This window comes from Phascolarctos cinereus, unplaced genomic scaffold, assembly GCF_003287225.1.
Source record: "Phascolarctos cinereus isolate Bilbo 61053 unplaced genomic scaffold, phaCin_HiC Scaffold_5;HRSCAF=322, whole genome shotgun sequence".
Lineage (NCBI taxonomy): Eukaryota > Metazoa > Chordata > Mammalia > Diprotodontia > Phascolarctidae > Phascolarctos > Phascolarctos cinereus.
In genome coordinates, this window is record NW_027555958.1 from 312,441,779 (window position 1) to 312,513,867 (window position 72,089).

The following is a 72,089-nucleotide window of genomic DNA, read 5'->3' on the forward strand; positions in this document are numbered from 1 at the left end:
TGGCCTCATGCATTCCTGCCTCATGTTTTTCCCCTGGCCTGGAACACCCTTCTCCCATCCTTTTTGCTTATGTAAATACTATTCATCCTTCAAGCCTCAGCTCAAATCACTCCTTCTCTGTGGGGTCTTCTTTGACCACCCAGTTCCACAGTGATCCCTATAGCACCTATTATATGGCCCCCTCAGAGAATTTAGGGTTGGAAGGGATCATTTATTCCAACCTCCTCTCCTTTATGTACTGAGGAAACTAAGTCCCAGAAAAGGAAAGGGATTTACCAAGGGGACCAGTGCTAAATGGCAGAGCTAAATTTCAAACCCAGGTCCTCTTACTTCAAAATGAATCCTACATGATATTGATCTTATAATACACACTCAGGCATTGTTCATTGCTAATTGTATGATTATATATGTTTGTGTTTACACATATGTATGCATACATGTGTATGTATATATGTATGTGTACACACATATATACATACTCACATGTATTGTATATATTTGACTCACCAATTAGATCAGAATCTCCTTGAGGGCCTTCTAATCTCCACTTCTTGTTCAGTCATTTCAGTCATGTCTGACTCTTGGTGACCCTTTTTAGGGTTTTCTTGGCAAAGATACTGAAATGGTTCATCATTTGCTTCTCTAGCTCATTTTATAGATGAGGAAACTGAGGCAAACAGAATTAAGTGACTTGCCCAGGGTCACATAGCTAGTAAATGTCTGAGGCTGGATTTTTAACTCAGTTCTTCCTGACTCCAGGCCTGGTGCTCTATCTGCTGTGCCACCTAACTGCCTCTAATGTCTACAATGCATAGCAAAATGGAATCCTGAACAAAGTTAATTGTTGATTGATTTATTGATTTGATTTCTGCCCACTGGCACAAGTACTGAGATTTTGTTCACTAGCCCTTGAAACCTCTAGAGGAAAGAAGAGAAAAGTTCTCTCTCTTAAAAAAACAAAACAAAAAACCCTTTACTACTTGTTTCAGATGAGCAGCAGCTGCCTGAATGGTAGCAAGAGTTTATTTGCATGGGAGTTTAACACAAAAGCATGGGGAACTGTCTTTTTTTCTAGGGATTCTGGCACTTTCCCAGTTCTGAGCCCTTCTGATTTGGATCAGAGAAGAGCTATGTATTTGAAATTTCCCCTTTAGGGGATCTTCCATAGAATTGAACTTCTGTCAGAAGGAGAGAAGAAATGTCAAAAAGAGGGTGAATAAAGAAGCCAAAGTAAGAAAAGCATATGTTTGTTTGTCCTAAACTATAAAGCTATTGGCAGAGAGGGAAAGGAATCTCTTGGGTACCCTCTGGAACTGATGCTCTCTCAGCATGGGTACCAAGGAAAGAGTTCTGGTTTTGGAGTTAGAGGATCTGGGTTCAAATCTGAGCTCTGCCTTTTACTATCTGTGTGACCTTGGACAAAGTACTTAATCTCCTTTGGCCTCAGTTTATTCATCTGTAAAATTATGAAACTGGACTAGATGATCTCCAAAGTCTCTTCCAGTTCTAAAAGTTATGATCTCATGATCCACCCAAGAAAGGCTTTGGTTTAACTTTGGTCCATTAACCCTTCATAGAGTGAGAGGGTGAAAAATAGCCCAGCATCCTCAGTCCTTTCCTTTTGGCAGAAAGGGCTTTGCATAACAACTAATTTCTACAGGATCGTAGAATGAATGGAATATATTTGAATCAATAAGTCAACTATAAAATCACTAATGATGTGATATTTGTCTGTGTATATGAGAGAGAGAGAGAGAGAGAGAGAGAGAGAGAGAGAGAGAGAGAGAAAGGAAGAGAGGAGAGAGGGAGAGAAAGAGAGAAGAGAGAATGAGAGAAGAGAAAGAGAGAGAGGAAGGAAGGAAGAAAGAAAGAAAGAAAGAAAGAAAGAAAGAAAGAAAGAAAGAAAGAAAGAAAGAAAGAAAGAAAGAAAGAAAGAAAGAAAGAAAGGAAGGAAGGAAGGAAGGAAGGAAGGAAGGAAGGAAGGAAGAAAGAAAGAAAGGAGGAAGGAAAGAAGGAAGGAAAAAGAAAGGAGGAAGGAAAGAAAGAAAGAAGGAAGGAAGGAAGAAAAGAGAGAGGCACTTTAGGCACACATAGGAGCTTTATGGGTAGTTAGTTACGTGATCTCAACTGGTCCTTGAAACTACTCTGTGAAAAAGATAAAAGGTAGTGGTGAGGTTTTATTATCCTCATTTTACAAATGAAGAACTAAGGCACCTAAACAATGAATAATTTCCCTAAAAGTCTCCAAGCTAGTAAATATACAAGTTTGATTAGAATCTAGGTCATTTGACCCCAAGACTGAGGCCTATTCTACTTCAATGTGCTGCCTCTCAAGAAAAATTACACACTTCAGGAAGGGCTGAGGCCTTTGCTGAATCTTCTGCCTCTCCAAGACCCTCTGTGTCATCTGCACCTCAGAGAATATACCTCTTCTTTACCTTAGGCTTTGTCATTTTGGAATCACAAGCCTCTCAGATCAATAAGAAAGGCCATTCTATCTTTCAAGTGCAGTAACTAATCCTCCCAAGTAGGAGGAACTTATGGAGGAAGAAATAATATTCAGATATTTTAGAGCTCATCCAGATCACGGATTCTTAATTTCTGTGTGTATTGAATTACATTTTTTTCAATCAATGAAGTTCCATCTTCTCTTCTTCCCACTGTCCTTCCAGTACTCCAAACCCCATTGAAAAGGCAAGAAAAACAAAACTCTTATTACCAACATGTATAGTTGAAAATTACCAGAACCAGGGCTCAAATGCAGGTCTTCTGACTCCAAGATCATAAATTTTCCTATTGTTATATGATTACTAAAAAAAAAAAAATCTCAGAATCAGAAGTGCTTTCAGATCCTCTGTTGACTAGAGGATTCCAACATTTTTCGTTCTGTGAATGGCTTTCAACAACAATAACAACGACAAAACAAAGTGTTGTGATCCCCTAGACAAGGTTAATATATTGTTCATAATATTCTGCAATTATTTGCTGCGTAAGGCACCATTAATTAATGTTTTAGTACTATCTCCTTGGCCTATTATCATGAATTCCAGATGGGTATCATTGCTCTAGTCCAATTTATACATGAACAAGTATATAATATATGCCAAACAGGCAAATATCTAGTCTTTGCTTGAAGATCTTGGTTATCTTTTATTAGTAGTAATTATAGCACTTTGCAAAGTGCTTGGCACTTTGTAGTAGGTGCTTAATAGATGTGGATTGATTGATTGAAAATGCATTCCTTACTTTAAGCCTAAATCTGTCCCATTTGTAGTTTCATACCATTGATCATATTTGTACCCTCTGGAGCCAAAGAGGTTAAGTCCAATCCTTCTCCCATGGGACAGTCATTCAGACCCTTGAAAGACAGCTGTCATGACCCCTTCTCTCTTCCTTGTCCATCAAGTCTTACTTTCTCCATCATTCATTTCTTCCATTGATTCTTCTATGGCATGACTTGAAGACACTTCTCCATCCTGACTGCTCTCACCAGAGCATGCTTTTATTTATCAATGTCCTTCCTGAAATATAGTACTCCAGACTTAACATAATACTTCAGATGTGATCTCACCAGGGAAGGACCCAGCGGGACAATCAGTTCTCTAGGGAGATATACACAGTTCCTTTAATTTGGCCTGATTACACTAATTTGTCAATCAGTCAACAAACATTTATTAAGCATTGTGCTAGGTGCTGAAGATACAAATATGATAAATGGAAAATCCCTAATCATAAGGAGTGCACATTCGAATGGAGACAACAAGAACATATATTTGAGTACATACTCAAGAAATATAAAGAAAATAAATACTACTACTAATAGCTAATAATTAAACAGTGTCTTTTATATGCCAATTGTTATTGTTCAATCATTTAATTCATGTCCGACTTTTCATGACCCCATTTAGGGTTTACTTGGCAAAGATACTGGAGTGGTTTGTCATTTCCTCTTCCAACTTGTTTTGCAGATGAGGAAACTGAGGCAAACAGGGTTAAGTGACTTGCCCAGCGTCACCCATCTAGGAAGTCTCTGAGGCCAGATTTCAACTCACCAAGATGAGTCTTTCTGACTTCAGGCCCAGGACTTTTTCCATTGTGCCACATAGCTGCCCCCTTCCTTGCCAAGCACTGCATTTGGCAAATATTTTATTTTACAAGTATTATCTCATTTGGTCCTCACAACAGTCCTGGGAGGTAGGGTGCTATTATTAACCCCATTTTACAGATGAGGATACTGAGGCAAACAGAGGTTAAGTGACTTGCCTAAGGTCATACAAGTAGTCATTGCCTGAGGCCAAATTTGAACTCAGGTCTTCCTAACTACAAGCCACTGTGCCACTATATCTGCACACCCAAAGTCATGAGTTGGGATCCTCAAGAGGGTAAATTGATTAAATGCACTGCAGTTTGGTAGGAAGAGCACCACAGCTCAACCACCATATCATACTTTTGACTCTTAATGAGTTTGATTACTAAACTCCTCTTAAACCACTAAAACCCCAAATCTTTTTCAGATTTACCTCTGCCTTCCCCTCCCATTTTAAAAATCTGAAGTCAGTATTTTGCTGTTTTGATTAAATTTAATCTCAACAGGTTTGGTTCACTGTTCTAGCCTGTCACAATTGTTTTGAAGCCTGTCTATGTCATCCAATGTGTCATGCCTCCCACCTCTGTGTCATTGGCACATTAGATAATTATGCCATCTATGTCTTTGCCCAATTCTCTGACAAAAATTGTTTAGTAAAACAAGGCTAAGCACGGATTCCTGGGGCACTCCACTGGAGTCTAATGACTACTTCTTGTGCCCTATTATTCAACCAGTTCTAAATTTATGTAATGTCATTATTGGCTGTTCTTTTGTCCACAAGAATAGCCTGAGAGATTCTGTCAGATGCCTTGAAAAAGATAGCCAAACTATATCTATAGCTTTCTCTTAATCCCCCAGTTTAGTCAAACTACACTTTTTTATTTTTTAACTTTGAAGGTTTTAGTCAAAAACAGAAATAAAATTAGTATGTCATGACTTATTCTTGTCAAGGCTGTGATGGCTCTTTGTGATTTCATTTGTTAGATATTCACTAATTATTCATTCAATAATATACAGTGCCCTATAGACTACTTCTACAACTGGGCACTTGAACACGTCCCCAAGAGGGTCAGTTAACTACCAATCCCCTCAGGTCTCTAGTTGTAAACCTGAGAGCCTGGAGTTTCTTATATTGTCACTCATGAGTTCCCATATGTGTGCTCGCTATTATTAATCTGCCAGTTGAATCCATTAGCTTTTGGAAAGGGATTTGCTGAGAGGATATGGTAAGAACATATCCCTAAAGAGTGTAAGCTCAAACTTGAAGTGCAAAAGTTGGGAGGCATACGTAGAGAATACGTGTGGCAGAGAGGCACCTCCCAGCTCCTGACCTTGGAAGTCTTTCACACAAGCTTTGTGAAGTTACTCGTAAAAGCAACTCTTCTCTGGACTCTTAGGGTAGGTGCCTCGTTGTAGTCATACCCAGCACTCCTCTCTTCAAGGGTCATGTTCCCTGAAGCTGTCATTCTCCAGTGACTGTACTCCCTCATCTTTCTGCAGGTCCTTCCTCTTTCAAAGGCTGCTATCACTTTAATGGTCTCTACTTTTACCTCCAATAACTGATGTAACCTCTAAGGTGAGGTTTGAATCTCCCCAACTTAACACGTCACCTGGCTATTCTCATTTTAGAACACTCATTCACTTAAGACTAGGAAAGGTTAAACATACGAAAAAAGTAGAAGTACCATGGGCTCATGGATACAAGGCAACCAGGTGAGAGATTTTGAACAGCTACTCTTCCCCCACCAGGCAGCTTATGACCAGCTCAGAGTAGCCTTCCTCACTCAAAGTGGTCAAAGAAATATACTGGGATATGAGTTAGGCATTCCTTTTGTATTCATATTTAATTTTGCCTTTGCCTGAGTCATTTTTCTTCTGATTCTTCACCCAATCATAAGGTTTTTCATCATAATACAGTATGGCCGTGTCAGTCACTCACTCACAACCAAAGGTTTCCACATGATTGGACTAGAAACAGGCAGAAAATATTTGCATAAGCTCTATGGACTGAAATCAGGCAGGAAATATCTATACCTGCTTCAAGGACTAACCCACATTGGCTATTGTCCTCTATTACAAATATTTAATTTTGCCAGGAGTCAAAGTCAAGTTCACCGGCCTTTAGTTTGCAAACACTCGTTTCTTCCCTCTTTAGGAAATAGGTAAAAAACATCTGTTCTCCAATCCTGAAGTACTTTTCTTTGTTTTTTAATAATAGTTTTTATCTTTTGGTTTTATATCACCTACACTTCCTAAAGCATCCCTTCCTTCTTCTGCCAGTCTCCATGGTTTTCCAAATAGAAATAGTGGCTCAGCAGTCACATCTATCAGCTCTTTCAGTACCCAAGGAAGTAGTTCTTCTGGACCTGGAACTTGAATTAATCAAGGGCAGCTTGGTCATCCTATGATCTCGTGTTGGTCATTGACTCCCTATTAGCTATATTTATTCTTTCCCTTTCAGTTTGAAAATTATTCTCCTTGGAAGAGTGAGTAAAAATTTTTAAAAAGAGAGTTTACTTGCTCTACCTTTTCCTGGTTACCATCACAAGACCATGAAAAGAATAATAATTTTGAATTTAGAAGACCTGGGTTCAAATTCTATCTCCCTGCTAAGTATCTGGATCACCTTGGGAAGTCACTTAACCTCCCCGGGCCTCAATTTCAGATATCTATTTAATGAGGGTATTGGACGACATAGAATCTGCAGTTCTTTCCCATTTTTGATATATGATACTGTTGTCATCATCCACACAAAGTTATGGTCACATTTCATCTTTGATCCTTCTCTTTTTCCCCCAAATGGAGCTCCCTCCTATTTTAAACCTTAGCATTCCTTGCCACATTCAGCTTATTTTAAGCATCAGCATGCCTGATGCTCTTCTTATAGGACCATGTCCCCCTTTTCTTGTCATCCTCCATCATCTGCCTTTGCTTCCATCTCTAGGACATTTTTTAAAAATGTTCTCTGTACTTCCTTATCAATTGGTGTGTTGTCTGTACTTCCTTTTCGATTGCTGTGTTCTCTGTACTTCCTTATCGATTGGTGTGTTCCCTGTACTTCCTTATCAATTGGTGTGTTCTCTGTATTCCTTTTCGATTTTCAAGTGGAGATTGGATGACTATTTGTCAGGTATATGATAACAGGTACATTTTTTAGGTATGGGTTGGACTAGATGACCGCTGAGACTCTTTCCATTTCCCAAACTCTTTGACTCTGCCATTTAAGCTACACAGGTCAATCATCTTCTCAACCAGCTAGAATGGGGAAAAGGAGAGAAGTTCAAATGTGGTTTAGAATTTCCCAAGCATGTAATTTTTTCAACAAACTGCCTGAATCCTCTTTGGATCTAACAAAAGAACTTGATTGATTTTGCTGCCTCTTTACTTTCTCTCCTCTTGTAGAAAAAGAATTCCCCTGTGCCACAACAATCCGTGGTAACTTGTAGTTGGTTACTGGAGTATGGACAGCTGCTCCAGCTTTTATATCCTTCCTTTGACTCTGTATTCAGGAAGGCCATTGTAGAGAATGAGACATCTGTCTACACTTTTTTCAACTTTACTCATTTACTCCCAATTAAGAGAAAAAGAGAAACAAAGACCAATCTCTTCCTAACTTACTTTTCCCCCATTTTTACCTTTCCCTCCCTTCCCCAGTATGAAGGTTTATGTTTTATATGCATCATAACTCCAAGGGATTTTCTGAGAAGACTAATGTGTGCTCATAAGTAGAACTATAACATGGTGTATAGAATAAATTCAGTGGGGAGGGAGGATAATGGTAAAGTGTGATAGGGGACCACTTCCAAGTCCACCCCTATCCTGTAGATACCTCACACCTGTGCTACTCTTCTTCCTGACCTATTATTATCCTTAGCTCTGAAAAAGTTCTCCTCCTGTCCCAAGAGGACCTGAGGACTTTTGTGGCTTCATTCCACTGGTGAATCATAATAAAAGGTCCAATTCTCAGCCTACTGCTTACCTCCAGGTTACTATAAACTATATATGTTACCTTAAGTAATTGGCTGCAAGTACCCTGAAGTACCCTCTCTCCTTTTCCTTAACTTCACATACCCTTGCACTAAGAAGGCCCCAAAAATGTATTCCCTCTTTGGAGAAATGACACCCACTGAAAAGTCACATCTCCACTGAAAATGGTCCAGGGCACTGTCACTGCCACTTTGCCCTTGGTCACAACTGGTCTGAAAGAACATCTCTTCAATATGACTCATTGCCTGGGCAGAAGAACACCATGATGAGGAAGTACCACCCCAACCAAATTTCAGCATCCCGAGACATGGTCCTAATTGCCCTACCCTAGTTGAAAATTCTCTACATACATTTAATTCTCACCTCATTTATGTTCTAAGTCAGAGGAAGCAATATTTAATCTTATTGGTCTTATTGCCTCCTTAAAAGCTAAAACCAACTTGCCTTTCAGAGGTAAGAAGAGGTTCCTTGACTGTAATTATATATGTACCTGATTATGTAATAAGTAAGCATTTTTGAAAGTTTGGCCCCAAGTTTCTTCTCTCAGTCAGTAACTCCCAAACAGAACTGAGAGATACCATTGACAGTGATGTCAGAAAGACCTTGCCTTTCTGAGTTAACACTTCCAAACGTTCAATCTATATTTATTTATTTAATTGTTTACTCCTCTCAATTTTGCCAATATCTGGCTAGATATGTTGCTGAAGATCTTGAAGAAAGGTGAAAAATTCAGTTGAAATTCATTTGGTCATTAAGACACTTCCACTTACAACCAGTTGCACAAATGAATTCCTTATCATAATGTGCTTCCTTCTCTTCCTTTTTCCCCTTCCCTTCTCCTTTCTTATAAACAAGCCTCTTTGTGTGCGTGGGCAATGTGTTGAGTTGAGTTGAATTTTTTGGAGAATTCATTCCAGAGACCTCTTACAATTCATAATTAGAGATGGAATGGGGAGCTAAGTCCCTATAATACCTGAATCAGTCTCATCCTATAGGCAAAACATAGTAAAATACTATGAAACCTTAAACTATGAAATTGTCTCCACTGGATGCTGCCAACAAGACTTGGGTTCTCCCAAGAGACCTGTAGGGAGATGACAGGTGACAGAATCATTTTCATCTCTTACAACCTGCCCCCATCTTCATTCCCGCCCCCCGCCCCGGCAACTCTGGTTTCCCTCGCTTCTGTCTCCTCCTAGATGCCCCTGCGCCTGCCTGTCCCAGCTGCAGAGGCTTCCAGCCTCATGCATTCAGTGCATTTAGTTATCAATCAACAGGGATTTCAGCAGCAGTCGTGCTGGAGTGGACAAGTTGGCCTTTCTTTATGCCAACAGGGAATGCTTGAAATAACTCGACACACAACACTGATTGATGCAGCCACAGTTTACACACCATGCTTCAGATGGTTTGAAATGACTAGAATTAATGGCTTATTATTAGATAGGGGAGAGAAAAAAATATCTTTTTCTGGCCTTCTAATTTAAATCTATTTATTTGAATTTTGCAGAGTGTGATGGGGGTCTCACTGCCTTGCTGTCAGTGGGTCCCCCGTGAGAACTCCAGCCAGCTTGGCACCACCCCAATCCTAAGGGAATCTGGGTATTTAGAGCCCCATTTTCTTTGCAAGTGATGCAAAGCCCTGTGGTCAGGCCAAGAGGGACTAAAGGGGCCAGGGAAAGAGGTATCAAGGGCCCGAGTGAAAGGCAGGAGAAAGGGAAGAATGGGGTTTACTCGAGCTCCCTCATGTTCATGCCAGGCCATGTCAGCCAGCTGGAAGAAAGGGGGTGGGGATGGAGTTTAAAACCCCTGGTAAGGAATTTTTACTTGGTCTGAACATTGTTTAAATTCCTGGAGTGGGTGATCCCTGTAATAAATACCTTGGACTCTGTAAGACAGATATATTTATTCAAGTTTAAAGTTCGGCCTTGATGGATACGCATTTGGGAATGCATAGGGTCGGAGTGTTTGTTATACATTGGAACTCGTTCAAAGTACTCGAGGAGTTAGGAAAACTCCATTTATAGCAAAGCCGAATGTCTTAACCTTTCTTTGTGGTTACTTTGCCTAGTTCTATGTTTTGTCCCGTGCCTGGGCTGCAGTTGGTCCTCAAGGAATACTAAGTGAGCATGGACATTTGGCCCCAGGCACTCAAAATACTCTTGCAAAGCTCCTTTTGATGGGATGTTTTATGAAGAGAAAACCTCATCCACGGGAAAAGGCAGTAACCCAGCCAGAGAGCAGATACATGCTCAGGAAAGTGAATAGTGCAGAAAAACCAGGAAGGGGGGAGGGGGGCTGTTACTTAAGCCCCTTCCCTTTTAAACCCTTTGGCTTAGACTTTACTTCTGCTAAATGGGAACTGCTACATGCTGAGAAGCAGTGCATTGGAGTAGATAGGGTTTTGGACTTGGATTTAGACTTGGAAAAACCTGGTTTCAAATCCTGCCTCAGAAACTTACTGTGTGCCCTTGGGTAAGTGACTTAACTTCTCAGGTCCTCAGTTTCCTTGTTTATAAAATAAGGCTTAGGGGAAGCTAGGTGGTGCAATGGATAGAGCACCAGCCCTGGAGTCAGAAGGACCTGAGTTCAAATCAGGCTTCAGACATTTGACACTTACTAGCTGTGTGACCCTGGGAAAGTCACTTAACTCCGATTTCCTCCTAAAATAAAATAAAATAAAATAAGGCTTATAAAGTCCTTTCCATCTCTAAATCTAAAGTCTGGAAGATGAATCCTGTTGAAACAAGTTGTCCATCATTTAGTATTGAATTGGAAGTTACTTGACTTCATCCTTGTCCTTTTCTCAAAGTTTCCCTTTCTCCCTGATCCTTCTGAGTTTTAAAAACAAACAGGCCTTAGGTGCCTGGCCACTAGACAGAGTTTCCAGTGGCTCAAGCTTCTTCATTCTCCCTGAAAACATATCCAAAATGCAGGACATTGGGAAAATGACCCTCCTTTCCTTCACATTCTGCTTAGTGACAGGATAAATAGAGCCCAAAGAGGAATCACTGGCAGTCTGGGAAACATCACTAGAGCAGTTTGGTTTCCCCAAGACAACAGCCCTCACACTACTTACCGGGGACAAGGCCTCTTAAGAGCAAATGAGGTCCTGGCTTGAGGTGGTGTGGCCACCAGGCATGTGTGCTTCTTGAAGCACACACATCCGGGTACCTTTGCAAAGCTGAGCTTTGGATTTCCTGGGACTGGGCTAAGCCCCCTAGCCTCTGAAGTCTCTTTTCCCTGGTAAGCATAGGACCTGTAGAAAACCAGCTCACCCTGGACGTGAATGGGCCTCTCAGAAGTGGCAATGCGCAGAAGTAGCAATTCCTAACTTTCTTGGTCATTTTGTTCATAATTCCCTAAGAACAAGATTCTCCTTCTCCAGCCAGCATATCATCCCACTGTGTGAGTGATTATAGTACTCCACTGGTGTTCAGATGCTGGCGGGAAGGGTTTTTTCCTCAAGATAAAAGACCAGTATAGTATTTGTTTGGGAAAACATATACCTTTTACAGGCCAAAGCACATTACGTTTGCAACAGCAGGAAAGAGATGTAAAAATACTGTGTTCTGCAGTACTGGCAAGTTACTCTCCGCCTGAGGAATTCTTAATTAAAAAAAGAAAAAGAAAAAGAAATAACAATTACCTAAGGTCCTAATTTTTGCTACAACTGCCACTATAGGTTTTTATTTTTCCCTGAGATGCTGGAAATTTTTTCAGCACATAACTCACATTTAAGTTGCTTAATCACTACTTTCCTGTTAACTCCATAGTTTGGGATTTCTTTGTCACTTTAGGGAAGTCAGAATGGAATTAAATAGGAATATAGTTAATCTTACTAAAGAAATTCCTACCAGCAGAATTTTTTCCTTAATGTCACCAAGCCTCAAATTAGTTGATTTATTTGTCTCCTAAGTATGACTGATTGGGACTCGCACTCCTCCAGGCCACCCTCAGACACACACATACACACACCTTAGTATTCCAAAGATGGAAGATATGCCGTGGTTCTTATATTCTCTGAAGAAAGAAATACAGCCCTAGAATAGAAGGGGCCTGGGGTTCAATCCTGACACCTTCTGATGGAGCATTTTCTGCTGCAATCAATCAATCAACAAGCATTTATTAAGTGCCTATGATGATTTGCCAGACACGAGACTAGGTGCAGCAGCGTTTAGATTTCTGACTGAAGGATTTTGGGGTCAAAGGGAGACTCTGAAATACTGCATACTGTAAGTGGAAAGGTTCATAATTTCACTGTGTATTCAAAGTACAAGCATACAAACAGCTGGGTATCATCGCAATTCTTTAATGGAGCTACAATCTCATCAGTGTGAGTGCTCTCCGAGGGTGACAGAACCAATGTATCTATGCCTCTTTATCCTGTACTCATCTTGTCTATGGGCTCCCATATATCCCCTACAGAGGGTTTACTCATCACATCAAGAGTCTTCCTCTAGGACTATTGACATGATGTGGTTATCAATGGAGCTCCCAAGTAGTACTTTTGCTAATCCTTCATTCTCACTGTATGATTCTTACCTCTGTTTCTGGTCATATATCTTTTTGACAGTGTCTTTCTGTTACTTTTAAAAAAAATACACAATTTATCACTGGTGAATTACTATGGTCTATTCATGTCCACCATGCAATTTTCCTTGGTCCTTCTGAGGACTTGAAATTTTGATTCCCTTTAGACTATGGTGTTACATGATTTAGGCAACCCAATGGATTCATACATTTATTCCTTCAGAATGAGTGAATAAAAAGCAATTTATTATGAGCTTACTATGTGCTAAACACTTTTGCTAAGAAGTAGACGAAGCCCTGGGATACAAATACAAAGGCAAAGACCGTCCCTGCACTGAAGAAACCTATATTCTAATAGGAGAAACAACACATGAAGGAGAGTGGTGACCAGGAAAGAATTATTTGGTCCTAAAATTTACACAGATAGTGAGTGGAGTCACAAGGAATTAGTTCCATCCAAGTTGTTTTTATCATGATGCCAGAGCAGAAACATCTATTATGTGCAAGGAACTGTCCTAACCACTCTTTGGAATACAATGAAGAAGGGCATGTCTGTGCCCACCCAAAGTTTGAAGTCTATTTGGGGAGTTACATATAGAAATAACTATAGACTTCCTATAAAATATTTCCCAAAAATATGTTAGAAGATCAATTACAGGAAAGGTTACATGGAAAAGAATACATCTGAGTCATGTTAAGGATCTTGTGGAATGGGTAGAACAAAATGGAATTTGGTTATTGGAACAATCGGAAGAGTGTATAGAAAGGCATGAGATAGCATAAGATTGTCTGAAGAACAGCGCATGGTCCAATTTTGCTGGAACCTAAACACCATCATGGGGAGTGGAGGGAGATAAATAGGCAGAGGTCAAATGACAAAAGGCCTTGAATGCCATAAAAATTAGTTTTGATTTTATTTGGCAGTCAGTGAAAACCCCTGAAATCTTTGAACAAGAACAGTGGCATGGTAGGAGTTTGATTTCTGGAAAATTACTCTGGAGGCGGAGCCAAGATGGTGGAGTGAAAGCAGTGACTTGCTTGAGCTCTCCTCCAAACCCCTGCAAATACTCATAAAAAATGGCTGTGAACAAATTCTGAAGCAGCAGAACCCACAAAAAGACAGAGTGAAACAAATTTCCAGCCCAAGACAACCTGGATGATTAATCAGAAATATGTATCACACCGGGCTGGGAGTGCAGTGCAGAGGACTGAATCTCTGGCACCTGTGGAGGTTTCCAGACACCTCAATCCACCAATGCCAAAGACAACTTAAAAGGTCAGTGGGAAAAGTCTGTTTCTGCTGGTGCTGAGAAAGGAAGGCGGGGTTTCAGCTGCGTTCCCCAAGAGTGTGGCGCTGGTGGGGCAGCTGCTTCCCAAGCTTCCAGCCCACGGACTGAGGGGGAATCCAATGGCTGATCAGAGAGGGATTACAGGGATCTGTTTGCCACTGCTGAGGCAGGAATCTCTTGCTTTGCCCATGTTTGGATCTGGGCCACAGTTATAGGTGGCGGTGCTGGGGTGAGGAGGAGCGCTGACTTGGTGGAGCTTGTAGTGATTGTGGAGAGGAGCCCCTCCTCACAGTTACAGGACAGAAAGGAGTACTTGTAGTCGCAGGCCAGGAAAGGAGTAAACACCTCACCCCTTATCATACCACCTTGGAAGAACTGAAAATTTACAGGTCCCTACAAGTATCTCTGAAAACAGCTGTACAAACCCCCCAAAGCTTGGGGCAGTACATTCTCCACATTGGAAGCAGATTTCGGACCTTAACAAAGAGTTTAAAACTCAAGTAATTGGCTGGGATCATGAGCAAGCAGCACAAAAAGAGTCAGACTATATTATCTTACTTTGGTGAAAAGAAGATCAAAATATACAACCAGAAGAAGACAACAAAGTCAAAGCTCCTACATCCAAAGCCTCCAAGAAAAATATGAATCAGTCCCAGGCCTTGGAAGAGCTCAAAAGGGATTTTGAGAAGCAAGTAAGGGAAGTAGAGGAAAAACTGGGAAGAGAAATGAGAGTGATGCAAGAAAATCATGAAAAACAAGTCAACAGCTTGCTAAAGGAGACCCAAAAAAATACTGAAGAAAATAACACCTTAAAAAAAGCCTAACCCAAATGGCAAAAGAGGTCCAAAAAGCCAATGAGGAGAAAATGCCCTAAAAAGAAAAATTGGCCAAATGGAAAAGGAAGTCCAAAAGCTTACTGAAGAAAATACTTCCTTAAAAATTAGAATAGAGCAATTGGAAGATAGTGACTTTATGAGAAATCAAGACAAGTAGAACAAATCCAAAAGAATGAAAAATTAGAAAATGTGAAATATCTCATTGGAAAAACAACTGACCTGGAAAATAGATCCAGGAGAGAGAATTTAAAAATTATTGGACTATCTGAAAGCCATGATCAAAAAAAGAGCCTAGACATCATCTTTCAAGAAATTATCAAGGAAAACTGCCCTGATATAGTAGAACCAGAGGGCAAAATAGAAATTGAAAGAATCCACAGATCTCCTCCTGAAAGAGATCCCCAAAGGAAAACTCCTAGGAATATTGTATACAAATTTCAGAGTTACCAAGTCAAGGAGAAAATATTACAAGCTGCCAGAAAGAAACAATTCAAGTACTGTGGAAACACAATCAGGATAACACAAGATTTAGCAGCTTCTACATTAAAGGACACAGGGCATGGAATATAATATTCAGAGGGCAAAGGAGATAGGATTACAACCAAGAATCACCTACCCAGCAAAACTGAGTATAATCCTTCAGGGGAAAAAATGGTCATTCAGTGAAATAGAGGACTTTCAAGCATTCTGATGAAAAGACCAGAGCTGAATAGAAAATTTGACTTTCAAATACAGGACTCAAGTGGAACATGAAGAGGTAAACAGGAAAGAGAAATCATAAGAGACTTATTAAGATTGAACTGTTTACATTCCTGCATGGAAAGATGATATTTATAACTCATGAGACCTTTGTCAGTATTAGGATAGTTGGAGGAAAAAAATTATATGTATGTGTATGTAGATAGATAGATAGAGGGCACAGGGTGAGCTGAAGATTAAGGGGTCATATCTGGAGAATAAAATCAAGGGATGAGAGAGGATTATACTTGGAGAAGAAAAAAGGGAGAGGTAGAATGGGGTAAATTATCTCACAAAAAAAATAGAAAAGAAAAGTCTCTTACAGTGGAGGGGAAATGGGGAAGGTGAGAGGAATGAGTGAATCTTATTCTCATAGGATTTGGCTTAGGAGGGAATAACATACACATTCAATTGGGTATGGAAATCTGTCTTACCCTACAGGAAAATAGGGGGTTAAGGGGACAAGGGAACAGGGGGATGATAGAGAAGAGGGCAGATTGGGAAAGGGGGTAATCAGAAGTAAATACTTCTGAGGAGGGACAGGGTCAAAAGAAAGAATAGAATAAATGGGAGGGCAGGATAGAGTTAGTTTTTCACAGCATGTCTACTATGGATGTGTTTTGCATAACTGCATATGTACTACCTATACTGAGTTGCTTGCCTTTTCAATGAGGGTGGGTGGGGAGGGAGGAAGACAGAAAATTTGAAACCTAAAGTTTTAAAAACATATGTTTAAAAAAAAGTTTTCACATGCTACTGGGAAATAAGAAATATAGAAAATGGGGTACGGAAGTCTGTCCTGCCCTACAGGAAAATAGAAGGGGAAGGGGATAAGAGAAGGGGAGAGAGATAGAAGAGAGGAAAGACTAGGGAATTTGGAACTCAAAAACTTGTGGAAGTGAATGTTGAAAACTAAAAATAAACAAACTTATATTAAAAAAAAAGAAAAAAAGAAAATTGCTCTGGCAACCAAGCATAGAATGGATTACAGAAGGACAAAAATGAGGCAAGTCAATGATTCTTAAAGAGATAATTAGAGCTTAATTTAAGATGATGGTCAGTAAAAATGGAGAGAAAGAAATTAATACAATTAATATGTTACATATGTAAGTGTGCAAAAGTACATGTGTTTGTATGTGTGTGTAGTCTTAGAGAGTTTCATGGGGAGTATTAACAGTTTAAGAGACCTTCTGGTAGTCATACAGCTAGTATGTCAGAAGAAGAGTTTGAACCTATATTCTCCTGATTCTATCCACCATTGCTATGGTATTCTCTGTAAGAGACATCATGGAGATAGAGACAAGACTTAGCAATGGATTGAAGGTGAGCCAGATGGAGTCAATGGGGACAAACATAAAGTATATTAATAGAAATTATTAGGAATCTAAAATTTATGCTATTGAAGAAACACCAATGGCACAAATGAACATGCTATTTTTTTACTAGCAAATTGTAGCACTAAATTCTAACTCTATAGAACACTCTATGTTTTTCCAATTATTTTCTTAGTACTACCAATATGCCAATAGATATGAAGCCTCATTGATGTGGGTACCCTCTCCAATAATAAAGACTGCAATCTATTCATGCCTGCCTATCTTTTGTCACTCTTATACATACCTCTTCATAACACAAGGACCCATCTAATGTTCTAGGAGTCTTTCATAAGTTCACATTACTTCAGTCAGTCAGTCAATAAACATTTATTAAGTACCTACTCTGCTGCAGGCTCTGTGCTAAGTGCTGGGGATACAAAGAAAGGTAAAAGATAAGTTCTTGCTTTCAAGGAGCTCACCGTCTAATGGGGGAGACAACATGCAAACAACTATGTGCAAATGACATATGAACAGGATAAGTTTGAAATAATCAACAAAAGCAAGGTATTAGCATTAAGGATGATTGGGAAAGGTTTCCTGTAGAAGATGAGTTTTTAACTGAGACATAAAGGAAGCCTGGGAAGCTGGGAGATAGAGATAAGGAGAGAAAGAATTCTAGGCATGGAGGATAGCCAGTCCCCCAAAATGCCCAGAACCAAGAGATGGCATGTCTTATATGAAGAACAGTCAGGATGCTAGTGTCACTGGATCAAAGAATACATGGGAGGGAGGTTTAAGAGAACATATTGGTTATCCTTTGCTCTCACTACATGATTAGGCCATCTTTTTTCCCCATTCACAATTTCTTTGATGACATCTCTTTTCATATGTCTCCTCTATAATTCTTTATTTGGTATGTTCTTGGCAACCTGCTCACATCCAGCATGCCCCTTTCCACTGTCCTTTGAATCATCCTCAGGTTTGATTCTTTAAGGCTTATGGTATTCTATGACTCACATCCGGGCAACATCACTGGAATAGTATCAGGCTTTAAAAGATGGCCGTTTCATTGCAGGAGAAGCCTGGAATCCTGAAAAAGAACTATGATATTTCTCAGTGGCAATACAGGCCATTCTATTTTTTCTATTCAATTCTGGGACCAGTCTATTGTCCATTTTCACTATCAGGCCAATATATATTAAAGAACATACTAGTTCAATGGGTTGTCCATTCACCTGCATCTCCTATACTGCAAAGTTTTTCTTATAAAGCAACTAACCAGCCCAGTGAAAACTATCTTATGAGAATTTAACTATACAACTTCCAATCTTGTTGGCTCCAAACATCATAGTGGCATTCTGGGTAATGTCACCAAGGGAAGTTATAAATGTTACCATAAAATTCCTCAGTCCTTTTGTAGACTTCAGCATGGGCCTCAACAACAACAACAACAACAACAAAGGATGAAGGAAGGAAAAAAGAAGAAAGGAAGAAAGATAGAGAGGAAGAAAGAAAGAAAGAAAGAAAAAGAAAGAAAGAAATGAACACACAAGTTGCTTGGAGGTTTCCTTCCCACCTTTGTTGACTAGCAGTGGGAATTTACAAAATGCAGAAATTGTCAATAGCATTGACTTATAGGCGTTTTATTCTGTTACCAATAATTCTTTAAAGGTGCTGACACAATTTTTAGTGGCATATGAATGGCACATGACTAGCACTTAGCTATCACTTTGAATGCTGCAATTATTGCCCCAAAGTACAAACATGATTTTTGAGGCATGCTGGTTGTCAAAGCGCCATACATCTCACCCCACCCCCCCAATTTAATTGAACAAGAAACCTTTTGAAAATGTTACTTAGACTCATACATTTAATTTCCACCCACAAAGTGTACATGCTTAACACTGTGCAGTGGAAAAAAATGTTGCATGTGAAGTCAGAGAACCTAGGTTTACATACTGACTTCAACATAATAACAATATGGACAAATCATTTAACATTTCTGGGCCTCAGTATCCTCATCTATAAAATGACATCTGAAGTCTGTTCTGGCTCTAAATCTGTGATCCTGTGAGCCTGTGAGCTAGGGGCTTGGAAAAAGTGGAGAAACTGAGGCAAAGTAGTAAAGTTGAAAAGGCAGTGGACTTGGAGTTAAGAGACAAGTCAAACTGTGCTGCTGCTGACATGAGATCTTGGATAAGTCACATCTTCTCTATAAGCCTGCCTTATTCTCTATAAAATAAAGGAGAGACAACTACATGACCTCCAAGTCCCTTCCAGTTCTAAGATTCTATGACCTGGCGATTTCAAAATCCCTTTTAACTTCCACATTCTATGGTTCCATGATTCCAAAATGGTGGCTCATTTGAATAAAAATAGCAGATGGGGGAGAAGTTGAGGATAGAAGCAGCTAGGTCACCAAGCATCTCTGCACGTAGTCCTTTGTATATTCTTATCACAGAAATCCTGGGAGAACCACAGGTTAAGGGAATGAGAGGGTGAAAATAGTGGTCTTCTCAGTCACACTCTTGAAAACATGGAAGACTGATTAGTAACTACCATTTTGTTTCCTTTTTTTTTTTCCCCAAAATTGTTAGCCAGCTATCATAAGGGGCAGCTAGGTAGCTCAGTGAATAGAGCTCTGGGCCTGGAGTCAGGAAGACTCATCTTCTTGATTTCAAATCTGGCCTCAGACAATTACCAGCTGTGTGACCCTGAGCAAGTCATTTAACCCCATTTGCCTCAGTTGCCTCACCTGTAAAATGAGATGGAGAAGAAAATGGCAAACCACTCCATTATCTTTGCCAACAAAACCCCAAAAGGGGTCATGTAGAATTGGAAATGACTGAAAACCAATAAGAAAGTCATAAAGGCAACTTCTTTCTTTGAGATGACTCACTCAATGTTACTTTAAGAGATTGAGGGAGGGAACACACTTCCCAGATGCCCAGAGTACTACCAAGTAATATATTAGTGACAATCAAAAAAAGAACCCCAAGTAGAGACTGGAAAATTTAAGCACACTGAAGCTTCAACTACTCTGACTTTGGAATACTTGGGTAATTAATTTAGAGTATAATTTCAGGGAGGGATCTCAACGTTTACCTAGTTCAATTCGCTTATATTATAAATGAGAAAACTGAGGCCCAAAGGGGTGACTTACCCAAAGTCACTGTCAGTGCCAGAGCCAGGGCTAGACAGAGCCTAGGTGTCTAACTTCTAGTCTAATCTGAAGCCTTTTCCATTATTTATATTGCCTCTCTAATAATTAACTTAATTCATTAAATTATTTAAAAATTAAGAGGAGAATTAAGGGAGAAGGTTTGATAAGAAAGCAATTCCTCCCCTCCCCCCACCATAAGTGGAAAAGAATTCAGAACTAGAAGTGATCTTGAAGATCATGAAATCTTAACTTTTCATTTTACATATAAGGAAACCGAAGCCCAGAGCATGTGACTTGTCCAAGGTCACACATTTCCTTGACCAAGATCCCGAATCTCCACTGCCAAAGAGCACTTCACTTTGACTCATATTTGATGCATAATGTTTGAACTTACTGTACATTCTCATCTTGTTCCAATGTTTTTGTTCAGCTGTTTCCTATACATTTAAGTCTGTATCCAAGTGTCACTCTTAAATTGTAGATTCCTAGAGTATCATTTAATGCTTTTCTCTTTGCCAAAACAGATCACAAATGTTCTACTCTTCATTGTTCTTGTCTAGGTTTTCCCATGTGTCCTCCATCAAGGATCTACCGAGTATTCTGAGGACCCATTTCTTTTGGTATCTCAAGGGCAGCCAGGGGGTGCAATGGTTAGAAATCTTAGCCTGGAGTCAGGAAGACCCAAGTTCAAATTACTCCTTGGATGCTTACTAGCTGTGTGACCCTAGACAAGTCATTTAGCCTCTGTTTGCTTCAGTTTCCCCTACTGTAACAATGGGGATAATAACAGCACCTATTTCCCAGGGTTTTTGTGAGGATCAAATAAGATAATATGCATAAAGCATTTAGCCTGATGTATAATATGCACTATATAAATGTTAGTTATTGTTGTTAATGTTACTGTTGTTGTTGTTATCATCCCAATTGATCTAGTGAGCCATCCTGCTTGATTCTCATTACATGAAGGGCTTGTTTCTGTAACCTGTTAAACATATCTTGCTCTATCACCTCCATGCAGTTCCTTGGACAGGACACCCTGATCAAAATAGACTCTTAATAAAGATTTCCACATGTTGATTCAATTTCACACTTCAGAGAGTACCTGCTATGGACAAGGCTTTGTGTTAGACAATAGATCTGCAAAGACCAAATGAAAAACAAAAGTCTCTGCCCTCCAGGAATTTACATTGGGTGGAGAGTGATGCCTCATTTATACAGATAAGTACCAGATTACTTGGGGAAAGAGAAAGTACTAGTGATTGAGGGGTGAGGCAGAGAGTTGGTAAAGATGAGAGCACTTGAGTAATGATGACAATAATGATTGTGGCAACAATAATGATGAAAAAGAAGAAAGTAAAGATGATAATGGCTTCCAGAAAAGTCTACTTAGCATTTGGTTCATGGAGTACAGTGATAGGCCTTTCAGTTACATAATATTCCCAGCCCACCACCATCCCACCTCCTCAAATATTTGTCCTAATGATTTTGGTTTTTTCCTCCACCTTTAATGGGGGAAACAAGCCATTTTCAGTCCTTGCCAACTCTCCTACAGACAACACTTATGAGTACCCCTTCTGACAGCGTAATTAGTATTCCTGGGACATTTTTCACCAGCTGCTTATGTCTTCTCCAAGTTAAAAGTCAACAGCTAAATATATAGCACTGCAAGTGCACAAACTGGGAAATTGATTTTAACACGCAGAACCCTTTGATTATCAGTATTTATAGCTGTAATTAGAGAATGTTTTCATGTCTTATATAATCCATTCTTTATTGAAAGTCTCACGACAAAGAACTTGATACTAATTTCTTTTGGATCAGCAAAGAAGGAGCATCGTTCCTAACACTTACTTAGCTTCCAAGTTGGTTAATTATAAAACATGTTGTCCTACATCATACACAGTACATTAGAGGCTGATTCACTTGTCAAGTGACTTTCATTGGGAGTTCCTGTTCCACACTACTAGCATATTATATGTCTGTCCCCAGAGTCTGATTCAAGTGTATGGTGTGTTATGAGTGATATCTGCTGCTAATATTGGCAAAATAAAACTATTTGTCTACAATGTGAACAACACATCTTTGCAAAGTACTGTGGTATGGTAGACAGAGCACTGGATTAGGAAACAGGAGACCTCCATTTTACTTCTGTTTATATCACTGACTACATATGTGGCTTTGGGTAAGTTACAATTCCCTCTCAGCCTTTGCTTCTTACTTTATAAAATAAATACAATGGGTGATCTCTAATGTACCTTCCAGCTCTGAAATTCTATGATTCTATAATTTTAAGTGTATGATGTAATATGAATGATATTTATTAGCCTGCAAATATCATTTCTAAGTTGTGCTTATAGCAAGTTTAGGTCATAGCCTTGATGTTTTCTTATTAAGAAATACTGTAGGTCATACTATCTTTTTTCCCCTGAATCAATTATTCAATCATTTATTAAGCACCTACTATATGCCAGCCATTGTGTAAGGTGTAAGGATACAAAAAAGAAAAAGAAAAGAAGAAAAAAATTGTTACTTTCAAGGAGCTTATATCCTAATGGTGAAGAAAACATATCTAAATCAGTATTCACAAGATGAATGTGGTGTCGATGAACAGTAGCTTTAGAGTGAAAAAAAAATAGCAGCAATGAAGATCAGGAAAAACCTCCTTGGAAGGGGTGGTATTTGTTTGAGCTGGGTCTTAAAGGAAACCAGGGAATCTAAGAGTCAGGAGTTGGGAGGAGAGAAGTTCAGGTATGGGGAATAGACAATGCTGCTAAGGGGGGGAGAAAAGGGAGAAGGGACACAGTGTGTGAAAAACAGTTAGTAGTGTCAAGATGCCTAAGTGCAAGGGTATGCTGATAAATATTTAACAACCAGCTCTCTGGAAAAAGAAAATGTGTACAGGAAGGGATGGGGAAGAGGGGAATAGAATATACCCAGGAAACACTTATAAGTTTAATCCACATCATTATTATTTTCTCCATCACTTTCTTAAGTCTAAGCAATCAGTAAAATAATAAGTCAAGCTCTGATCTGTAGCATTTGGCAATTTCCAGGGTATACATGCTCACCTTGCAAATTTGACAGTCAGCTTGTAGGGCTTGAGAGCTGGCTCCAGCACACCTCTGGCTAAGTTCATGAAATGTGTTAAAAGAATTCTAGGAAGGGGCCCATTTATAAAGAGCTTTACAGTGCCCAACAGAGGAGTTTATATTAGACCCTGGAGATAGTAGGAAGGCATTGGAGCTCATTGAGTAGCAGGGTGACATGGTCAGACTTATACTTTAGGAAAATACTTTGATAGCTATATGTAGGATGGACTGGAATGAGGAGGAAGCAAGGAGTCCAATTAAAAATATATTGCGGGAGCAGCTAGGTGGCACAGTGGATAGAGCTCCAGCCTTGGAGTCAGGAGGACCTGAGTTCAAATGTGACCTCAGACACATAACACTTATTAGCTGTGTGACCCTGAGCAAGTCACTTAACCCCATTGCCTAGCCAAAAAGCAATGTATATATATATATATATATATATATATATATATATATATATATATATATATATATATATATATATATATATATATATATATATATATTGCAATTGTCCAAGGGAGAGGAAATGAAGACCTGAACTAGGATGATGCCTGTGAGTCAAGAGAAATATTATGCATTTGAGAGATTGCTCTTGTTTGTGTACAGGTGTTTGGGTGTTGGCTACCCCATTAGACTATGAGCTCCTTGACAGCAAGTACTGTTTTTACCTTTTCTATCCCCAGCATGTAGCATATTGCTAGGCATATAGAAAACACTTAATAAATGTTGACTTGACCGCATGATTTAACAACTTATTGGATTTGTGGGGCGAGTAGGAAGAGGTATTTAGCATGACACCAAAGTTGCTAACTTAAGTGACTAGAAGGTTGGTGATGACATCAGAAGTTCTATGTTGAGTTTGAGATGACTAGAGGAAATCCAGTTTGAGATGTTCCCCGTGGTTGAATGATGAGAGATGACCAAGTTTGCTTTGTCATCCTTTCTAGGAGCTCCACCTTAGCAGAAGGGAATCCAGGCCAGCTCAGGACTGATGTTCCCAGAGACGATCTTTTGGATTTTGGCCCTTCTGCCCTCTGGGAGAATTGAACCTATGCAATAATTGTGCCTTTTCCTTGGCCATCCTCTGTACCTGGAATGCCCTCCCTCCTTACCTCTGCCTCATAAAATCCCTCCCTTCCTTAAAACCCAGCTCAGGCACCATCTTCTCCTAATTAACCCCAGAGCTAGTGTCCTACCTCTCAAACTACCTTGTTTTAAATTCATATATGTTGGTATTTATTCACTTTATATGTATGATATGTGTGTGTGTTCCTCTTCTATCCCACATTAGAATGTAAGCTCATTGTAAGCTAGAATCATCTCATTCTTTGTATTTGTGTTGCCAACACCCGGCATGGTGCCTAAGACATAAATTTTTGTTTATTATTTGATATAAATCCTAGGAGGGGGTTTTAAGGAGGAGGCTATTATAATAATCATTTTCCCCAAACTATTCTCTCCTACCATCAAGTTAGAAGAAGAAAAAAAAACAAGCTCCATCTTCTAAGCTGTGGGAAAAAAGAATGGTGAAAGCATTCCCCATCTGGCACAAGATGCTGACTATTAAGTTGTTTGGGAAATGTGGAGTTGTACCCATCTAGAAGATTGGCCGTGGCCATTTTAATATGTTTTTGAAAATCATTGAGTGCTTAAAAACCTGTAGTAAAAGCCCTAATAAACTAAATTAGACCAAGACCCTGCCAGAATTGTATTTACCTCCTGAAGTGGAGGTTTGGGAAACCATGTTAAAAATGAAAATAAAAAGGAAGGAAAAAAAGAAAAAGAAAATGACTGTGAGTTTGGGGGCGGGGCAGGGAGTGTAGGGGAACTCTTTCACCAAATGGACAAACACCCTGCCATCAAAGAGAGCTCATTTGTAAGGAGACTGGCGATTGCTTTCAATGTCACATGTTTTTGAAGGGTGATGCCACCCGCCGTCCATTTTTTGTTTTGTTGTGCTTTGTTTTACAAGTCTTATTTATTTTTACAAGGGCAGGAACGACAGAGGGGGGATGGAGTCCCTGTAGCCCAAAGAATACGTGCTTTGTTCATTGTGTATGCCCAGGCAGTACAATGAACAAGCACTAATAAGAGGAAAATGATTGGAGCAAATAAAATCCCATATGCTTTAGTCACCCAGAAGGGGGCTGTGGGAGAGTAGTGATAGGCATTCTCTGAGCATAGTGCTGGCATGAGACAGTCTGTGGAGCATCTTTGGGAATTCTCCCCAAGGGAAAAGACCATATAGCTCTTGAAACCAACATGCCACCTGACACAGAACATCACTAAAATTATCTAGGGAAAGGGCAATGGGCTGGGAGTCATAGGGCCATAGATTTTAGAGCTGGAAGGGACCTTAGAGATCAACACCTTCATTTTTACAGAGAAAGTAACTGAGGCACAGAAAGGTTAAGGGATTTACCCAGGAACATGTAGTTTAGTAAATATCAAGTGCAGGATTTGAATCCAAGTTTTCCTGACTCCACTCTCCTTTATGAGCTCTGGGTTCTAAGGCCTTACCTTTCTAAACCTATTATGTATTATTCCCTTTCACACACTCTATGTTCTAGCCAATATGTCCACCTTGGTCTTCTTTAGACATGCCGTTCCATCTCCTTTCTTCTTGCCTTGGCATGGGATGTTTCCATATATGGGATGCCCTATCCTCACCACTTCTGCCTCTTGGAATCTCCAATTTTCTTCAAAGTTCCCCTCAAATGCCACCTCTTTCGTGAAGCCTTCTTTGATTTCCCCCATAGTTACCCAGTTACTGGTTCCTCCCTCTCAAAAAACAACAACAACAACAACAAAACCAACTACCTTGTATTTATTTTGTATCTAAGTTATACATATATGTGTACACATTATCTCCCCAGATAGACTATAAGTTTCTTGAGGGCAGGAACCATTTCATTTTTGTTTTCATATCCCCAGCACCTAGCATATTGCCCAACACAAAGTAAGCACTTAGTAAATGCTTGTCAAATTGCCATAGGAGGTGCTTAATGAATGTTGGTTGACTGACTCTGCAACCTACTCTCGTGTGTGTGTGTGTGTGTGTGTGTGTGTGTGTGTGTGTGTGTGTGGTCTTGGGCAAGTCACTGAACTTCTCTGTACCTTAGTTTCTTCCTTTGTGGGTGCTGATGTCTGCCCAACCTATTCCATGGGGGTATTAACAGATTCTACTTGGAGGGATATGTGTGGGAATGCCTTGAAAAGTCACATGTTTAGCAGTACTTGTAATTGTGCTTTTCCATATACCCTCTTCTCAGCCGTTTTGACGATCTTGGTAGTGAAAGTATTATTGACCCTATTTTACACATAAGTACATTGCAGCTCATCAGTCAACAAGCATATATAAAACACCTACTATGTGTCAGGGACTATGCTACATACTGATCATCTAAAGACCAAAATTAAGGACTCCCCCCTCAGGGGACTTATATTTGATCAGAGGAAGTGGATAAAAATGATACGCTCAGTAAATATGAAATGATTTCAAAGGGGAAAAATACCAGAAGCCTAAGGAGAATCAGAAAACGTCTCATGTAGGAAATGGCTCAAGAGAGAATGGAGAGGATGGAGCACATTCTAAGTGATGGAGAGCAGACTCCACAAGAGGCGTGGAGATGGGAAGAATGAGCTGATTTACCCCCAGTCACATAGGTAGTAAGTATTGGAGGCAAAGCTCAAATTCAGTGTTTCTGACCCCAAGAGTGTGGTGCTCTTTCCGCTACCTCTCTCCCCCTGTCTCCTACTGATCACACCTAAGAACTTTTTTTTTTTTAAAAAAAGCACTATTGTAGGGGCAGCTAGGTGGCACAGTAGATAGAGCACTGGCCCTGGATTCAGGAGGACCTCAGTTCAAATCTAGCCTCAGACACATAACACTTACTAGCTGTGTGACCCTGGGCAAGTCACTCAGCCTCATTGCCTAGACCAAAAACTAAATAAATAAATAAAGTAAAAATTAAAAAATTAAAAAGCATTATTTGATAATTGTTGTTTTCAATGTTTCAGTAGTCTTGAAACATGGAGACTTCTCCTGCCCATGAAACATGGAGACTTTTCCTTTCCACCTTAAAATGAAGCTATTGCTTTTTTGCCTTTACGCAAGAATGTAGAAAGAGAGGAATGGAAAGAATACTAGGCTTGGATTTAATTCTTCAAATCCTTTCTCTGACATTTATTATATAAGCAATGAGGTGGCACAGTAGATAGAGCCCTGGATTTGGAGTCAGGATGACCTGAGTTCAAATCTGGCCTCGAATATTTATTGGTCTGAGCAAGTCACTTAACCTCTGACTGCCTCAATTTCTTCATTTTTAAAATGGGAATAATAATAACACCTACCTCCCAGGATTGTTGTGAGGATCTAATGAGACCATATTTATAAATTGCTTTGCAAACATGGAAGTACTATATAAATGCTATTATTAGCTCTGTGACTGGACAAATCCATTATTTAATTGTCATATGCCATAGGTAATATAGGAGGTAGTGTGTCACAGAGCAAAAGGCAATGACTCTTAGGTAAGTGGAACCCGGTTCAAATCCCACTTCTAATACTTACTATCCAAATGTCTTTGGACAATTCACTTACTCTCCCTGGGCCTCAGTTTCTTTGTTTTTAAAGTAAAGGATTTGGACTGGATGGCCTCCCAGGTTTTTTCCAGTTCTATGATCCTATGAACTTTTTGGATTCATCTTCTAAATCTGAATTATGATGTAGAAAAGGAGTTCCCACATTGAGAGCATCCTGGATGAAATGCCAGCTCGTTTAGGTTTTGTTCAAGAATTCACAACCTTCAGGTAAATCTATAAAGAAGCTATCATTTACCCACCTCTTTCCTTACTGCTCAACAAACATGGGGGTTTCTATCACTGAAGAATTAATTACAGAATCATAGAATTTGAGATTTGCATGAAATTTCAGCAGCCATCTAGTCCAAACCATTCACAAAAGGAATTCCCACTCTAATGTATCTGACAAATGGTTGTATAGTCTGAAGACCCTGGAATGTCCTCCATTTTACTTCCAGGGAGGAGGAAACCCAGCTACTTCTTACCTCATCCCGTGTGTGTGTGTGTGTGTGTGTGTGTGTGTGTGTGTGTGTGTGTGTGTGTGTGTAGCCTGAGGGAACTTTAAGGATTATCCAGTCCAATTGCCTTATTTCTTAATTGATGACTTTGAGTACCAAAGAGTAACCAAAGAGTAATTTTCCTGATGTTGCACTAATAGTATGTGGGATGTGAACCAGACTTCTGACTTCCAAACCAGCCCTATTTCTATAGCTTCATGCCTGTTGGCTTTTATCTAGTGAGGGTAAATGGCTACAAAGTAGTTTAGTTAGTTGGGTTTTTTTTTAATCTTAGTGTAAGGTTGTAGGTTTTTACTCCCCCCCCCCAATTAATGTAATCACAGAAAATCCAGATAGCTCAATCATATTAAACAATCAATTAAAAAGTCTAGTCTAGGTATGAATAAAAATACTTAATCATTTTGAGAGAATAAACTACTTTGATGAGTGGATAGAGAGATGAAGCCACAAAGGAAATCTTGTGATTGGCCCAAAGAATCAGGCACATCTTTGTCTGTGTATGACACTTAATTATAATAATTAACTTGTTTTAAGCATAGGGAGAAACATAATAGACCATAGGTTTTCTCTGAAGTTGTCAGCTTCAGAGAGTTTATTTTGGATTAAAAGTTCTGAGTTCATGGTCACAACTGCTCCGAACTCCCAGTTAGGTAAATTCCTAATATTTAGGCAGAGGTTAGGTTCTCTGCCTAACTTTATATTTATATGTAAATATAAATTGGCCAGCTAGGTGGTGCAATGAATAGAGTTCTGGACTTGGTCAGGAAGACCTGAGTTCAATTCCTGCTCGTGACACTTACTAGCTGTGTTATGCTGGACAAGTCACTTTAACTGTCCCAGCCTTGCTTTCCTCATCTATAAAAGGGAGGTAGTAACAGAACCTGGCTAATAAGGTTGTTGTGAGAATAAAAGTGATTGTATATATATATATATATATATATATATGTGTATGTAAAACACTTTGCAATCCTTAGAGCACTATGTAAATTGTAGTGGTTATTTTTGTCATCATCACCATTTATTATGATTATTATTTTCATCATCATCATCAGCATTATATCTTTAGCCCCTGACCTCTTAGTGATTAAGAAAAAAATTCAGTTTACTGGAAATGTTTGGGCAACAAAACAGATGATATAACATTGTCTCTAGATAGACAGGCGTCAGACGGGAGAATTGGGCAAAGTGCTGACCTTTTCTTGAGACTTCCCTTAGTCTGAGTCTTCCATTATGAAATGTCTATAGAGGCAATGACTATCTTCAGTGTCTCCCTTCTCTGTCACACCTTATTCTTTCTCTTGCTCCTTAAAAGTATATTAGAAATGCCATTCTGGCTCCAACCTCTCAAATACAGACCCTCAGAATCTCTCCCTCTGATTTTGAGATAGCTTCTTCCTTTTGTAAAAATTTCTTAGGGAGAGACTGAGTGTCTCACACAATGGCTCCTAATTGTTTCAAGAGGGAGTACAGGTGCTAATCACACCAAGTACTGATGGTTTGATTCAATCAAGAAATGTTCTTAGTTAAGGTATCAGAGCTAAAATGACATAGTTCCAACCACACCTTTATATGTGAAAAAGAAAGCCATTTTAGAGCTAGTCAGTCTAGTGGTGCAAAGTAGTTTTGAGAGGGAATTACCCTTGCAGAGGAGCAAGTTCCTCTTCTCCTTCCCCATTGACAAGGTGACAACAAACAGCATTGGTAATAGTGTCCCCAGAATAGCACTGGTTGTTTTCAAGAGCTTAGAGACACAAAGGAAAAAAAAAACTAGACATATTAAGGAGAGCCAACTTTAGTGATCCACAAGGGAGCCAACCCTCAGAGCTCAGCAGAGAGCTAAACCTAAAGGAAACTTCTTGAGGAATCCACAGAGGGAAAAAAGTTCTTCTATTGCCTAGGATATGGGAATTAGCCTTTTGTCATACAAGTTCCTTGCACGTATGCCTCACTACCATTTTAACATTATTATATTCTCCCAAGGGACGTAGCATATGCTAATGAGAATTTGTCACCAGATGAGGGACAGAAGAGGGAGGATGGCAATTGCTTTTCTAACAACTATCCTCACTATATCTGCCTAGTGAATACCCTTCCCAAAAGTTAAACATATTTGATAATGAATGGGAAGCACACAGGTAGGGGCTCGTGAGTAAATTGTAAGGCCTCAGAGTTATGCTTAGAAACCCAAGGAGAGTAATAGCCAACTGCCCTCTGGGGACCTGACCTACTAGTAAGAGTGGAAATTGGGAGAATAAGCCCAGAGAGGTTGTTTCACTTGAAATAACCCTGAAAGATAGGTAGTGAAAATGTTATTCTACCCATTTTACATGTGAAGGAGCTGAATGTCAAAGAAATAAAATGACCTATCATGACTTTTCATAGATTGTTAGCTGCAGAGCTAAGATTGAACCCTGTCTTTCAGTGCTCTTTTCACTACACCACTATATTAACATTATACCAAGGTCAACTCATCTTCCTAACACCCTATTTCCTATTATTTTTCACTCTTCTTCACCAAAATATCATTCAGAAGAAGCCAGTGGAGGAGAGTATTCACGGACAAGAAAGGGGAAAAAAAGTGTTTTCCCTAGATACATATCATATGATTACCCTCTCAACCTTTATATTTCACATCTCAGTTGTGCAATCCATTTCTTCCTCCCCAGTTTCACTAGGCTTCACTCAAAACAAACAAACAAACAAACAAACAAACTGGATCTCCACAGAGGGGACTCTATAATCAGAAGAGGTAGAACTATTCTGGGTGTGGTTTTCCCCCTGAGAAACCTACTGAAATGTTTATTTCAGTAACTGAACTAAGAGAGAAAGTTAACACTTCACAAATTATGAGGAAATAAATGTCCTTTCACTTAAATTCTTTGAGTGCTTACAGTTTTTCAGCTTCCATCCAAAAACAAAATATTTATCTGTATTGATGCAGGGGAGGGGGGCAGCATTTCAAGGATATCTTGTTAAAAAATGGAAAAGAAAGGAAAATGTCCAGACACTGCCCATAGAGTGACCTAGAAAGATGATAGGAGATGTCAATTAGTGCTTCCTTCAAACACTTTAATACCTTGTTTCATTATTAAAGAAGTTAACACTCATCAAGGAAAAGTAGACATTGAGTCCAGTCATCCATTGAGCCAGTTAAGACTCCACTTGGGGATTCTGATAAACTCCTTAGTGGAGGAAATCATTATTTTTTCTGGTGTGAATAAAACAAGATATTCCTTTGATCTCCTCAGACTCTATCTTCTATAATCCATCAACACCCTTCTTTTTTTTTTTCTTTTCTTTATTCTTGGGAGAGTAAGTTCCTTAGAGTCAGAGATCATATCTTACTCATTTGATTCAATTCCAGGCACATTTTGAGCACTTACTGCCTGCAAGGCAATTTTCTTGTAATTGTCACAAGTGTCTCTCTCTGAAAATAAAAGTTCCAATTTTTTTTGTTTTCATTAATATCTTTTAATTTTTAAAAATATTTTCATTTCCAAATATATCCCTCCCTTCCCCTGCCCAACATGCCATCTCTTCTAACAAAGTTTTTTTTTTTTTATAAAACTACAGATCATCAAAACTAATCAGCATATCAGTCAGCGTATGTGATATTCCACATCCATTGTCTCCCATTTCTACTTGCCTGGACAATAGCCTTTAGTCAATTACTTTTCATTTGGTTTCTCTGCAACAAATTTCATTCTAATACATTCTCCACATAGCTATAAGGTGATTTTCCTAAAGTTTAGGTCTGGCCATAATCAATATACTCCAGTGGCTTCCTATTGCTTCTATCTTAATAAGTAACTTCCTGTATTTAGATTTTTAAGCACTTCATAATCTGATTCTAATCTACCCTTCTGACCTCATCCTACATCAACTCTCTTCATGAATTCTGTGGTCCAGACATGACACACTGAACTTCTTAATGTTCTTCTCACATTTTAATACATTTCTCATCTCCATGCCTTTGTATAGGCTATCTCTCACATTTGCCATGCACTCCCATCAGAACCTCATCCTTTAAAATTCAATGTTTTCTTCAAAACTCATTTTAAATTTTACCTTCTCCATGAAAGTTTTCCAGATCTCCTTAGTTCTCTCTCTTTCCCACAAAAAAAATCATTTATTTTCTACATATTTTCCATATACTTATATGTGATGTTTCATATATGGATGTGTTGTCCTCCCACAATAAACAGTGAGCTCCTTAAGGGCAAAGATAATTTCGTTTTTATATGTGCATCCCCATTGTGCTTAGAACATAATAAGTACTTAATAAATGCCAAATGATTGATTAAAAAATAAAGAGTCAAATACACTACCTTCTGGCCATGCCAAGGAGACAGGATTTCAGACACATACACATACACACACATACATACACACATATACATACATATATACATGCATACATATATAGATATAAATGTATGTAATATGTATGTATATTATAGATGTCATATATATGCAAGAGGAAATGGTAGAGGCTAGATTACTTTGTCCTTTCTATCCTATCAAGAGTTGTATTTAATATAAGACTGCATGGGGTCTCTAATCTTCCTGATATGTTGTTCAAGATGGTCCCTAAAATAGTCTGGAGTGATCTAGCATAATCCAAGATCCTATCACCTTCACAAGGGTTAGCTGAAAGTACCTGGAATGGTAGGATTTTGCTAAACCAAAGATACAGGTTCTCTCCAAAAACTGTCCTCTGTTGACTACAGATAAAGTTGGGGCTCCATCTGTTTGTTGGTCTCTTCACTTATCAAATAACCTGTGAATGTCCTTCAAGCATATTATCTGGTGGTCAGCCAAGTGCTAATTGGTCTAGTGCACTCTGAGATCCTAGGTGCTGAAAATGGAATAGGGCTTTTTTTTTAAAAAAAATCTGTCAGTACAGTCAATTCAAGGAAACAATACAGAATAAAATAAAAATAGCTGAAGGAGTCAAATAGAGAACTCAACCGAGATTGGAGAAGATTTAGGAGACGTGGGAAGGACATCACCAAGCTGCCCCTCCCTCCTCATGAAAAATATATTCCCCCAGTCTGAGAGTCCTCTTTTGAACTGTGAAGGGATAGCCCTGCAGGGTTTATAAGGCATGTCCCTTTGGATCAAGCCCCATTTACTTCTTGAGATAAATAGTAGGGATATTACAATAGCACTAAGTAGGCATTTTTATGATGTATTGTGACACAGCCATTTGCAAAGTCTTTTCCTCAATAACAACCCAATGAGATGAATAAAGCGAATACTATTATCCCTATTAGAAGTAGGTCTGGAGGAGTGGCTAGAGTGAGGAAGAATTGGTTCAAATGCCATCTGTGATACTTACTATTTATGTGACCTTAAAAAAAAAATTTGACCTGTTCCTAAAGCAATTCCCTTGGACTTACCTTTAAATCATAGACCATTACTGAGTAAGTGGAGGAAGTTTATACCAAGGGACTTTCTTAGACAAGGAAAGCACAGATCCTTCAGGTATTCAAGGATTATATCTCCCCAGTAGGGATGAGGAGTTGGATGCCCACAGAAATGAAGTGACTTGACCACAACTTCTTGGATTCCAACCCAAGGTTTCTGGCTCTATAGCACTGTGGATTCTGAGCTAGAAGGTGCCTTAGAAACCATCTAGTCCAACTCTCTCGTTTTACGGATGAGGAAACTGAGATTTGGAGAAGTTAAGCAACTTGCCTGGGGTCACAACATTCTATCCACTATGAAACATTGGCTGTCTCTGAGTCTACCAGAATTTATGTGAGTCAAAGGAAAAAGCAAATATGCAAGGATTCATGCATATATATATGCATGCATGTATATTTGGTTTTTTCCCATTTTTAAATAGTATTTTATTTTTTCCAATTACTTGTAAAGATAGTTCATTTTTTAATGAGACTTTGAATTCTAAATTTTTTCTCCCTCCTTTCCTCCCCTTACCAAGACAGAAGCAATCTGATATAGTTTATACGTGTGCAATCATGTAAACATATTTACACATTGGTCATGTAGTGAAAGAAGAAATAGAACAAAAGAGAAAAGCCATGAAAAACAAAAACAAAAAATTTTAAAAAGTGAAAATAGTATGCCTCAATCTGCATTCAGACTCTGTAGTTCTTTCTCTGGATGTAGATAGCACTTTCCATCATGAGTCTTTTGGAATTGTCTTGGATCATTGTATTGCTGAGAAGAGCTAAGTCATTCATAGTTGATCATCATTGTTACTGTTTACAATGTTCTCCTGGTTCTGCTCACTTCACTCAGCATGAGGTCATGTAAGTCTTTCCTGGTTTTTCTGAAATCTGCCTGCTCATCATTTCTTATAGCACAATAGTATTTGAGTACATTCATATACCACAACTTGGTTAGCCACTCCCCAACTGATGGGCATGCCCTTACTTTCCAATTCTTTGCCACCTCAAAAAGAGCTGTTATAAATATTTTTTGTACATGTGGGTCGTTTTCCCTTTTTTGTGACCTTTTTGGGATACAGACTAATGGTGGTATTGCTTGATCAAAGGGTATGCACAGTTTGGTTTCCCTTGGGCATAGTTCCAATTGTTCTCCAGAATGGTTAGATCAGTCCACAACTCCACCAACAATGTTAGTGTCCCAATTTTCCCATATCCTCTTCTACATTTATCATTTTCCTTTTCTGCCATATTAGTCAATCTGATAGGTGTGATATGGTACCTCAGAGTTGTTTAATTTGTGTTTCTCTAATGAATAGTGATTTAGAGAATTTTTTCATGTGCCTATAGGTTGCTTTGACTTCTTTGTCTGAAAACTGCCTATTCATATCCTTTGACCATTTATCAATTAAAGAATGACTTACATTTTTATAAATTTGACTCAGTTCTCTATATATTTGAGAAATGAGGCCTTTATCAGAGACACTCTCTATAAAGATTGTTTCCCAGCTTTCTGCTTTCCTTCTAATCTTGGTTGCATTGGTTTTATTTGTGCAAAAACTTTTAAATTTAATATAATCAAAATTATCTGTTTTGTATTTCATAATGTCCTCTGTCTCTTGTTTGGTCATAAATCCTTCCCTTCTCCATAGATCTGACAGGTAAACTATTCCTTGCTCTCCTAATTTGATTATGGTATCACCTTTTATGTCTAAATCATGTCCCCATTTTGACCTTATCTTGTTATATGGTGTGAGATGTTGAACTATGCCTACATTCTGTCATGCTGTTTTCTAGTTTTCCCAGAAGTTTTTGTCAAATGGTGAGCTCTTATCCCAGAAGCTGGAGTCTTTGAGTTTATCAAACAGTAGATTACTATTGCCATAGATTACTATGTCTTGTGTACCTGATCTATTCCACTGATCCATTACTCTGTTTTTAGCTAGTACCAAATAGTTTTGATGATTCTGGTTCATAATATAGTTTTTGACCTGGTATGGCTAGGCCACCTTCTTTTGCATTTTTCATTAATTCCCTTGATATTCTTGACTTTTTGTTTTTCCAGGTGAATTGTGTTATTATTTTTTAGCTCTATAAAATAATTTCGGTAGTTTGATTGGTATGGCACTGAATAAGTAAATTAATTTGGGTAGAACTATCATTTTTATTATATTAGCTTAGCCTACCCATGAACAATTTATGCATATATATTTGTACATACTTTTTGTTATTGAGTCATTTTTCAGCCATGTCTTCCTCTTCATGTCCCGATTTGGGGTTTTCTTGGCAAAGATACTGGAGTTTTTTTTTTGTTTTTTCCTTCTCCATTTGATTTTTAGAAATAAGGAAACTGAGGCAAATAGGGTTAAGTGACTTGCCCAGGGTCACACAGCTAGTAAATAGCTGAGATCAGATTTGAACTCAGGAAGATGAGTCTTCCTGACTCCAGGCCCTGCATTCTATCCACTGCACCACCTAGCTGCCCTTTGTATATACTTACAGATACACACATATGCATATGTATGTATGTTCCCATACCTACAACATATATGCATGTATGCTTGTGTTTATTGCATACATGTGTACATGTGTGTGTTTATCGTGCTGAGCTACAAAAACAGAAACTGTGCCAAATGGGGCTTTAAAAGATATAAAAAAAAGAGCTGCATAAAATCAGAGAAGACATGTGCCTTCTGTAATACAAATTCCCATTTCTAACCTGACACTTTAGAATCCTGTTGAGTAGCAGGTTTCAGCATGGGGTTATAATAATCATGTTAGTAAAATGTCGTGGAAGCTGTTTGCCAGGCATACCTACTTACTCTGGCCTGACTTTACTGTGGAGTATTTCCTACTACCTCATATAAAACACTTTTGTGTGTTTGTCCAAATGAAAGAAGATTTGTCTCCCAGGAAAACCATTTAAACACGCAGAGGCTGAAATCTCATTTTCGAATATTAGGTTTCATTTTATGACATATCATGCTGTTTGGTACAGCATATCTATATTAAAAAGCATGAACAGGCATTGCCTTGTTCTGCTCCATTCCTATCCGTCTCTAATGTACATTTATAAAAATACAGACATATCTGACTCCATATACACTGTACAACATTTTATCGATTACAGTGAAACTTGGTTATATCATATTTCCAGAGACTGAGAAAAGAAAACATAGAAAGTGGGAAACACTGAATTTGATTAGTGTAGACCTAGAATTTTAAAGACCTGAATTGCAGAGAGGCCTTGTATGTGAGAATGATAAAAATAGATTGTCCCAAAAAACTATCCATTTATGCCATCAAACTATAAGTATCTCAATCACATTTCTTTGTGTCTAGGTTTGCAGCATTGAAATATGTGTTGAAAATGCATTTCTAGAATGGACACCATTGGCTTCCATACCCTTCAAAAACTATCACTATCATCATTAACAATGACAAATATTTCCTGATAACTTACTGTGTGTGTACCTGAAATCTAGAACATTTCTTGCATCTGACCCCTCACTCCATTCACAAAGCTTCTGCATTAGTTAAGACTTTCATTAACTCTTTCCTGGACTATCACAATAGCTTCTTCCTTGTTCTCCTTGCTTCTAGACTTTTCCCTGTCCAACTTATATTCCACAAAACAAAGTGATAGTCCTAATATGCAAATATGATCATGTCGTATTGCCTGTTTTCACTCAGAAACATCAATGGCTCCCTAGTGCTGCTAGGAGTATAGGTTTAGAGGTTATTGAGGACAATTGCCTCATTTTCCAAATGAGGAAACTGAAGCCCAGAGAAGTTTATGATTTGTCCAAGATCACACAAGTAGTAAGTAACAGAGCTGGGATTTGGAAAATAGTTATGGAAAGACTTGTTACCAGCAATCTAATCACTAGGTAATGTGTTCTTTGGGCATAGTTACCCATAAAACAAAGGAAAATATGAAATGGTGAAATGTTGTTGTTACTACTGCACAGTTGTCACATTTGTGTCTGACTTTTCATGACCCCATTTGGGGTTTTCTCAGCAGAGAAGCTAGAGTGGTTTGCCCCTTCCTTCTTCAGCTCATTTTACAGATGAGGAAATTGAGGCAAATTGAGTTAAATGACTTGCCCAGGATCACACAGCTAGTAAGTGTCTAATGCCAGATTTGAAATCAGAAACGTGAGTTATCCTGGCTGCAGACCTGGCCCTCTATCCACTGTACTACCTAGCTGCCCCTCTCCATTCTGTGTAAGCTCCTTCTATTTCTGCAGAAATCACAGTTTTTAGACCATTTATAACCTTTTGCATAGTCCTTGATATTTTAAATGTTATTAAAAAGATATGTCTTTGTTTCTGTGGGAGATTTGGGGTCATTGAAGGAGTTTTGCAGTTTCCAATTTCGTGTAGATAATCCATTGCAGTCTCTTTTTCCTTTTTAATTTTGAGCCCTTTTATTGTTTATTTTATCTTTTTAATACCAATCTTTTAAATAACTACTTATCTTTTTTAATAGCAATATTCTACTAGTAATGTAAGGCTACAAATCATGGATCATTACTGTCTCCAAAGAATTAAAAATTATTATCACACAGACAGCAATGGCACATGGTAGATCTGAGCTGATTTTAATATAGAACAAATATGGAGCTTTTAAAAAAAATCTGAAGTCAATCACGTTATCATGGAAAATGTAGGATTAACAAAAGAAGATGGCCTGGTCGTGTGTCAAGAATGAGGGAGAAGAGGTGGACCTTCAGAAGTATTCTAGGTCTCCTCAAGACCATCAAGAAAGAGAAAGAAAGTGAGAGAGGCCCCTGTCACATTGTGTGAACCTCTTATGATGAACTCGTAAATCCCCTGTGTTGGTGAACATGGTCAAGAGTTACAAAGGATGAGTAGGCCCCCATCACTTTGTGTGAACTCCACCTATGGTGAACTTGTGGGGGAACATGATGGAAAGTCTCAAAGGATAGGCAGGCATGAATAGATTGCAATGTGCATCACTGGAGGAAATAACCAAATAAAAGAAGTCCAGATCCATTTGGTTATTTGAAAGTACCTGTGTACGTATTCTATCCCCTCCATAGAATGTAAACTCCCTGAGGCTGCTGGGTGTTTCATTTTTGTCTTTGTATACTTGATACAAGTGGTGATGAAGTATTGAGTTGGCAAGGATATCAGGTAAGAAGACAATTTTTAAAGTTGCATTTTCTTCCATTAGGGAGCTATCATTTGAAAGGAGAGAGGCAGAGGCAGATGAACACATAGGCACAGTTCAATCAATGCCGTGCAGAAGCACTCAGAGAAAAAAGTGGAAAAAACTCAGTCAATTGTCCAGATGCTTATTATTCTGTAGACAAAACATCCAGATGATAGATGGGGTTTTTTCCCACTTTTTTCCTGGGTCATGGAAACACAGCTGTGTCCTAATCACTCAGAGCAGAAGAATCAGAATGGTATAAACTCATATGTGTGAAGTCCCAATGAAGAGGAAATTCATTTCTTCTCTCCCTTTGATATGAGGAGAGAAAAATCATGAGAAAACATGCCTTCTGTCAGAGATGTGTTTAAAAAAAAAACCTTTCAAGCCTTATTCTGAGGTCAGTATCAATTCAAGCCAATCAACTGCTCCTTCTTCATTTAGTAAAAAGTCGATTCCTCAGAGAGGATTCTGAGGCTCAAAAGATCATAAATGATTTTACAATAACAACAAAAATAATTATTGATACTCATATAATACTTTAAGACTTGCAAAGTACTTTATATGTTATCTTATTTGATACTTGCAACAATTCTAGGAGGTCAATAGTGGTCATGATCATAACCATAATCACTAGTGCTTACGGAATATTTTAAGGTTTGTCAAATGCTTTATGTGTATTATCTCATTTTATCCCCACAGCAAACCCAGGAAGTAGATGCTGTTATTATGTCCAGGCAAAGACAGGTTAGGGAACATGCTTAGGGTCACAGAGCTATTATGTATCAGAGGCAGGATTTGAACTCAGGTCTTCTGACTCCAGAAGACTGTGCTACTCAAAAGTAGCTAACACAATCATTATTACCTCCATTTCTAAGATGGGAAAACTGAGGAAAAGGAAGATTAAGAGACTTGCTCAGGGTCACACTGGTAAATGGCAGAGTTAAGATTTGAATTCATTTCCCGAGTTCAAGACCAGTGGTGTAATTCAACCAGAAAATCCTATCTTTGGGCATTGCAACTGATAAGATGTTGCTGAACACAGGTATACACCACCTAACTGTGAAAACACAAAATTAGGTGAAACAGTGTTGTTGAGGGAAGTTAGTTCACTAGGCTCAATGTTATAAATCTTACAAACTTTTGCAACTAATCAATGAGGTTACAGCAGAAATTGGCAATTTGGTCACGATATTAATGGCCTTTTTGTGAAACATTGGGGTCAATTGACTTTTGGTCATCTCCTGACCGCACTGTCTACACTCTGACCATCATCCTCTTCATCTTCCCCACCCACCCCACCTTGGACTCTGCCCCTGGATCACCTAGTTTGGACAGGTGAACTTTTGCCTTTTCCTGCCTGACTTCCATACCACTTCCTAGCTACCTCCACATTACACTGTCATGCAATGTATTGTCTTCCCTTATTAAAAAGTAAGCTGCTTGAGCATAGGAAATGTCTTGTGTGTTATTTTATCACCAGTGCTTAATACAGTGCCTGACATAGTAAGTGCTTACTAACTGTTTATTCTATCTATCTATCATCTATCTATCTATCTATCTATCTATCTATCTATCTATCTATCTTTCTATCATCTCTCTATTTGTGTTTGTCTATCTGTATGTCTGTTTATCTATCTTTCTCTTTATCATCTATCTACCTATCTATTCCATCTATCACATATCAATTTATGTATGATCTGATTATTTACTTAAGAGCATGAATAAAAATCATTCTGTATAATGAATAATTTTACATAGGAGAGGACTTCTTTAGGGAGTTTCAACACTAATGGACCAAATGGTGTAGAGGAAAAACGTTTAGATCTGAGAAAAGTTTCATGAACAAAATGGCATTTAACTTACGTAAAACTGACAATTTACAATTATTTCTCTATTTTTGCATCTTAGAAGAAGTGGGGGTGGGTGGAGAAGGGGAGTAAATAGCCAATCAGGCCTGTAATACAGTGTAGTAAATGTAAGGCCTAGACTAGAGGCAGTAGTCACTAGTCACCTTGAGAGGTGAGCTAAAAATGAAAAAATAAATAAAAAAATAAAACCATGCCTTGCCATTGGCTGCTTCATTTTCTTCATCTTTTCAGATCTTTGCAGGCACAAGAATGGGGTAGATAGTAAGAGGAACAATCCTGAAGCAGAGTTACAGGGACAAATTTGAGAGTCCAGGGTTCACCTATGACACTCTACTTGTTAGCAAGGGCCAAGACAGGAATAAAAAATGTATGAATACATATATTCTTTCTTCTTTTCTCTCCTCTCTTTACTCTCCCTCCCTTTGTGATCTTATTCACTCTAGAGGCTTCAGTTATCTTCTTTACAGAGCATCTGGAGCCTTATTGGTGCTTGATAAATTCTTATGGATTGTTTGACTGATTGTTGAGTAGCCTTGGCCCAGGCCAACATTAGCACCTACCTGGACTATTACAGAATCCTGCAACAGATCTTCCTACCTCCATTCTCTCTTCTCTCCAGTCTCTCTTTCATGTTGCTGTCAGACTAATTTTCATTATGTATCAGTCAGATCATGCCATCCTTCTGCTCAAAACCCTTCAATGATTCTCAGCCTACCCATGAGCAATTGTTTAGATATGTCTTTATTTGTGAGAAAAAGTATTTTGTAATTATGTTCATATAATCCCTGGGTTCTTCTTCATAGGCAGATTCCCAAGTATTTTATGTTGTCTGTGGTTATTTTAAATGAATTTTCTATCTCTTTCTGTTGGGTTTTAAGGGAACTATATTGAAACATTGATGGTTTATGTGCTTTTATATTTAAATATATTTTATAATTTTGATGAAGTTACTCACTGTTTCAACTAGTTTCTTAGTAAATTCTCTAGAATTCTCTAATTATGCCAATGCATCTTCTGCAAAAAAGTATAGTTTTATTTTGTCATTGCCTAACTAAATTACTACCCCCTCCAGAAAGCCTTCTTTAATGACTTTGGATTCAGAGGACCTCAGTACAAATCTTGCCTCTGTTACTTACTGCCTATCTGGTCTTGGGGGCGTTATTTATTTTCTCTGAATCTCAATTTCCTCAGCTGTAAAATGAAGGGTTTGGACAGTCCTTTCATACTCTAACTCTCTGATCCTATGGTGTCTCCAATTGAAAATATTCTCCCTCTTTCCTAACTCACAGTATATTCCTTTCATGCCTTTTGTATGCAGTTATTTGTATATGTACCACCCCTTGCCCCTACTTGATGGAAAACCCTGACAGAGCAATTTCTTATTTAAACTATGTATTTTACCCATCACATAGCATAGAGTTCTGTACACAGTAGATGCCTAATAAATATTTTTTTAGAGGTAGTATGGAATAGTCGGTAAACAGAGAATTAGCCTTAAAGCCAGGAAAAAGTGGGTTCAAGTTTCACATCTGACACATTACTGACTATGACCCTGAGCATGTCAGTAAGCCTGGCAATACACTAGGAAATTCTTAGACTGTGTGTTGCAGAGAAGATACCTACCCACAGTGATAGTGGGAGTTTCCTCCTCCAAGAGTTCCCTATACAAATGAAATCACGGGTTCAGTCCCTACCTTTCTGTGATGTGATCAGCCATCCTTATCTCTCACTACAGGCCAGGCAGTTAATGCATCCCATGTTGAGTCAGGCCCTAAAAGGGAGACTTTCTCATTATTTTGGGGGAAATGTATGAAATCATACTAGAAAATATGGAACTGCTCAATGATGCTTTCATGACATCTAAATCCAAAAGGCTAGCATGGGGTTAATGCAAATGTAGCCAGTTACTATATCATCCCACTCACCATCACAGGACTTTAGGGTCATGCAAAAGTCTTAAAGTCACTTCTCTCATATACAGATAAACAGGAAGAGTTCCTCACTTCTCTCTGTGGAGGTGAATAGTATTTTTCATCATGGTACATTTGGAATTCTCTTGGATCATTGTCTTCATCACAGTAGCAAAATTTTTCACAGTTGATCACCGTTACAATGTTGCTGTCACTGTGTACAATATTCTCCTGGTTCTACTCACTTCACTTTGCATCAGTTCATATAAGTCTTTCCAGATTTTCCTGAAATCATCCTGTTTGTCATTTCTTATAGTACAATAGTATTCAATCCCAATCATGTACTACAACTTGTTCAGCCATTCCTCAACTGATGGGCATCCCCTCAATTTCCAATTCCAAATTCCAAAAATAAGAGCTCCTATAATTTTTTTTTTTTGGTAAAAATAGGTCCTCTTCCCTTTTCTTTGATCTCTTTGGGTTACAGGACTAGTAGTGATTGCTGGGTCAAAGGGAATGCACAGTTTTATAGCCCTTTGGTATAGTTCCAAATTTTTCTTCAAAATGGTTGGACTAGTTCACAACCCAATTGGGACCATCAGTGTCCCAATTTTTCCACATCCCTGCTATCGTTTGTCATTTTCCTTTAGTGTAATGTTAGCCAATCTAATAGGTGTGAGGTATTATCTAAGAATTGTTTTAATTTGCATTTCTCTAATCAATAGAGATTTACAGCCATTTTTATGTGACTATAGATAGCTTTGATTCCTTCTTCTAAAAACTGCTTATTCATATCCTTTGCCCATTTGTCAACTGTGGAATGGCTCTTATTCTTATAAATTTGGCTTAGTGCCCTATATATTTGAGAAATGAGGCCTTTATCAGAGAAACTCATAAAAAAATTTCCCAGTTTCTGGTTTTCCTTCCAATTTTAGGTGTATTAGTTTTGTCTGATCAAAAGCTTTTAATTTCTTGTAATCAAAATTGTCTATTTTACTTCCTGTGATCCTCTCTACCTCTTGATTGATTGTAAACTCTTTCCTTATCCGTAAAGCTGGCAGGTGCATTTTTTCCATGGTCTCCTAATTTACTTATGATGTCAACCTTTATGTCTAAATCATGTACCCATTTTGACCTTATTTTGATATTCAGTGTGAGATATTGATCTATGACTAGTTTCTGCCAAACTTTTTTCTGGTTTTCCCAGCAATTTTTGTCAAACGGTAAGTTTTTACCCTCAAAGCACAGATCTTTGGGTTTATCAAGCCCTAGGTTACTATGGTCATTTACTATTGTGTATGGTGTACCTAATCTGTTCTACTGATCCACCATTGTATTTCTTAGCCAGTACCAAATTGTTTTGATGATTATTGCTTTGTAATATAATTTAAAATTTGAACCTGCTGGGCCACCTTTCTTCACATTTTTTTTTCATTAACTCCCTTAATAGTCTTGACTTTTTATTCTTCCGGATGAATTTTGTTTTTTTTTTCTTGCTTTACAAAATAATTCCTTGATAGTTTGATTGGTATGGCACCGACTAAGTAAATTAACCTACGTAGAACTGTCATTCTTATTATATTGGCTCAGCTTACCCATGAACAATTAATATTTCTCCACTTGTTTAGATATGGCTTTATTTGTGAGAAAAGCATTTTGTAATTGTGTTCATATATTTCCTGGGTTTGTCTTGGCAAGTAGATTCTTAAGTATTTTATATTATCTGTGGTTATTTTAAATGAATTTCTTTGTTTCTTTCTGCTGGGTTTTATTGGAACTATATAGAAATGCTGATGATTTGTGTGGGTTTATTTTATATTCTGCAATTTTGATGAAGTTGTTCATTGTTACACCTAGGTTTTTTAGTAGATTCTCTAGGGTTCCCTAAGTGTACCAAGATATCTTCTGCAAAAAAGTATAGTTTTACTTCCTCATTACCTATTTTTATTCCTTCAATTTTTTTTCTTGTCTTATTGCTGTAGCTAGCATTTCTAGTACAATATTGAATAAGAGTGGTGATAATGGAAATCTGTGTTTCACCCCTGATCCTATTGGGAAGGTTTCAGGTTTGTCCCCATTACATATAATGCTTACTCTTGGTTTTAGATAGATAAAATATTCATTCATCTCACTTAGATTGTCAATTTTACTGGCAGATAATTCATCAAAATGACTCTTAATAATTGTTTTAATTTCATCCTCACTGGTGGTGCATTCACCCTTTTCATTTTTGATAGGGACAGCTAGGTGGCTCAATGAATAGAGGGTTGGGCCTGGAGTCAGGAAGATCTGAGTTCAAATCCAGCTTCACACATTTGCTACTTGCTATGTGACCCTGGGTAAGTGATTTAATCTCTGTTTGCCTTAATCTACTAGAGAAGGAAACGGTGAACTTCTCTAACGTCTTTGCCAAGAAAACCTCATTGACAGTATGGTCTACAGGGTCAAGAAGAGTCAGACATGAATAAACTACAACAACAATTTGGTTTTCTTCTTTTTTTTAAATCAAATCAACCTATGCTTTATCTATTTTCTTTTTTTCCCCACAAAACCAGCTGCTAGTTTTATTTATTAATTCAATGAGTTTTTTTTTTAAAAAAAACTTCAAATTTTGTGAATCTTTTCTTTGATTTTTTGGATTTCCATTATGGTGTTAAATTGGGGATTTTTAATTTGTTTTTTTTCTAGGTTCTTTTTTTTTTATTCACATGCAATGGGCTTCTTTAAATTCAGCCAGGTTGGGCCTGTGATAACAGACACACTGTCTATCTGATCAGAGCCTTTCCTGCTTGGTATAAGTTGCCCAATCCCGTGTTTCAGTGACATAATCTTAAAGAATCCAAAGATACTTTCATACCACAATGAAACATCAAAGGAAGACCATGGCAGAGGATTCTCAGAATTAAATATTTATAAGAAATAGAGGGAATAAGCAGCTCTCATTTCTGACCATTCTCACTATCACAGAACCACCATTTTACTTCAGACCCTTATTTCTTCTTCCCTGGAGTGTTATAATAGCCTTCTTTACTTATTTTTTTTCTTTTACTCTGAATTTAATAAACACCACATAAAATCAGGATTTTTATACACATTGCAGAAACTAAAAGAGGATTACGCATGAAGTTGTGAGTCTGTATTGTTCAATGCTTTTCTTTTTAAGCGTATAATATATTCAACACATGACTTTTACAGCTATCCTGCATATCTGTAATTTCTTCTGGCCCTCCATCTCTTCTCTTTTCATTTGGGGGTGGGAGTGGCAGTGAGAGTCTATTCTTAGCCTTCCTGTCTCTCCTATTTCTCCCTTTCACTTTAAAAAAAAAAGAAAAGAAAAACAAAACCCTTATAACTAATATGCTTAGTCAAGCAAAACAAATTCCCCCCATCCAGAACACATCTCATCCATCACCTCTCTCAGGAGGTGAGTAGCATGCTTTGTTAGTTCCCTGAAATAGTGGTTGATCATTACATTGATCAGAGTCCTTGTCTTTCAAAGTTGTTTCTCTTCACTATGTTGTTATTGTATGAATAAATTGTTCTCTGAATTCTTCATTCACTCTGCATCATTTCATATAAATCTTCCTAGATTTCTCTGAAAGCACCTCTTTAATTATGTTTTTATGAAACAATAAAATTTCATTATGTTGATATGACAAATTTTTTAGCAGTTCTCCAATATGTGGGCATTCCCTTTGCTGCAACAAAAAGAGCTGTTAAAGTTGTTGTTGTTGTTTTTTTTTCTTTTACATTTAGGACCTTTACCTCTTCCTTTGATCTGTTTGTGGTATAGGCCTAGTAGTGGTTTCACTAATTCAAGAGGTATGTATAGTTTAGAGGCTTTGGGAGCATAGTTACAATTGCTTTTTTCAAATGATTAGACTAACTTAATGTTCCAGCAGTGACTTAACATGCCTGTTTTCCCAAGGCCTCTTCAACAATTTCCTCAGCTGTCATTTTTTCCAATCTGATGGTGATGAGAGGGAACCTTGGAACTGATTTATTTGCCTCTCTCTAATTATTCATAATTTTGTAGCTTTTCATGCAATTGTTGATTAGATTTCTTCCTTTGAAAGTTTCCTTGTTCATATCCTTTGACCATTGATCTATTGGGAAATGATGCTTATTTTTGTACATTTGAATCAACTGCTTGTATTTCTTAGAAATGAGAACTTCACAGCAAAAACATTCTGCAAAGGTCCCTATTCCCCTTCCCCGAATAACTGTTTCCCTTCCAACTTTAATTGCATTGGTTTTATTTGTATAAAACCTTCAAAATTTTATGTAATCAAATTTGTCCATTTTGTCTGCTTGACTTTTTCTACCTCATTTTATCATGAATTCTTCCCCTATCCTGTACCTAAAAGGTAATTTCTTCCCTATTCATCTAATTTATTATGGAAACTGTTAAATCTAAATCGCATGTGAGTGTATGTGTGTGTGTATGTGTGTGTGTGCATGGAGCTTATCTTGGTATATTGTGTGAGGTGTTGGTCTAAACCTAAGTTTGGTTTCCCAGTTTGAGTCCTTAACTCAATAATTGTACTCTGTGTTTATCAACATGACCATGCTTCTATATATATAACCTATCTGTTCTACTGATCACCTTCTATATTTTTAAAAACTAGTACCAAATAATTGTTTTATAATTGCTGCTTTGTCTATAGCTTAAGATCTGATATTATTAGACCCTCCTTCCTTCCCACATTTCCCTCCATTATTTCCATTGAGATTTTTGACCTTTGGTTCCTCCAGATGAATTTCATTATTATTTTCTTCTGTTTCTATAAAGTAATCATTTGGTAGTTTGGTATTGCACTGAATAAGTAAATTAATTTAGCAAATATTGCCATTGTTATTATCATGGATTGGCCTACCCAAGAACAGTTAATATCTGCTGACTTATTTAGGTCTATATTTCTATAAAAATTATTTTGCAATTATATCCTCATAATTCCTCTATGTATCTTAGTAGGTAGGTTTCCAAGCACTTCATTCATTCTGTAGTTTTTGGAAATGGAAATTCTCTCTCTATTTATTCCTGCTGGATTTTGTAGGTAATAATACAAACATATTAATAATTTATGTGGCTGTGTTTTATATCCTGCAACTTTGCTGCAGTTACTGTTTCAATTACTTGTTAGTTTACTCTCTGGTTCATCAGTTAAACCATAATATCATCTGGAAAAGGCAATCCTTTTGTTTATTCTTTGATTATGCTTATTGCCTCAATTTCTTTTTCTTCTCTTATTGTTGTAACTAACATTTTTAGTGCAACATTAAATTGTAGTGTTGATAATGGTCATCCTTGCTTTTGTCCTTGATCGTATTGAGAAGGCCTCTAGTTTATCTCCATGCCATTTAATGCTGGCTCCTGGTGTTAGAAAAATGCCATACCAAGGGAAGGTCCATTTATTACTATGAGTTTCATGTTTTTAATAGAAGTGGTTATTGAATTTTGTCAAAAGCCTCTTCTGTATCTTTAAGAGTTTCTTGCTCTTGCTACTAATATGACCTATTATATTTATAGCTTTCCTATTATTAAACCATTTCTATATCCAGATATAGATAATCTAAACCCATAGTAAATACTTTTTGTGATGTTACTATAATATCTTAGCTATTATTTTATTTAAAATTTTTCACTGATAAATATTAAAAATATTTATCTATATTTTTCTTTCTCATTTTAACTCTCCTGGTTTTGATATAAAGACTATGTTTATATCACAGAAAGATTTTATAGGAACCCTTCTGTTTCTATTTTTGTAAATAGTTTAATATTAAATTTATTTTTTAATGTTTGATACAATTCATTTGTAAATTTATCTTATCCTTGTTTTTCTCCCTTTAGGAGTTCATTTATGGTTTTTTTTTTCTTAGGCTGGTTTACATAATTTCTGTTTCTTATGTTCATTTGGGCCATTTGTGTTTTTGTAAATTTATGTAATTTTATAAAATTAATTTATATTGTCAGTTTTATTGGCATATAGTTGGACAAATACTTGCTAATTTCTCATTTCATTTCAACATTTTTAAAGTCTTGCTCCTTTTTTCCAGTGATCCTAATTGAACTTGTGGTCAAAGTATATGTATATTTGTAGTGGTTTTGCTTGTAGATGTTGTAGAGTCATTCTCTTCTTCTGGCCACCCCTAACATAATAGCTCTTTTTTTATGGTTAGTATCTTGTTTTTTATAGTCGTCTTATAGTATCTTTTTTTATGGTTAGTATCTTGTTTCTTTGTTTATTCCTTCTTCCAACCTTACCACCTGAATTAGAACTTGATATTAGGGCCAGGCTCTGCTTTCTGGAGATAACATCAGGGCATATTTTGGTTCTGATGAGTATTCTCTGGAAACCTGCTGGTACTTTTCTAGATGTTCAGTACTGTGTTCTTCAAGGATATCAGGGTCAGCTCAGATCAGGGAGTTACAACATTTCAACACACCCTAAGTGATCGATTGTGGTCTGATGGCTATACTTCTGCTCTGGGATTTGCTGGATTCCTATCCTAATTTGGGTTTTGGCCATACAACTGCAGACTTATCCCTGATTAAATCCCCAGTAGACAGCTTATGGCCCCAACTGCTATAAGCTAGTCTGAAGGCATTAAAGGTTCAGAGTAACTGAACAACAGGATCCCTTTGCTGTGAGCATCCTGTCCTATTTATAACCATGTCGCTCACCTCAGTTCCTGGATTAGGGCTTTGCGCTAAGAACTGACTATACCTATTTCTACATTCTTTGTTTGGGTTGGTAGGCCCTGTTACCTCTGCAGTTCGGATATTGCTACTGTTACAGCCCTAGCTAGATACAATGACTGGGACCAGGCTCCACCCTCTGAGCCCAATCTTTGCCTTCTGTCTGAATCTTCTTATGGCTCAATATGAGTGCGGGCCTTATCCTTCTTTGTTACTTCTTCTCCTTGAGTAATCTTCAATCAAGAATTGGTTCTTTCTCCTGATGCAGACCTGATAGACACCAACTAGGAAATCTTGGGCCTCCTGGATCCTGACTCTGTCATCCAATGTGTTAATTATCTACCCCAGCTTTACGTCATCTGCAAATTTGATATTGGTAACATCTGTGTGTCTATATCAAAATTACTGATCAAAATGTTAAATGTGATAGCACAGATCCCTGGGTGATATGACTGAATGTATCCAGCCTGGCTGACATTGAAAATGTTAATTACCATTTAAGTCAGGCAATTCAACTGGGTCTATGTACGTCTAATTATACTATCATTTTCCATTGATTCTTTGTCACTTATTTGGTATGTGGCATATGCTAGTTTGAATTGTTATTATCTTTCTTCATCTTCTTCATTATTATTATTATTATTATCTTTCTGCCTCCCTTCCTAAGCTATAAGCTCCTAAGGGCAGGAAGTCTTTCTTCTTTATCTGTGCATCTTTTAGAGTTTGTAGCAAGGTGTGCTTAACATCGTATCTGTTTAATAAAGATGTGATGACTGATGGATTAATTGAATATATGCAGTGTTAAGACACTGCGCAAAGTAAATAGGTAATGACATGGGTTGCATCTAATTGAGAGTGAAAAAAGTTTGCCTCCTGCAAGTTTCTCAATATGAAGATGTATGTTCCAGTTACTAGGGCTAGTGAATGCCCAGAGAGACCTATTTTCATGTGGATAGTATGTCAATAGAGAAGAATAAGGGAAAATAGCCATCTTGAGAATGTTGCCCTTGGTTTGATGAAGGAGCAGGTCATTTCCCATCTTATTAATGATCTCAGAGTGAAAAATCCTGGAAAGCCTGGGAATTGCTTACAACTATCCGTTATTACCACAAAGCCAGCATCTTGACATCAACATTTTGATACAACCTTCAACACTTCCTGTGAGATTTTCTCCCCACCCTGAATCTGGTGCCATGGTCTGAGCCAATCAGCCCCGGTCTTCTTCCCAAGTCCCTTTCTCTGAAGAAGAATCACCCTGCATTTAAGAAACACCTGGTGAATAACTACATATGCATTATTCCAAAAAAGGGTTTATTTATCCAACCATGAAATGTAAGGAAGTCACTATATACAATCCTGTAATGTTCAAAAGCATGGGAGATCTAAGACCCTAATGTCTATATCTACTGAAGTGTTAATTAGCCAAGTATAATGGTCAAAAATGAGTTACTATGTGAACCAATTAAAATAAGATAATTGGGAGCTTTCAGCACTTCCAAATATTTATTCCATTGGATGCAAATATTTATTTACATATCATCTGTTTGCAATTTTTATCACTTATACTCTCTGTGAAGCTGTTTGTAGGCAATTAAATCATTCTTGCTTGGGCCTGAATTAAGATCTAAACTTTTTCTAGTTAACTGACAGCAAACTAAAATATTTTTGTTCTAATTCATTGGACAATGTATATTTTTGACAATGTGTTTATAGACTTCATTTATCATGGAAAGTGATATTGCAGTCATCCTTTTGAAGGAAAAACTCTAAATTTCTTTTCATAGGCAATTACCTCATTTTGTTATATTTTCCCATGTGGTATTGATTAAAGCAATTCCCAACTTTGCTGACTTTGATTATGTCAATAGACTGTTAAAGGTTTCCTTCCTTCACACTTCTGCAAGAAATTGCTGGGCTTCAGTTCTGTCTAGTCCTTTCCATCAAATTTTTGCAGACTTTCCTGTTGGCCTTGAGAGGTTAGGGAATTACTTTATGGTGTCTGGGTTAATATTCCCTGCTTACGGAGTGTGCTTTCTTTCCTCTCAAACTAGGGAAGCAAAGGTATTTAGTAGGAATAGGCTAAAAAGTCTTCTGGGCCTTGATCTCTCTTAACTTCATTTTCCTTATCTCCAAATATCTCTTTATCTTTTTCCTTTCATACTTTTCTCCTCTCTTACTGGGGTGGCTTGGTGCCACGGTGAATAGAACAGCTGGACCTGGAGTCAGAAAATCCTGAGTTCAAATACAGTCTCAGGTACTTACTAGCTATGTGACCCTGAGCAAGTCATTCAATCTGTTTGCCTCAGTTTCCTCAACTGTTAAATAGAGGTAATATAGTTATCCTTTTCTACATTGTGACTTTCCCCATTGCAGTTTTGATATATTGCAGTTTCAATATATCACTGGTTGGCAAAAGAAATTAAATGGGAATTTTGGAGGAGTTTTGCAGAAGCCGCAGACAATGTACAAAGGCCAGTAGAGTACACAGAAACAATTTAGAAACTAAGAAATGCATAAAATATATGTATAGTATCAACCCAAATTTTACAATAAGGTGCTATAAACACCCCATAAAAGAAAAAAGAAAAAATTCAGACTTCTTCTCTGGTACAAAGGGAGGGCCAAAAAAATTTATGGACTTTCTAGATCATGGGGGTGCTGTGCCCCTAACCGCCCCCCCCCACTTCCCCTGCATGTTATAGAAGGAATAACTGTAATATCCCCTATAGTTGTTCTAAGGTTCAAATGAAATTATACTTGTAAAGTACTTGGAGTGTCTGGCACGTGGAGTTCTTGTTGACTCATTCAGTCATGTTCGACTCTTCATGACCCCATAGATTATAGCACACTAATATAGTCTATAGGGTTTTCTTGGTAAATATAATGGAGTGGTTTGACATTTCTTTCTCCAATAGATTAAGAGAGAGGTTAAGTGACTTGACCAGGGTCATACAACCAATAAGTGTCTGAGGCTGGATTTGAACTCAAGTCTCTCTGACTTCAGGTCCAAAGCTGTATCCCCTGGGTGACTTAGCTGCCTTGTCTGGTGCATAGTAGGTTCTTATAAATTCTTACAGCTTTTCTTCCTACTGTTCCCTTTCTAAGTCTAAGCTTTCTACCTGTGCTCTTGGTCCCATCTTTTCTTAAAGTATTCAGGACTTTGCTTGACCAATTATTCCCACCTCACCCCTTCACCTTCAGCTTTTCTATCCATCTGATCCTTTCCCTCTACTTACAAATAATGCTCAACAAGGGTAGAACTTCCTCAGTCCTGCTACTATGCCTAACTACTCTCTCCTTTCAATTAACCCTCATGCTTTTTTCATTTATTTATTTATTTATTTTGGCTAGGCAATGGGGTTAAGTGACTTGCCCAGGGTCACACAGCTAGTAAGTGTTATGTGTCTGAGGCCAGATTTAAACTCAGGTCCTCCTGAATTCAGGGCCGGTGCTCTATCCACTGTGCCATCTAGCTGCCTCATGCTTTTTCAGAGAGTATCTTTCACATGCTACCACCATTTTTTTTTTACCATTTACTCATTCTTTTTTCCCTTATAAACTTTCCCCACCATAATCTACTCCCTCTAAAATCACCAATGACATCCTCATAACCAGATGTAATAATTCATTCCCAGTTCTAATTGTCCTTGACTTCATATCATTTAAAGTTGTTGCTTTGAAACACTATACTTCTCTGGTTTTGTGACATTGAGCTATCTTGGCTTTCCTTCTACCTCTCCTACCTCTTCTACCTCTTCTCCTACATGGATTTCACGTCTTAGCCACAGGATCACTTCTCATTTCTCTTTGCTCTGTCTCCTACAGAAAACTCATCCATTCTCATGGCTATAACTATCACATGATTCTCTGATTTATCTCTCTGGCCCTAAACTCTCTTCTGATATTTAATATATTTTTGTTGGATTAAAAGAGACTGAGGAGAAAAAAAGAGATTGAGTCAATCCAACTGACTTTATAATCTGATCCAGAATTCTTTGTTAAAGATACCTTGTTGTTGAAAAGCAGCACCAAGCCTCTTAGGCAGTCAATAAATATTTATTAAGCATCCACTACATGACAGGCACTGTGCTAAGCCAATCCAGCAGTTTTTCAGGCAGCTGAAGATGTCATCTCTTTTTTCTGCCATATATCCTACATGAGATGAGACAGAAACCTCCAAATTCCTTTTCTCCCATATTTGTTATCATTCTCTTCAAAAAAATACCTTTTCCTAGCTTTTTTTTTTCGTTCTGCTCCAGGTACCAGCCCCACCCATGTTATGCCTGTGTTAGGGAAGACCCCCCTTCCTCCTCTTTTCCTTACATTTACTCCAGAGAGAGATAGAGAGAAAAGGGAGACATTGTTATTTGGTTGTAAAGCATGACATAAGGATTAGTTATAACTACTGAATAAAAGTAGTAGTGTTAAAGAATGAGAAAAAAAATTAGATATGATCTAGGAGAGACCAAAGTCCAATTATCACATGATTTTCCTCACTGTGGGCCCTCCCAACTCCAACATCTCCAGCTTTACCATGAAGGAATTCACAGGTGCTTCTTTTCAATGAAAAGGAAGGTGTGGCATCTTTTCATCCTTAATGCTATTGTGGGGTGATGCATGGTCACCAGGGTCTTGAGTTTGACTATTACATTCTGTAAAACAAACAAGCAAATTACAACAAATGTGAGCCCTTTTCAATAGTTTTTAGATATTGTGTAACTTTCCATTCCTTGAGTAAGGAGTTGTTTGATAATTGTTTAAAATTAATATCTTTGCAGGAGAAATCTCTGCCAGTGTCAAAGTTAACAGTTAGGTTTTAACAGATGACTGTACTGGAGTTAGATTAATTAAGTTGAGATTCATCTTGGAGGATTCTAAAATGAGGAAGAAAGGGGTCAACTTAGGGTCATCTTTGCTTAGGGGCCTATCCAATACATGTGTGTTAGCTAGTTGCTCCATGTTAGGAAGAACCTCAAAAGAATGAATCCACTTTTCCTCAGATAAGGTCTTCAAACAGCCCACTTAAATCTTTATTTTCTTGAGTAACCAAGGGATATTCCTAGCTCATTAAATCTTAACCTAAGCCATCTGAACATATGATCTTTATTAGTCCATATCTCTACCAGTTTTGATTACTGCCTAGATTGCTAGCTTAATAGAGGCAAATGTGTGCACATGTGTTTCTGTATATATGTACATATGTACTACATATTTATATATACATGTACATATGTGTATATATACATAAATACACACACATATATTTAAACACAGCCATTTGTACAATTCTATTCAACAATATGCCCTATTTATTAAGAACTACATCCTTTTTCATTAAGGGATTTTTGCTTTGCATAATTATAAAAGGAATTACTGATGAAGGAAAGGTTTAAAATGTTTTTTATTTTTTTCTTATATAGACTTGGAAGTAATTATATTGTTTCCAAATTTTTCTGTATGAGCCTGAAGTTAGCAGCATGCATGTAGAAATTTTATACTAATAAGGGCCCATATATAAAATCAATAAACATTTTTAAGCACTTATTATGGGCCAGGCATTGTGCTAAGCCCTAGGGATCCAAAGAAAAGACAAAAATAGTCCCTGCCCTCAAGGAGTTTACATTTTAATTGGGGAAATAGCATATATAAATCAGAACATACAACATAAATACAGAGAAGGTCCAAGAGTGTGCTGGTAAATGTTTAACTCTCCAAAAAATATGTATGGCATACTTATGAGTTTCCTCTATATCATTAACATTCTCTCCCTTACTGACTCCATATTAAATCTAAACAATCAGGGAAAAGATCAAGCCCTGATTTGTAACATTTAACAATTTCAGAAGTGTAGATGCTCACACTGAAAATTTAACAATTGCTTCTGTACTTCTAGCTGGCTCCGGAACACATCTAAAGGTAACCTTGGAAAGGAAGGCATTGGCATCTGGCAGGGAGTAGGAAAGGTGTCCTGAAGGAACTGAGTCTTGAAGGAAGCGAGAGATTCCAAGAGTGGGGAGCTGGGAGGAAAGTCTTCCAGGCACAGGGGAAGAGCTAGTACAGAACATGACACATATATTACACAGGCAGTAGTCCAGTGTGAGTGAATCATGGAGAGTGTGGACAGGAGTAGAATGTGAGATGATTGTAACATTGAGAAGATGCCAAGTTGTGAAGAGCTTTAAATGAAAAGACAAAGGACTTTTTTTTTGATTCTGGAGATAATAGAGAGACAGTGGAGTTTGTTGATTCCAGGGTGGCCTGGTCAGACTAAAGTTTTAGGAAAATCACTTTGATAGCTATGTAGAGGATGGACTGGGGTTGGGAGAGACTTGAAGCAGAGATACTGGTTGGGAAGGTTTGACAGTAGACCAGATAAGACATGATGAGGGCCTGAACTAGGGCATGTGCAAACATAAGTAACTGAAGAAGAGGAACTTCCAGTGAGGTCTAGGGTATACCAAATAGCTCCAATGTGTGATTCTCTCCTTGGAAGTAAATTTAGAAGCTTTAAAGTTTCAGGTCTGGAAAAGACCACTGACTGAAAGAGAGATCAGTCTGGTAAGACTGAAGCACCCACCAAAGATAGCTTTCTTAATGCCTTATGGCGGCTAGATGGCTCAGTGGACAGTGTGGGCATTGGAATTAAGATGATCTGAGTACAAATCCTGCCTCATCATGAGTTGAGTGATCCTAACTAAGCCACTGAAATTATCTGCTTTTCAGTTTCCTCAGTTGTGAAGTGGAATAATAACAACACCTCCCTCATAGTGTTATTGTGAGAATTAAATGAGATAACATCTGCAAAACACATATAAATGCTTGTTGTTATTATTATGTTGTTGTTTGTAGTGTGTCTCCTTATAATTAGAACATTTCAGGAAGTTACAAAGGACTCATTTGTATTTACTTGGAAAGTTCAGCCTTCTCCCTTAAAGTGAGATCATGTGTATTTTGCTATAAGCCTGGGGCGGGGGGAGATGTTATAGAGTGTAGAGACAGGTCTCCACATTGCTGTCAATGTTTTCTTTTAAATGGGTCATCTTATTCCTGACTGCTTTTATGGAGTAAGGTTTTGGCCTATTAACAGCTACTCTTATTCACAAGAGATGAGGACAAATCTATCATACAGAGCCAATGATTGGCCCTTTTTCTTCTTTTCTTTCTGGACGACTCAATTGGCAGTCGGTATCTATAACTTAGCATCAATAGCTATCTTTTTATGTCAGGGTCCTGACTCTCCAACTAGTAAAATCCCCTTTTTACATGGAGACAATTGTTTTGTCCAATTTAACAAATGCTTATTAAGTGCCCATCATGTGCAAAATATGGAATATTTTAAAACAAAATAGGGACTCAATATTATCAATGTGCCCATAGGTAAGTCTCTGACTGTCTCTATGTCTCAGTTTCCTGATCTATAAATTGAGAGGTTGTATCAGATGACTTCTAAGATCCCTTCTAACTCTAAATCTACGATCTATTAAATAACTAGGCTAGAGACAGTATTCTAGGATTCAGTAAAGATAAGTTATAGATAGACCAGACCAGCACAACTTGCCAGTGGTTAGGGGCCAAAATTAAAATAGGCTAAACTTCTTCAGGCTACAGATAGGTTTTAAGTGGCTCACTTTCCAAGTAAAGGTATAATCAATAATTAAACTATTTCTCAAAAACACTTGTTTTAATTGGGACATGATCTAAAAACTGCAATCAGCAAGCACTTCCTTATGAAGTCACCTTCAGTAAAAGACTTCCCAGCAGCAGCAATTTCTTTAGAAATCTGAAAACTAACCTTAGTAGCTGCCTCATCTTCTGAGTTTACTTTCTTGAAAAACCATTGCTCCCCACTGAGATTTTTCAACAATTTGGACACTTTAATTTGTTTTTCATTGGTGTTCAATTTGCTTAAGTCAAGATGTTTTGATTCAAAATGGTGATGAACATCGTATTCCTTCAGAACAGCTTTTACTTCTCAGCAAAAAAGGCAAATATGTTGTCTCCTGTGTAAGTAAACAAGTATCTATTTGTCCACTCTGGATTAAAAACTCTATGTTCTGATTTGATCTTCCGTTTCTTTTTATTATCCAATTTACAAAGTTTTCCCCAAAACTTTAATGTTAGAACCAAAAAATCTCCATAGCAACTGCTCACATAGAAATACGGAACTGAGTGTCTGACCTTGGAGAGAGCGCCAGACACTCATGTACCTTGGAGGGCGGCTACACAGCGAGGGAGGGAAAGGAGCCCTCATCTTCTTGCTGCTCGTCACATAGTGGGCATAAGCTGCATTGGAATGTGGCTGCACTCACTTTGTCCTTGTTCAACACCAGTGACTACTGAAAACACAGTGAAAAGATATGACTCTAGCTCCTGTCAGACTAGAGATAGACTGACGATGGTTGGTTACCACGGGTCACATGACAATCAGGTGAGAATGCTCAGTGGCAACCCACCTGCCAAGTTACCTGATAGGCACAGTAGTAACTAGCAGAAGGCGGGTTAAGCGAGGCATGGACAAAGCACTCATTACATTTTTGCTTTCTTTTACATCCTCTACATTTTCTGAGGGCCACCCAAAATCCTTTGGCAGGCCACAAGCGGTCTACAGGCCATATGCTGTGGAGGCCTGGTATAGACCATTTTCACAACAGAGTTATAACCATTAATCTACGGACAGAGCTAGATTTCCTTCTTTCTCTTATTTTTTTTCTTTTTTCCTTTCCTTACAAATCCTGCTCTATGTAGTTAGAGGAGGCATGATAAATGTATATTGGGAACAGAGAAAGATAGGGCTTACTTCACAGGTTCCAGATGATGCAGTTAATTATGGCAAATTGGTACTTGGCTTACCCAGTTAATTCAGCTTTGGAGATTTCTAGTACTGCTACAGAGAGGACCATCGATAGAACTACTAAAACTATTATCTTATTCAATCCCATCCAATAAACATTTATTAAATGACTACTGTATGCAAAGCACTGTGATAGATATTGTGGGAGACACAGAATTTACATAAGATACAAATTCTTGTCTTCATGGAGTTTATAACTAGATTACTAAATGATGTAAGAATGGATGCTGTCTTGCCAGACACATCCTAGTGAATGAAAATGGTGATGTTGGCATAGGTTTTCAGGGACTTCTTTTTCTTTAATAATGCAAGAATTAGCTTGAAGCAACAATGTACCAACTTGGATGAATTGTAAGTCAACAGAACTTAACCACCAACAAGAATGCCCTTAATTTTGTTGTTTATTTTACCTCCAAAGAAAAGTGTTTGATGCTACAGCATTTGTTTCTGCACAATACACTCTCAACGACACATCTGCATACTTTCAGCATGAACAATATTAATGTAGTAGTCATGTAAATGAAGAAATCTGTGAACGTGAAACCTTGAAGTAGCAAACAGCCTTCTTTGTTCCCATGCTCATGGCTAAAGGCAGTCCTGTTACTTTGAGAGGCCCCATTACTGTGAGGCTATAGACCTTTTCTCAGCAGGTGAGTGTATTCTAAGTTTTTGTTTCCTAGCAACATGTTATTTGAAAGAAGTAGAAGGGCTCATGGTTTCTGAAGAGATTTCAATACCATATACTGATTTCAGGCAGAATGTGTAATAGTAGGCAGTATCTACACTGGTATGTCCCAAATTTTTTGAGTCCGTGATATATCATTTATTTTTTCCTTAGAAACTAAAGGTCTGTATAGAATAAATTTTATTGTCATCTATGTATCCATGAGGATATGGAATAAAGTGATATCTATGGTCTGTGAAGTGGGTGGGGCTAGAAGACTTGAAAGAAGACTTGAAAGATCCTCAACTCTGAAATTTCACAATTTGACGATTGTCCACTTAATTTGCTCAGTCATGCAAAATTCAGTGCCCATCCTACCTCACCAATTTTCATCTTTGTCTATAGCAAGGGTTTTTAATCTTTTTTTTATTATTGTATAATGGACCCTTTTGGAAGTCTAGTAAAGTCCATGAACCCTTTCTCTAAGTAATATTTTTAAATAAATAAAATGCATAGAATTATAAAGGAAGCCAATTGTATTGAATACAATTATCAAAGACATTATCCTCTGTTTTACGATAAAGACACTGAGTATCAAAGAGGCTCATGGTCACACGGATAGCAATGCTCAAGGCAGAATTCAGACTCAGGTATCTCCTTACTCCAAGCTCAGTTCTATGTTCTCTAGACCTCTCTCTGTACATTTTACAGTAGTCAAATGGTTAAGTAAGCTAATTGACTGGGGTGAATGAGGTAAGTATAAATCAGAACTAGTTCAGGTCTAGATGATTTGTCCTTTGTGAAATGACTAACTCTCACATCAATGCTGAGATTGGACTAAAGAAAGATAATAGTTTAAGCCATCTATTAGAGTCTTTTCCTCTAAACAGTCGTGATGAGAAACTGAAGTGCTACCCCTGCCCCATACCTATGTTCTGCGCAAAGACTACAGGAGTGGTTCTTAGGTCGGGCCAAAAGCAGGGGTATGTGAATGTTCTGTGTTATACTAACATTAACCTTGTTAACAAGCTCCTCCATGGACCTTAGGCTAGGGCTGGGGGAGAGGGGGAAGAAAAAGCATTATTAGAATATGAATCTAGGAACAAGCTTTTCATCCTTTATGTGTTGGCTAAAATAGATGTTTCACCCATGGGGAAATTCTCTAGCTTTCAGAATAACATCTTAAGGTGCCTGGTTAACTTCATAGTGTCTAAATTGTGAAATAACAATACATGTATAAACATCCCTACCTCCCCATCCCCAATCAATCCTCCTTCCAACTCTTTCCACTGATTCTATCTAACAAATCCACCCTGGGGAGCAAGGGAGGGAGGGATGGAGGCCCATACTTCCTTCTCATAAGGACCATCATTCACTTACCTTACCTCAACATCCTCTGCTGGCCTGTTCCATCTCATCATGCAACTGTCCACAAGCCACCACCACCAGGGTCCCATAACTGTGTTGCCCTTCTCTTGAGGCCTGATTTCCCTTCCCTTTAATCACCACAGCAGTGAAATTGGGACTTTCTGGAGGTTATAGATCTTACTCTCTTCTATTCCAATTCCACCTATAGGTCAGATCATCTGTGCCAATGTAGCCCACCATGGAGCAGTAGAGAAAGCACTGAATTTGGAAGCTCTACCACTTGCTATCTGAATGGCCTTGGGTCTGAATTTTCTCATTTGTAAAATGAGGAGGTTTGACTCTATAGCCTTTAATATCCATCCCAGCTGAGTCTATGATCCCATGATCCTCCAATAGAATATACCACAGGTTCCTGTATTCCTAGTCATCATTCTAAAAACTGGCAAAGTGAAAACAGGAATCCAAAAGGTTTCAACTTTATGACATCCCTACACATTCTGAATCACTATTAGCAAAAAGTAGTTTATGTATGTAGCAATCCTTCTTGGTTACTTCTCTTAACTTGTACTTAAATTCACAGTTTAAGTCCCCAAAAGGTAGCTGCTGCCTCAAGCTCTATGGATTACCCTGTCAGTCTAAATGTCTAACACTGTAGCTCACAACCCTGATGAGTGTGTTTCCCATTAATGATCAGAGAGTAGACATGATAGCCCATAAGAAAGGCATTTAACAAAACAGCATAATAAAAACAGGGAAAAAACCCAACTCTCTCCCTGTGAACCTGAGGTACACTCTCCCACAAATACAAACAGTCCATGGATGTAGTGGGCAAAAAATTTAGTGTAATGTCCGAGGCACATATTTAGGGAATACATGGTTTGAGTCAGTTCATAACTCTGGTCCTTCAGGATGTGGAAATCTTTTTTCTCTTCATGCAGTCCCTTCTTCAGCTCAGTCCTCAAATTCTAAGACTAACTATCATGAATTCATAGCTGGATCTATTCTGTTCTTTCAGAGGTCCCGCTCCTAGAAGCTGCTTCCTTCCTTGAGTGACTGCCTATGTGTATTGTGTCTGTCTGTCATGTGAATCTCTACTTCTTGCTAGATGTAGTATCTCATACCTGTCAATTAGCTCCACTTTAAAATAACATTGTTACTGGGGAAATGTGGTAGGGAAAAGAACAATAAAAGACTCCTCCTCCTACCACCCAAGATTGATACCCTTTCAAAAGCTGAGCATCACTGCTGGCCCAAACTCATTCTCCAACTGTTGAGACAGGCTCAGAAGGTACAATTGATCTCTTAGCCAATCAGAAGATATTTCCTGTGTGGTGCTCATTGCTTCCATCCAATGGCCAAGGCTCTCCAATCCTTTCAATATGATTAAAGAATTTTTTTTCATACTTTGTGGGCTATAGGAAAACCCCTTATCATCTACTTTACAAATAACTCTAGTCTAAAGGAAGTAAAATGTGGCAGGTGGAGAACTACCTCCAGGATAAGAAATATCCAGAAGCCCCTGAGTATTAAAAGAAGGGATTAGCACCACCTACCAGTTCTTTTCTTTCTTTCTTTTTCTCTTTTTCTCTTTCTTTCTTTCTTTCTTTCTCTTTCTTTCTTTCTTTCTTTCTTTCTGTACTGAGAAACTATCTTTTGGATGTTGTATATATTTGTATTCACTTATCTGTTGACATGTTGTTTACCCTCACGAAGTTCCTTGAGAGCCAGGACTTTTTTCTTTTAGTTCATTATATTTTCAGTCATCAGCACAATGCCTGGTATATGGTAGGTGCTTAATAAATGCTAGTTAAATTTAATTGAATTTCTAATAAGATCATAAATCTAAAGATACTGCAGAGGCCTCCTGCTTATACCTCTTCATGTTACAGCTTAGGAAAATAAAGCTCAGGGACAGTAGCACTAGAAGGATGGGACTTTATGAGCACCTTGAAGGACCAAGTTGTGTCCTGACAATGTATTTTTTTTAATCCATAAAGCAAAAAAAATAGAGATAGTAGATTGAAAAAAATTTTATCTCAAAGTAAAATTGTAATATCTGCTTGTAATTTTTTTGTATCTAAAGTGCACTTTCACAGAGAAGAGAAAGAAAATATTTATTATTAAGCACATTCCCTGGGAATCATTTATTTCTATATTATCTAGCTGGTGATGAGGTCTCTATATCTAGAACATTGTAGAAAATACACATAAGTATGCAATAAAATGAACAATCTAAATGAAATGAATGAATATCTACAAAAACATAAGTTGCCCAAACTAATAGAACAGGAAACAGAATACTTATATAATCCTATGTCAGAGAAAGAAATTGAACAAACTATAAATGAGCTCTTTAAGAAAAAAAAACAACCTAGGACAAGATGGATTTTCAGGTAAATTCTATCAAGCATTTAAAGAACAATTACTTCAAGTACTACATAAACTTTTAAAGAATAGGTAAAGAAGCATTGCTACCAAATTCTTTCTATGACCCAGATATGGTCTTTATGGGAGAGTTAAAACAAAGAAAGAAAACTATAAACCAAATTTTCTAGTGGGTATTGATGCAAAACTTTTAAATAAAATTTTAGCAAGGAGATTATAATAACATAACACAAAAATAATATACTATGATTATACCAGATCCAGGGCTAGTTCTATATTAGGAAAACTATAAGTAAAAGAGTACCCACCAGATTTATGGATTGGGGAAGAGTTTATGACCAAATAAGAGACAGAGAAGTTTATGAGAGGTAAAATGGGTAATTTTTTTATTACATGAAATTGAAAAAAATCTTCACAAACAAAACCAATGCATCTAAAATTAGAAGAAAAGCAAGAAACAGGATGGGGGAATTTTTCAGCAAGTTTCACTGATAAAGGTGTTGTTTATCAAATATATAGGAAACTAAGCTAAATTTATAAGAATAAGAGACATTCTTCAATTGGTAAACAGTCAAGGTATATGAACTTTCAAAGGAAGAAATCAAAGCTGTCAATAATCATAAAAAGCTCTAAGTCACTAATAAAGAAATGCACATGGTAACAATTCTGAGGTACCACCTCACATACATCAGGTTGACTAAGATGATAGAAAAGGAAAATGGCAAGTGCTGGAGGGAGTATGAGAAAATAGAAATATGAACTAGTCCAACCATTCTAGAGAATAAATTGGAACTACGCCCAAAAAGCTATTAAACTGTACATACCCTTTTAGGTCTATACCCTAAAGAAATCAAAGGAAAAGTACCCATATATACAAAACATATTTATAGCAGCTTTTTTGTGGTAGAAAAGAATTGGAAACTGAGGGGATGCCCATCAACTAGGAAATGGCTAAATAAGTTATGATATATGAATTTGACATAATACTATTGTGTTATAAGAAATGATACAGAGGAAGACTTATATGAACTGATGCAAATGAGACATGTATGTACTGATACAAAGTGAAGTGAACAGCATCAGGAGAGCAATTTATACAGTAACAGCAATATTGTACAAAAGATAATTAACTGTGAAAGACTCAGTAACTCTGATCAGCACAATGACCCACCACAATTCTGAAGGACTCGTGATGAAAAGTACTATCCACCTCCAAAGAGAAAACTGATGGACTCAGAGTGCAAATTGAAGCACGTTTTTTTCTGTCTTTGTTTTTCTTGTCTTCTCCTCCCCTCTCCCCAACATGGCTAATATGGAAATTTGTTTTGTACAACTTTCTCTTTGTGATGAGTTTGGTGTTCCTTGTCTTCTCAATGGGCAGAATGGAGAGAATTGGGAACTGAAAATAAAATAAAATTGAATTTAAAAAACAGAAGATAAAATGAAACACACACGAGCCACCTCTTATTTGTTACTTTCACTGAGTAACACTTTGCCATTTCATCAAGACCATCTACTCCTGTCTTATTCTTATTTTAAAATAGCATAGAATTTGACTTTTACTTTTGGGTTGTTCTTTGCTGGAATGAGAATATTTGTATGGAGAGTATTCATTATAATTCCAGACCTGGATCCCTTACACTGGTATGAAGTCAGGGTCATTATAAACTCCTCTGTAGATTTCAAAAGCAGAGTTTAATGCAGTGACCTATATGTCTTCATTACTTCCAGAAATTTTCTACAATTCTGATGAATAGTCCAATTATGCTTCACCTTTGCTTTGCACATCTCAAGGAAAGATCAAGGGATATGGGATAATTATTATTGGTTACATTGTTGCCATGGTTGACTAATGGTTCATGAACTTCAGTACTACATCTATAGGCACAGTGATATCATTACCTGTAGCATTGTCTTTCCCAAGTAAAAGTAAACAAGTATTTGTTTTCAATATTTATTGCCAACCAAAATTTAAGGTCAGATTTGTCTGACTTATTTGATATATATTGAATAATTTTACAGTGTGCCTTGCAAGGTAGCAATTGCTCATTGCCCATTATGTATACAACAGGAATAAATGTCATCTGACAATTTTTAATAAAAAAAAGATTCTGCAATGAAAATGCTAGACAAAAAGTTATGCTGAGATAGATTTTGCTTCTTTTTAGTATCTAGGTTAAAGTGAAGATACCTCATTACATATACGGGGTTCGATTATGTGGCATAGTTTTATTGAACAAAGCAGTTATCCCATGTACATTTTGTAGGTAGGTTTCTTACAATAGCAACACCCTGAATGACAGACAATAAGACCAATTATCTTTTCTGATTCTTCTAATGTAACAGACCAGTTAGTATTGCCTGATACTCAAATGTTTCTAAGCATTGACTCACTAAACAAAATTTTTTTAAAAAAGGAGGGAAAGAAAGGAAAAGAAAAGAAATAGAATTTCTCTTGACAACATGGGTGGTAGAATATATGGTGGGACCAGATAATAATATTTAGCTCTTTCAAACATTCTCACACACTTGAGAAGCAACAGCCCATTGCCAAGAAAAACCATCTTTACCTTTCAGACATTATGGCTCTTCATCTTTTTTGTTATGAACTTGCATCTGATAAGAACTGGATTGCTTATTACCTTTTGGATTGTCCACTGTGGAAAGAATTTCACTGGTGGACTCATTATCTCCAGAATCAGATGAGGAATAATCTTTCTATGTTTCATACATTGCAACTGCAGCATTTACATCCTTGAATCCACTATCTGAAAGTTCACCACTGGATGAATCAGATGGCATATTTCTTATTAATTCTAAAATCTGTTCATCAAAGAGTCTCTTAGATGTTTTGTCAGTAAGGGTGTAAGCAAAACTACATTAAACGAAATTCTAAAAATTTGAAAAAAAATTCATACAGTAGTGGAAATTATGTGCAAAGCTAAAATTTTATTTTACCCTATAAATACATTATTCACAAGGTTTTATAAGTGTTGACAAATTATACCGATGTTCTGAGGGGGAAAGACTAATATGGTCAAAGAAACAGCCCAATATAAATAAATGTTGGAGGATTTCCTCTTATTTACAACAGGAGTATAAAGTGTTTAAGCAACTGCATCGTTTGATGCATCTGGTTTTTATGAGTAGAACCATGTGTTTTATTTCTTTCATTATTTGAAAAGTTTTTAGAATAGTAAGGAACACTGATAACAAAGACATAGAAAAAGTCATCGAGTATGAATTAGAAATACCTTAGCCCTTTTGAATTTCAAATGTCTAAAAATAATGTGTTCAGTAATGTACCTGGTCCTTCTAGTTTAAGTACAGTTATCCACATCCTGGAGGTTAGGGGCACAGTGCCCCTACAATCTGGAAAATCTGCATAAAAGTTTTTGACCCTCCCTTCCTACCAGAAAAGAAGTCTGATTTTTTTTCTTTATCTTTTATGGGATATTGATAGTACCTTATTATAAAATTTGGGTTGATATTGCACAATACACATATTTTATACATTTCTGAATTTCTAAACTTTTCTGTGTTGCCTGCTGGCCTTTATGTGTCGACTGCATTTTCTGCAAAACTCCCAAAAAATTCTCATTTAATTTCTTATGCTGACTCACAGTATATTGAAACAATGATGAGGAAAGTCGTGATGTGGAAGGGATAACTGTAACTTGCCCAAAGTCACACAGTTAGTAAGTGGCATATTTAGGATGTGAAGCTGGGCACTCTGACTCTAAATTCAGAAATCTTTCTAAGGTTCAATTATTGATTTTTTTCAGGAAAAAAAAAACCTCAAGTGAGTTTAAATGGTATGATGAATTGGATATTTCCCAGGATTTGATCTCCCCTAGAAAAACTTAGAATTGAAGGTCCAGATTTAGAGCCTTGTAGGTTTTTATTCTAATACTCTATAATTATCTTACTACTAAATACAGGAAATTATTCATTTTAATATGGTCGGTCTACCTCTTCACAGATAGTCAATGAAGTCCATCCCCCACCAAGGTTCTGTGGATAGATTTCAAGGAGTCTGAAAACTTGGGTGGGGATATACCCACATACATACATACATATATGTTTGTTTATGTATGTATATATATGCCCGTATATATGTATGTATATGTATTTCCCTATTTTCACTAACCTTTGGTTTCTTTTATAATCCTACACATTTTGCTTTAAGTCTTTGAAAATGTCATTGTGAGAAAGGATTCATGAGCCTCACCATACTGCCAAAGGGGTCCATGATATACACACAAAACAGTTAAGAACACCTAACTTTAGAGAGTTATAATGAATATTGGTATGGGGAGAGAGGTCAGTGAATCTTGTCTGGTTGAGCAAAATAGCTGGATAATTGTTAAATCATGGAATTTCAGAGTTGGGAGGGACCTTGGAGGTCATCCAGTTCAACTCAATTCACAAAATGTAGATTTTGACTTAATATCCCCCTCTTTTACATACTATCTTGAATATATGATGATGGCAACAACTTTTGATTTCTTAATTTTAAAAAGTGGTTCACTTACCTCAATAAGTATGGTAGAGAGTAATATCATTGTTTCTCAAGATAATCATTTTCCAGAACACTACAATCCACGAAGATTTTTTTTTCTTACAGAAATCTGGCTTTTTGAACATCCATGCTGAGTTGGTCACTTTAAGTGTTTCCTCATTTATGAGCTTTTCTTTTCTCAGCCAAGAGATACACATTCAGAAGCAGTCCACTCTGTTTTCATCCCAAAGTCACTACAATTCACTTTTTAAAAACTATATTCTCATTTTCTCTTTGCTTTTCAGAGTCTACACATTAAAGATCGACATTTCACCTGCAGCAAAATGTAAGTACGTTAGCTCCTTCTTTGGAACTGCATGCACTTATCTGCTCTATTTTCAAAAGAATCCTAATCTTACAGGGTTCCTACCTAACATTCCTGTATCTTGAAGTCCTTGATGAATGAATGTGGTCTTGCTCGGAAATTGTCCAACATGTATGTCCTTCCATGGACTTCAACAAGGTGGGATACTTTGTCAAGCAGATCTGATCTTTTATTTTGTTTGTTTTGGAGCTGAGGGGTAGTTTAAACACCCCACAAAAGCAGTAGGATAAAAAGCAAAAATGTCGGGCAATTAATTTGATGGTTTATCCACACAACACCAGATTTCAGGCTATTTGCAAATATATGTGTATGTATGCATGTGTTTGTTTGGCTGTTTTTTTTTCTTCCACTTTCAAAGTGTGTGGCATTGTGGAGATATAAGCTGCATCTTCTTCAGTACCTTGATGGTAATCCTGGGAATTTTGTATTTGTACAGTCAGAGTTTCAGTGTCAAAGCCATTGGGGAAAGCAGTGCTCTGTCTCAAAGGTTACTGTGCTAGGTGAGGATCCATGGTTCTCAGAACCTCAAGTAGCCCAACCAAAGTTACCTCATTCTGGAGGCCAGAAATGATTATGCTTGGTCTGAGGCCTAGAATTTATGAATCTGTAAAGCAGCTTGTATAGGTCATTTTTGCTTTTGTGAATTAAAACGACTACTTTTTTCATAAAATGAAATGCATTATAATGATATCACAAAATGACAGAAGTCTAATTGTCTCTAAAAGAATTTTAATTTAAAAACAGCTGAGCTATTCATATGGCATACCAGGAAGATATCCTGTCTGTCTTACCTGTGTGCATGCTCAACAGTTATTGGAGTGTTTAGCTAGGCACCATTGGGCCCACTGGGGTCCAGAGGTGTTAACCCACTTGCGTGAAATATTCCAAATTACAAAACTCTCTTTGCAATTGAACACACTCCTCTTTGAGGATCTGAAAAGATAGGTTTATCTAAACATCAGCCAAGCACGCTATTAATTTCCCAAGATGATGTTTGTTGTTGGTTTCTGAGAATCAAAGCTATCAAATTTTAACACGTCAAAGCTAGAGCCATTTGCCCTTAAAAACATGAAGAATCTTTTCCATGCAGATCCCTGTTAAATAAGAGATGGCAACTGTTATATAACATAAGAAGTCAGCACTGGTTTTGTTTCTCCTCCTTTTTTTTTTTCCAATATTATACATTTAGGGGCTGCCTTAGAATCCCACAAGCTATATTGCTAATAGAAAAATCCCAATTCTTTGTAAGGCTTAAAATCCATTAAACTTAATTTGAGAGACTTCTCAATTTACTAGGTCCTTTAAATGCCAATCTCAGAACAGATTATTGGGGGCCTTTATTGTTTTATCAAGCCATATGGATGTTTAAACAGTTTCTGTCAATAGAGCTGTCTTGGAGTTTATTAGCAAACCCTGGTTTTTCGTGTTGCCAAGAGTGCTTTTGTTACCTAAATGTTTACTATTGACCTTTATTTTCTGCCTCTTAGACAGTGAATGAATGCTGCTAAGGGAAAGCTACTCAGGTTGGCTTTATCCCTTGTTGCCATTTCCTAGCTCTTATGATAATATGTTTGGGTTCAGAAAAGCTATGATGTTAAAGAGAAAAAAATTGCTTAAATATTTAATACAATACATTAGTAGGGAAAACTTGGATGAGGTAGAAAGCAAAATTTTAGGAATAGATACTTACATATGAAAATATTAATACAAACATCAAGTTGGCTGTCTCCTTACCAGGGCTTCAGTTAAAAAATGCCCTCATTTCTCTGAAAATTGCTGTGGTTATCTTTGGAATCTAGCCCTTGAATTAGTTTTATCTGAGCAATGTATTGATGATGATGATGATTTTTAGGATTGATTTAGGATGATTTAGGAGTTGCAAATTTACATACATACATGTAAATATATATGTATATGTGTGTATTGCATATGTTATTAAAGTTATTATATGTTAAGCTCTTAAAGCTTAAAAGTGCACCAAGAATTTTGGGACACCCAATGTGTGTATGTGCATAAATCTGTATATCTATATCTATATACATATATATATATGTACATATATATGTATATGTACATATATATGTGTGTGTGTGTTCTGTGTGTGTGCATATATGTGTGTATATATATGCATACATACTTATATATACATGTATATTGTAAAATTGGATTCTTATAACAATTCTGTGAGATAGGTGCTATTATCACCCCCGTTTATGGATGAGAAAACTGAAGCTAAAAGGGTTCAATAACTTGCCTAAGATTACACAGCTAGTGTCTGAGGGAGAATTCATACTTAAGTCTTCTTGACTACATGTCTAGCTTTATACCTACTATGACACCTAACTGCCTCTTGAAACAACAGCAAACATGCATGATGCACCTACTGTACACTCAGAAGACAAGGAATCTTAACATTTAAATGATGTACTTTCTTGTCATTGTAGAACTTACATTTCCTGTCACATATACCTTTGTGAATCTCTATCCCTGTGTGCAACTCATTCTATAATCCCAAACAATCTGAAAGGCCTCTCATAAATCTGCTTGAATAGTACACCAGCTAATATTGACCAGGTCTGTATTAGCTCTCGATCAGCTCTGTTGTTTACAAGACATTTGTGAGCAGATGTTTGCTGACTCAATCGGTGTGATTCAGTCACTGAGACAATGGAATAACCCAACCACAAGTAGCTGATGCCTTGGGATCACTTTTGTCACCAAATCAGAGACTTGAACGATAATTTGGTGCCCTACTAAGAGTATGATTAGAACCAACAAAGTGATCCAGAGGCAACCTAATCAAATCAGTAGGCTATTTAAGACAATTAGTGTCTATAAGAGGCAGAGTTGTTGTGATTCAGTCATTTCACAGTCTTCATGACCTCATTTGAGGTTTACTAGGCAAAGATACTGGAGCAGTGTGCTATTTCCTTATCTGATTCATTTTACAAATGAGGAAACTGAGGCAAGCAGGGTTAAATGACTTGCCCAGGGACACACAGCTAGGAAAAGTATCTGATGCTGGATTGGAACTCAGGAAAATGAGTCTTTCTGACTCCAGGTCAGACATTCTAGTCACTGCACCACCTAGCTGCCTGAGAGGCAGAGTAGTCTAATGGAAAGGGCAATGTATTTCAAGTCAGGATCTGGGTTTGAATCCCAGTTCTGCTGCTTTCTCCTTACGTAGTTGTAGTCAAGTCATTTAACTTCTTTTGGCCTCAGTTTCCTCCTCTGTAAAATTTGGGGGGTGGAGTAGAAGTTCTGAAAGCTCCGTTCTACTCCAACAGTTTATGATCTATAGCAGAGGGCATAAGAAACTACATTAATGGACTGGGAGATGTATGCTACACATATGACCCCACTCCACTTGAATGGAATCCATCTGTAACCATGAAAAATGATCTCCACCCATATACTAGCTACTGCTGGTGGAGACACTCCTTCTGTTCAGTGACAGTAACTTGCACTCTGAGGCTAGACTCCATGACTCTAGGGGCTGCAAAATTAATTCAGTACAACAGACAAAGACAAAAATCCTGCAATCCCCAACCAGGCCCCGAGAAATGTTTTCATCCAAGTGTCTTGTTTCTTTTCAACTAAATATATTCATCAGGACCACTGCTTCTGGTGGAAGAGAGTTGTCTTCTGGGTGGTATGGGTGAGAGCGTTGCCAAGCAAACCTGAATTATCCCGAGGGTTGTAAAACGAGCAATTGCTTTTTAAGAGGTACCGTGATATTGTGTGTTCCTTTCGTTTTTTTGGCAGTGATGATTTTCTGCGATTTGTGGTTTTGCAATTTCTCTTTCTGCAGACAACACCCTGGCTCCTAGTCAATGCCCACTTTGGGGTAGGGGGAGAGAGAAGTGGGGAGAGACTCCCCAGAGCTCTGACTGCTCCAGGAACAGAAGGAAATGTTAATGAAATAAGTCAGAAAGAATGTTAGTGCCTGGTCGACATTGGTTGGCTGGTTAGGAAGAAAATGGCTTTTAATAAATTTCATTGTGTGGCCAGGCTTTGGTAGGAGACGTTTTGCTCCTTGTTCTTACCGCTGGGTCAAGATGCTTCTGCGATTCCTCTTCTTGCTTCTCCATTGAGCTCAGTCTGAATTTAAATCTGTTCTCTCTGAAAAGGACTAGAATACAAACTCTGCCTTAGCTCTGAGTTCCCTTCAGGCTCTACTGATCCGGTGAGGCTTTCTTGCTCTGTTGATATTCACTTTCTAATACCCTGGGTTTTGTTTCTATGATCATTTTATGGTGCTTGAAGGCAGACTCCCTATATTGTATCTGATCACCTTTCCTACACTTTCCCTATTACTGAATTGCCCTCTTTGCCAGGATCTTTGGTCCCACTTCCAGACACTGCAGCATTTATCTAGGCTAGAATAGTGTGCTCTAGTTTCTTTTCATTACCTCTGGAAAGGATTTGTAGACTTTTGTTTGCTTATTTTTTTTACGGCTGCTAAGCACTGTGCTGAAGGATTGAGAGCTTCATCCAGCTGAACGCTAGGATTCTTCCCCTGCTCATAATTTCATAGCCAATGCCTTCCATGCTCTCTGCCGAGCCCATCCCCAAGGGTTTATATCCCACTGTTAGTCTGTTTCCAATGCCACAATTAATTTCTTATGCCAGTGACTCCTTTCTTTGCTCATGACCTAAATGCCACTGCTTCCTTTGTTTCTCCCCGAAAGGAACACACAGATAATTATTCTTCAAGT